We start from the raw sequence: 72089 nt of genomic DNA, 5'->3' as shown, positions 1-72089 counted from the left end.
ACAGTAAAGGTGGACTCATCAGAGAACAATACATGTTTCACATTGTCCACAGCCCAAGATTTGTGCTCCTTGCACCATTGAAACCGACGTTTGGCATTGGCACGAGTGACCAAAGGTTTGGCTATAGCAGCCCGGCCGTGTATATTGACCCTGTGGAGCTCCCGACGGACAGTTCTGGTGGAAACAGGAGAGTTGAGGTGCACATTTAATTCTGCCGTGATTTGGGCAGCCGTGGTTTTATGTTTTTTGGATACAATCCGGGTTAGCACCCGAACATCCCTTTCAGACAGCTTCCTCTTGCGTCCACAGTTAATCCTGTTGGATGTGCTTTGTCCTTCTTGGTGGTATGCTGACATTACCCTGGATACCGTGGCTCTTGATACATCACAAAGACTTGCTGTCTTGGTCACAGATGCGCCAGCAAGACGTGCACCAACAATTTGTCCTCTTTTGAACTCTGGTATGTCACCCATAATGTTGTGTGCATTGCAATATTTTGAGCAAAACTGTGCTCTTACCCTGCTAATTGAACCTTCACACTCTGCTCTTACTGGTGCAATGTGCAATTAATGAAGATTGGCCACCAGACTGGTCCAATTTAGCCATGAAACCTCCCACACTAAAATGACAGGTGTTTCAGTTATTTTGTCCAACCCCTGTATATCTGCCATCTCTAAAATAAAACACCCAAAAACAAAAAAAATAGCACAAAATTAGAGGGCATTTAGAAGGCGTTCAAGATCTACTACAAAAAATGGATCACAACCCAAAAAAAAAAACAGATCCACAAAAGACAATTTTTGAAATCTCTTGACCTCCCTATGGAAACATTTTGACTGGAAACAAATTTTTTTTAAAGATATTTGTCATAGTTGTTATAATAAAGATATAAAAGGAACTGAGCTGGTAACAGCGTCAGGATTATTATAGGTATTTATGAATGGATATAAAACAGTAAAGATAAAACCTTTAATTTCATCATATATGCAAACATTCAAATCTTTCAAGATGATACAACATACTGCATCAAAGAAAAATGGAAGAGAGAGATGAATGCCCAGATAGGAACAGAAAAATAGGAAAAATTGTTCTTACACAAAGCAACCAACAGCAGGTCCTAGAGAGATTTTTACTGGAAATGTATAACTCGTTTTTTATAACTCCTAATAATAAGAACAGACTGATGAAATTAGCACACCACTGCTGGAGACAATGTGGAGCAGTTAATGTTAATCATTACCATGTTTTTTGGTCTTGTCTGGGTGTGAAGTCAATTACTAGAAAATGACCCACCTACTAAAACCATTGCTTAAGACAATGCTTAAAAAGTCACAGAGATTTAGGTTATGGAGAAACTGACTATGTCTCTAGGAATACAAAAAATAAAATGTAAAAAACTCTGGGGATTTTTTTTTAAACTGAACTGAGATATTATACAGGAGTGATGCTACTAGAACTATGTAAGTTTTACTATACCAAACCAATACGTTTCATTGTTTTGCTTTACATGGACAATTAAATGTAAAGTAAATGCAAACATTTTTTAAGTAGGATGGATTATGCAAGTATCTTGACATATACCTACTCACAGTTTTTGAAGACATGAATCCCATGGTGTATAATTGTTTTAAAAAAAGAAAAGACAAAACATATATCAGGTTCACGCTGTCTGTAATGAAGTAGGAAACACTGCATTTTTTATCAGCATTTGCCATACTCTCTTTGCCAACTTTTCTTGATTTGGGCTTGTACACTTAACTAAAATCTGCCCAGAATTTGTTAGATTCAGTGACACCCAAAGAAAACACAATTGGTGATTTTGTTTAGTGGCTCGGTGGTGCCTGTCTCCTGTTCTTTTATGACAAATTAAAGTTTCAGTATGCTAGACAACTAGTTTTAGTGTGCTACACAGTTTTAACGTTTTATTTTACAATAGAGTATGATTAATCTATATTACATTAATTTTTAATTATACTTTATTTAATTATTTATTAGGATTTTAACGTTAGGTTTACACACTTTGGTTAAATTCATGACAGAAATGGTAGTTACACCTCACACAAGATTCATCAGCTCACAAGTTTACAGTCATGGACAATTGTGTATCTTTAGTTCACCTCACTTGTATGTCTTTGGACTGTGGGAGGAAACGCAGGCAGACACGGAGAGAACATGCAAACTCCACACAGAAAGGACCTGGACCGCTCCACCTGGGGATCGAACCCAGAACTTCTAGCTGTGAGGCGACAGTGCTACCCACTGAGCCATGTGCCACCCTAATTATAATATTTTAAACTGCTACAACTGATACATTATAAATTATTGTACATAATTAAGTTGTTCTACATTTGATGGCATACGTGTCCATAGTTTGGTTTTAAAAGATGACATTGCTGGTATAACTGGTTTAACATAAAACCTGTAGCCTATTTAAAACAACAGTACATTAGGTAACACCTTAGGTGTCCCCCCTTTAGGAACTACACTTGAGAGATTTAACCGTTTATTAAATTACTGTTTTAAAAAACATTAAAATGATCCTAACCATACACTACAATACATACACATCTGCCTTATCATAAAAGACCAATTTGTACACCGTTAATCACAGCTGTAATCACAGGCCGTGATCTCAATATACACCAATCAGGAATAACATTATGACCACCTCCTTGTTTCTACACTCACTGTCCATTTTATTAGCTCCACTTACCATATAGAAGCACTTTGTAGTTGTAGTTTTTTTGTACAGTTACTGACTGTAGTCCATCTGTTTTTCTACATATCTTTTAGCCTGCTTTCACCCTGTTCTTCAATGGTCAGGACCCCCACAGGACCACCACAGAGCAGGTATTATTCGAGTGGTGGATCATTCTCAGCACTGCAGTGACACTGAAATGGTGGTGGTGGGATAGTGTGTGTTGTGCTGGTACAAGTGGATCAGACACAGCAGTGCTGATGTAGTTTTTAAACACCTCACTGTCCCTGCTGGACTGAGAATAGTCCACCAACCAAAAATATCCAGACAACAGCGCCCCGTGGGCAGCGTCCTGTGACCGCTGATGGTCTAGAAGATGACCAACTCAAACAGCAGCGATAAATGAGCGATCGTCTCTGACTTTACATCTACAAGGTGGACCAACTAGGTAGGAGTGTCTAATAGAGTGGCCAGTGAGTGGACATGGTATTTTAAAACTCCAGCAGCGCTGCTGTGTCTGATCCACTCATACCAGCACAACACACAGTGTCACTGCAGTGCTGAGAATCATCCACCACCTAAATAATATGTAGAGAAACAGATGGACTACAGTCAGTAATTGTAGAACTACAAATTGCTTCTATATGGCAAGTGGAGCTGATAAAATGGACAGTGAGTGTAGAAACCAGGAGGTGGTTTTAATGTTATGGCTGATCTGTGTATATTGAGATAGGAAGTTTTGTTTAAAATACCCCCCAATATACTGATGTAAAATTTATAATTAAACACATTTTACTTACTAGCTTTGAATAATGTTTACATACGTCAGTGTTAGATATGTCTTCTAACATCAGTCTGCAATTGACCGACCTTTACATCAATGAAAATATGATGTACAGTATGTATTAAATAAAATTATTATGCAGGTCTTTAGTATAAACATGTGAATATTGTTACTGCTGTTTAACAGCTGCAACATGATCTACCGACCAAATAAAATCCTACTATGCAAATGCCTTTTTCGAACACCTTTTCAAAACACTGTTCATATGACATAACCCAGGCTTCATACCATACTAGTCTTGACTCACCAATGGGTTTCTACTGTAGATTTGAAGAAATTAATTGGTGTATTAAATGGTGTATTCGCTTACAACAGACAGGGATAACTGCAGCGGGCAGCTAAGTAAAAATGGATAGCAAAAAAAAAAGCTGATAAGTGATTCGATGACCATGGCCTTTCTGGCCTACCGCGAGTATTGGGTGGTGGCCAGTGTACATTCATGTTTATCAGTCTGTATCAGGGGATAGCAGTTGAGTCTGTACCTGCTCTGTACTTCTTCATTCAATTGCTAATGCAGCAACTCATCGCCCCACATTAAAATGAATGTAATATAAGTACTTTTAATAGGGGTGGATTATTCAATTACTGTGCATCACGTTGAACGGTTTGTCTTAAATGTCTGGTTTGTGTACACCCTGCAGGAATATTGTTATCATTCAGACTGTTGGTTAAATATACATAGACACGTCTACTCTAAAACGGTCAGCCATTTAATGCGTGTGTAATGTGTTATGCTATCTAAAAATGTTACAGCGAAAATAAAGAATGCAAAATGTCAGACGTACCACAGATGTTGGTGTCCTGTAAACAACATCTCCGCACACATTCGGTCCTTATAAAACCTCTAAGAATCAAAATAAATATTCCACAAGCATCCAGTTCACTGCTCCAAACATAGAATTATTTTCGTTGTTTTCCATAACGGATTCTTGGCGTGAAGCGCCATTAATTCCAGCTAGTACAGTTTGCTCATCATTGCTCGAGCTGCTGCACGAGCTTTCTCCATTCCGTTGCTGTTCAGCGTCTTCGTTCAATCATTGCTGTGGTACCAAATAACTGTTTATTTAATAATGTAGTCTGAAGTGATGTTTTGGTAAAAAAAAAAATGTACAGTTAATGCGCCAAACAACGACATAAACTTAAACGTCTGAATCTTCCTTTGAATTGGAGTCTTGTTGATGCTCGTGTGGAAGGCGGTGTCTATTTTATCAGAAGAAAAAACGGCTGACTGGTAACAAAACCCACAGTGTCCCTCGGCCGAAATATGCCGCAAAGATTCCTTATCCAGCAGTGTGGCAGGAAAAATATAGCAGTGTTTTTAGCTTCCTAGAGGAACAGAGGAACAGCCACCGTGGGTACACGTCCTAAAAAACGGGGCTGCTGATACAGACAAATCGCTCCAGTCTGCTGTGGATGCACACACCGTTGCCCATCTCACGTCATTACGTACTTAGAGGAGGACGTCATGTGACCGTTTCGAGTCTCAAGTCATCGTCTTAGTGTCTTACATTTTCATGACTTTAGCAGTTGCCTCTAACCAAAGCGACTTACAATTGGGAAGTACTGTACAGTATATATTGCAAGCAATTGAAGGTTAAGGGCCTTGCTCAGGGGCCCAACAGTGGAAACCTGGCAGATGTGGGGCTTGAACCAGTGATTTTCCAGTTACTAGTCCTGTACTTTAACCACTGAGCTACCACTACCACTGTAGCTCTGGCTTACTTATCTACAGCACCGCATATTTTCTATCACTGCAATGTGAAATTGTAATTGACTGTTATTGCAAGTGGTTGGTTGTTAAGTTTAGGGGCAATTACTTTTTCTTTTTGGGCCAGCAAGTAGGTATTATTTAGGTGGTGGATCATTCGCAGCACTGCAGTGACAATGACATGGTGGTGGTGTGTTAGTGTGTGTTGTGCTGGTATAAGTGGATCAGACACAGCAGCGCTGCTGGAGTTTTTAAATACCGTGTCCACTCACTGTCCACTTTGTTAGACACTCCTACCTAGTTGGTTCACCTTGTAGATGTAAAGCCAGAGACGATCGCTCATCTACTGCTGCTGTTTGAGTTGGTCATCTTCTAGACCTTCAACAGTGGTCACAGGATGCTGCCCACGGGGCTGTTGTTGGCTGGATATTTTTGGTTGATGGACTATTCTCAGACCAGCAGTGACAGTGAGGTGTTTAAAAACTCCAGCAGCACTGCTGTGTGTTGGATATGTTTCCTTAATTGATACAGAATGCATGCCCCAAGCATGTAAAGAACATGTCTAAAATGTACATTTGTTTATACGTTTATTCATTTATTATTCAGGTAATGACACTTAACTGAATAATCATATGGTTGAAAATGTTTTTGTGGTATGTGTGCATCAGGTGCAGCAGTGTCTCTTTATTAAAGACCCCTTTATTAAAAACACTTACCATGTTATTACTTGTGTTAGATACTATTTTTGATCCACCTCTAGTGTTTAATTAGTGGACACTTTCTGATCACATGATGCTGTTGGTTTTATATTTTTGGTTGGAGCATTATTCAGCTATTACAGTGAACTTTTTAAAATATTCCAACAAAGCTGTTACACCTGATACATCTCATCAGCACAACACACTACCATATCTGTACACACTACCACAAACTGTATCTTACTGTCATTGCAGTGTTGAGAATGGTACACTACCCAAAAACAACCCCAAATCAGAAAAAGTTGGGACGGCATGGAAAATGCAAATAATAAAAGACACAGAGTTTCTTACATTTACTTTGACTTTTATTTTATTGCAGACAGGATGAACCTGAGATATTTCATGTTTTGTCTGGCCAACTTCATTTCATTTATTAATAAACGTCAATTTCTGCATTTCAGGCCTGTAACACATTCCAAAAAAAGTTGGGACAGATTTACACATTTACCACTTCGTAATGTTGCCATTCTTTTTCACCACACTTAAAATACATTTTGGCACTGAGGATGCCAAGCGATTTAGTGTTTCAGGTTTTATTTTGTCCCATTCTTGCTGCAACCACATTTTTTGTTTTAAAAATGGGGGACAGGTCAGGACTGTAGGCATGCCAGTCCAGTACCCGTACTCTCTTCTTCCTCAGACATGCCTTTGTAATGTGTGCAGCATGTGGTTTTGCATTGTCTTGTTGAAAAAGGCATGATGTCTTAAAGGCAGCATATGTTGCCCTACGATCTCAATGTACTTTTCTGCATTAATGCTGCCATTAAAGAAGTGTAAATAACCTTTGCCAAAGGCACTGACACAGCCCCATACCATGACAGACCCTGGCTGGATGGTTCTTTTTGTCTTTGGTACGGAGCACACAGCATCCATTTCTTTACAAAAAAGACCTGGAATGCTGATTCATCTGACCACAATACACGTTTCCACTGTGTGATGGTCCATTTTAGATGCCTCTGAGCACAGAGAAGACGATGCTGCTTCTGGACATGGTTAACATAAGGCTTTTTTTTTTGCACAGTGAAGTTTTAAGTGACATTGGTGCATTGTGTCTTATCCACTCATACCAGCACAACACACACTAACACACCACCACCATGTCAGTGTCACTGCAGTGCTGAGAATGATCTACCACCCAAATAATGCCTACTCTGTAGTGGTCCTGGAACAGTCCTGACCATTGAAGAACAGCATGAAAAGGGAGCTAACAAAGCATGCAGAGAAACAGATGGACCACAGTCAGTAATTGTAGAACTACAAAGTGCTTCTATATGGTAAGTGGAGCTGATAAAATGAACATTGCGTGTAAAAACAAGGAGGTGGGTTTTAATGTTATGGTTGATCGGTGTATACTATCTGTTAATGACGCTGAAAAACTGATCCATGCGTTTATAACTTCTCGGTTAGATTACTGTAATGCTCTTTTCCCTGGATGCTCTCGTAGATCCATAAGCAAACTACAGTGTATTCAAAATGCAGCAGCTCGAGTGCTAATTAGAACTTATTATTATCATATTATTCCTGTTCTATCGTCTTTACACTGGCTGCCAATTAAATTCTGCACTAATTACAAAATACTACAACCCAGCACATTTACTTTGTTCATATGGTGCAGGATCTCATGTCTGTGTTACCTCCTAGTTCTCTTTTTTAGTTATACTGTAGTAATTAGGGGTGCCGGATGCTACTCTCTGCAAAACTGACATCTGACTATTAATGATTTCATATCACATTTTAACTGCATCTTCTGTTTGTTACCCTGAGGTGAGTCTGGTGGGAATCTGTTTACCTGCCTGAGGCTGAAGTCTGCATGTTTGATATGGTGGGAATCGGCCATGAAAGCCGACTGGAGACTGCAGCGACAAGCGTTCACATCAGAGCCGACTGGAGACTGCAGCGACAAGCGTTCACATCAGAGCCGACTGGAGACTGCAGCGACAAGCGTTCACATGAGAGCCGACTGGAGACTGTGGTGATGAGACCTCACATGAGAGCCAACTGGAGGTTGCAGTTATGATACCTCACATAAAAGCCACCTGGAGAGAAGACCACAGGAGAGCCGACTGGAGATGGTGGCAAGACATTTGTGGAGAAGACTGGCGAGGACTAGGGGACTGGCAAGAGAGCTAAGGAACTGGCACAGACTGGCGAGGGAGCTAATGGATCATCTGGGACTGCCATTGAAGCCAAAAGACTGGCTATGACAGACTGAGTAGCTAGTAAGGCCAGTTGGAACAGGCTACATCAGGTTGCTGGCTAGGACAGACTGAGTAGCTAGGAATCCAGCACAATCAGGCAGGAAGCAGAGTGGAGCAGACTTAGTAGCTAGGAGTTCAGCTGGAACTGGCAGAGTTATGAAACTGGTTCAAATAGCCTGAGGAACTAGAGGACTGACTGGAAAAGACAAAGACAGAAACCTGACCGGGACAGCTGAAGTAGTTAGGGTCTGTCTGAAACTGGCTAAAAAATTGGTTTGGACAGGCTAATCGGCTTAAAATAGCTGCGACAAAGAACTCACTTGAACATAGGGACCTTGCTTGAACAGGTGGACTAGCTGGGAAACCGTCTGGAACCAGCTGAGAAAGGGACTTGGCTTGAACAGCCAGACTAGCTATGGGACTGACTTGAGCTGGCTAAGACAAGAAACTGGCTTAAACAGGTGGACTAGCTAGGGCATATTGCGAAACCTGAAGTTTTAAGGATTCAACAGGCACTTGTGAGCCAGAGGGCCTTTCTCTGTAAGTATTGAGTACTGGTCTGCCTCCAAAATGAGTACTGGGAGCAGGCAGTAAGCACTGAAAACTTGGCTGTTTCCTCAGTAGGCACTGGGTGAAGGGCAAAATTTCCCAGTTGACAGTAGAAGTTGGGCAACTTCTATAGTGGGTGCTGGATGGCTGGAAATGTCCCCAGCAGGCACTGGAATCTGGGAAACCACACTGGTGGGCACTGGGTGATGGACAATGTCCTCAGTCAGCACTGGAAGCTTGACCATCTTTCCTACAATATAACTGTAGGAAAGAAAGAATCCAGGACCAATAGACCTAAGGGTATTCTCCCAGTTATTGAGCATACAGAAAATCCTCAAAAGGCTGAACCAACTGGATTTCTGTCTCTCCATCATACCGGCATCTGCAAGTTTCACTTCACTTTCATTACTGTTGTTTTAACCTGAGGTGGTTCTGATGGAAACCTGTTTACCCACCTGATGTTGAAGAGTGCAAGTCGAGACTGCTGTTCCAACAGTGCTGCTCCTGCTAGATATGACGGAAACCTGACATTTACATTATTATTATTATTATTTTGCTAGTTATAACTTTTAGTTTAATTTATTTCTGTGTATGTATAATTTGTGTAGATACTATTTATTCAAATTATCCTCTAGGCCACCCAAGGAGGATGGGGTCCCTGCTGAGTCTGGTTCCTCTCAAGGTTTCTTCATGTATTTTAAGGGAGTATTTTCTTGCCACTGACAATGTCCATTATAAAAAGCACTCAAAGTATGGTGCTCAAAGTATGGCTGGTATTGGAAAAAGAACCCATCCACACATGGGTCAGTCCCATCATATTCAGCTGGTCTGGCGAAAAGGTTTGAGGAAAACCTACATCAAAATCCAGCAATGGAGCATCATGCACAGCCATGTCTGCATAGCCATGTGTTTCTGCGTCCTTCAGTAAAGGGTTATTCTGTAATGCCCGTCTAAGTAAAGCAACAGGACACAGGCACAAAAACATTTGCAGTATTAGCTTTATTTAATAATGAACAAAACAACAGAACAAATACCATGGTCAGAGAACAAGGCAAACACAATAGTCAAGAAACACTATGAACACTAGATGGGCTATACAATGGACAGGTACTCTTTAGGCTTATGCTGTGCTAAGCTAAATGCTAATGCTAATTTGGAAAGACTAGATATAGAATGCTAATTCCTACATTAAGCTCATGGCTAATGCCAAGTTCACACTACGTGACTTTCCAGGTCGTCAGGTCACTGTACAGTTCACACTACACAACTGGATATCTTGTAATCAGGAGTCATTCAAGTCAATGTGGCTTTCACACTACACGACTGATTGGCGATAGGGGGTTTCACACTACACCATCTATCACCAACTGGAATCGCAGGCGAGCTTCTCTGGTCTCCCAAACTACGTTTTGTCACAAAAACAAATGTGAGAAGTGACGAGGCGTTTAATGAAACTATGCCCAAAAATATACGTCAACAAGTAGCGAGCGTTCAAAGTTTGTGCACTGATGTGCAGCGTAAAATCAGGAGAAAAAAATAAATGAATCTGAGTGGATTTGGCTACGCGAGCAGCATGGATTGTTCTATAGTGAGTTGGAGGTTAATAAATATTTTTTGCAATGCAACGTTGGTGTTATGTTTTGTAGAGAGCGATCAGGTCAGAAAAACTGTAAAACGTTTGTGTGTGCCGATATATTCTGATATAAACTATTATGCCTCTGTCCCACCTTTTTACAACTCCTTCCCTGCGTTTCCCCTTACACCATATCTTGCGTTCTCATTGGCTGTTCGACATAGCACTCATTGCCAGACTCAGATCCAGATATTTGACATGCTAGATATCTCTCTTTGGTCGGATCGAGCTGTTAAGTAGTTCAGAAATAGCGACTGAGAGCCGAGTTTTGATTGCCGAGTGAACACAAAGTGGCTCTCGAGCGGGCAAATCATACCCCGACCAGTCGTCGAGCAAAAACCGTGTAGTGTGAACTAGGCATTACTCTAACGAAGACACTAAGTGTAAGACACTATGGGAAACAATGACAAAAACAAAGACATGACCAACTATAGCTAAACTAAACTAGAACTGAACAATGACTATACTATGGCTATGACTAAACAAATAAAAGCACTAAGCTGTGGCTAAACTATGAATCTTAATGAACAAACTGAGTCACTAATGATCAGCTTCAGCATTAACAACTGAACAAAGTAAAGGAATAACATACACATAATAATAAAGGAAACACAAGGAAATAATGGGGGCTCATGAACATGGGGGCAAATCAGCAGACAGAGGGCAGAGACAGAAAGGGCGTAAAACACAAAGCAAACACTAAGTCCATGTGATCTCAAAACCAAGGGGGCGGGACATACAAAGACATACAAACAGTTACCAGCATCGTGAACCACCTTTTAAAAGAATCTAATTGTCCAAAATTAAGGGACCAAAGTTTTTATTAGCATAGGATTATATTTCAGATAATGATATTTAAGGTCCAATTTAATACAAGAAACTTCTACAAGCAATTTTCGGTGGTCCGAGATTTTGGCTTGTAGCTAGCTCAGGGTTTCTGTTGTGACTAAGAGAGTGGATAACTTAACATCATTCATTTTAAGAATTATATGCCAAGTCTTTTCACCCTCTGAAATGAGGTGGCCAACCAACAGTGGAACAAATCACAGAAGGGCCACATATAGTTCCATTTTTAAGTTAGTTTGTATTGTCTGATGTCTGTTTTGTAATAGAACTGAAAGGGAATGTAGATATTCTATAACACCAAATCAGAAAAAGTTGGGACAGTATGGAAAATGCAAATAAAATAAAAATGCAGTGTTCCTTACATTTACTTTGACCTTACTTTGATTGCAGACAGTTCGAACCCAGGATATTTCATGTTTTGTCTAGTCAACTTCATTTTATTCATTAATATACCTCCATTCCTGCATTTCAGGCATGCAACACATTCCAAAAAAAGTTGGGACGGGGGCAATTTAGGGCTAGTAATGAGGTGAAAAAACTAAATAACGATCTGATTCAAAACAGGTGATTGTAATCATGGTTTGGTACAAAAGCAGCATCCAGGAAAGAGTCTTTGATGAGCAAAGATGGCCAGAGGATCTCCAGTTTGTCAACAATTGTGTGAGAAAATTATTGAAATGTTTACAATGTACCTCAAAGAAAGATTGGAAGGGATTTGCATACTTCTCCCTCTACAGTGCATAATATCATTAAACAATTCAATCGGGAGGGATTTCAGTGCATAAAGGCCAAGGGCGCAAGCTTAAGCTGAACGCCCGTAATCGTCCATCCCTCAGACAGCACTGCATCAAAAACACCACTTAACAATAGCTGATATAACCACATGGGCAAGGGATTACTTTGGCAAACCTTTGTCAAGCACTACAATACAGAGTTACATGCACAAATGCCACTTAAAACTTTACTGTGCAAAAAAGAAGCCTTATGTTAACCATGTCCAGAAGCGGCGTCAACTTCTCTGGGCTTGGAGGCATCTAGGATGGACCATCACACAGTGATGTGTAAGAAAATCTGTGTTTTTTTATTATTTGCATTTTACATGCTGTCCCAACTTTTTCTGATTTGGGGTTGTACAACTAAAGTCATTAAATGTAAAATCATTTTTAGCAATGATATCTGAGAGTCATTCCCAGAGTTTTATAAGTACAATTCTTTCTACTGTGTCATGTAGTCTTTCTTCACACCATCAACATAAGCAACACTTTGCTTAGGCACATTAACACCTTCATTAAATAATTCTGGTTTTTTTAAAGTAAAATTGCACTTCTAACATCATATTGCTGAATATCAACGCAATTTGCCAGACAAAATCTACAACACTTATTAGCGTTGAAAGTCTCTTAAAATCCAACCAGTGAGTGTGCCTCTAAGTTGTCTGTAGATATAAACTGATCAGCCATAACATTAAAACCACCTCCTTGTTTCTACACTCACTGTGCTTTTTAACAGCTGCAATAGATGAGCGGTCGTCTCTGACTTTATAACTACAAGGTGGACCAACTAGGTAGGAATGCCAAATAGAGTGGACAGTGAGTGCACATTATATTTAAAAACTCCAGCAGTGCTGCTGTGTCTTATCCACTCACACCAGCACAACACACACTAACACACCACCACCATGTCAGTGTCACTGCAGTGCTGAGAATGATCCACCACCTAAATAATACCTGCTCTGTGGTGGTCCTATGGGGGTCTTGGTAATTGAAGAACAGGGTGAAAGCAGGCTAAAAAAGCATGCAGAGTAACTGATGGACTATAGTCAGTAATTGTAGAACTACAAAGTGCTTCTAGATGGTAAATGGAGCTGATAAAATCGACAGTGAAACGAGGAGGTGGTTTTAATGTTATGGCTGATCAGTGTATACAAAACTGTCCCTTTACATTAACCTGAACAAACACACCTTATCTCCTGAGGAGCTAAAGGTATGTAATCAGAGCAAGTACCTAACTGATTACAAAGTTCAAAATCATTAATATATGATCCAAGAGCTATGCCTGCTTGTTTGAAGGAAACTTGAAATATTCTCCATCTTTACACAAACTGTACAGACTTTCTTGTTGACTGGATCTCTCTAGTTTCTGAAGTCATTTCTCATGACTATCCAAACGTTTAATGCACAAGTCTAAAATAGGAACATAAACAAAAGTCTGTTTTTATGCTGTTTAACACATACTTAACTGGTTTCATAAGTTATTTATTTATTTATTTATTTGTTAGGATTTTAATCATGTTTTACACTTTGGTTACATTAATTTTTTTTCCCCTTTTTCTCCCCCTTCAATTTGCATCATGCTTCCTCTCTGTCTATGCCGAACCCTGCCCTGACCGAGGAGATCAAAGCTAACCCATATCCCCTCCAAAACATGAGCAGCAGCCGGATGCATTTTTGCCACCCACACATTTATGAGTTTGGCGCCACCTAGCGTTGCATGTGGAGAGACACACCCTAAGGGCACTCTTCCTCATCTCTTGTGCAGGTGCCTCTAATCAGCCGGCAGAGGTCGTAATCACATTCTGACAGAGAGAGACCCACATCCGGTTCTTTGTCCCACCCCCCAACTGAGCAACCGGCCAATCGTTGCTCATACAGCCACTCAGCTTCGAACCGGTGAAGCAGAGCTGGATTCGATACGAGGTACTTAGAATCCAGCCCTGGTTGCAGCGTGTCTTTTTACCACTGCGCCACCTGAGCGGCTCACTTTGGTTACATTCATGACAGAAACGGTAGTTACTCGTTACACAAGATTAATCAGTTCACAAGTTCTATATCAAACACAGTCATGGACAATTTTGTATCTCCAATTCACCTCACTTGCATGTCTTTGGACTGAGAGAGGAAACCGGAGCTCCCGGAGGAAACCCATGCAGACTTAAATGACTGTCTTTTGTGCTCTGTGCCAAGAGGCCCCTCTCTTGAGAGCAATTTGAGTGGGCTGTTTGTAATTGTTCAGTCAGTGAATCTACAACAGAGGCATCAGCTATACAACTATTGTCTTTTGAAACTTCATCAATGGTTGTCTTTATACTTTCATTAGCAATTTTTCCAAGCAGCTTCCAAAGGGACATTTACCAACTTCTGTTCCTCAAATGAGTCTTTAGATTAGTTAAATACAGTAATTTAAATGTTACTAGGCTGTGAGAATGTACACAAATCACACAATAACTTGGATATCTTATAAGATTATTTAACATGTTCTTTCAAATTATTTTATTTCACATCAATAACAAGCTGCAGTAGTGTTGGCCATCAATGTCCTCTTGGGCTTTGTGTTTTGTGCTGGTAAACGTCAAGTGACCAGAGAAGGGCAGTAATCTGCGACATACCACCCCCCACCAGTATACACTGATCAACCATAACATTAAAACGACCTCCCTGTTTCTACACTCACTGTTCATTTTATCAGCTCCACTTACCATATAGAAGCACTTTGTAGATCTACAATTACTGACTGTAGTCCATCTATTTCTTTACATACTTTTTGGCCTGCTTTCACCCTGTTCTTCAATGGTCAGGTGGTAGTGTGTTAGTGTGTGTTGGTATGAGTAGATCAGACACAGCAGTGCTGCTGGAGTTTTTAAATATCGTGTCCACTCACTGTCCACTCTATTAGACACTCCTAGGTAGGAGTAGGACACTCCTAGGTAGTTGGCCCACCTTGATGTAAAGTCAGAGACGATTGCTCATTTATTGCTGCTGTTTGAATTGGTCATCTTCTAGACCTTTATCAGTGGTCACAGGACGCTGCCCAAGGGGTGCTATTGGCTGAATGTTTTTGGTTGGTGAACTATTCTCAGTCCAGCAGTGACAGTGAGGTGTTAAAAAACTCCAGCAGCATTGCTGTGTCTTACATTTACATTTCATTTCTTAAGTTTTAGTAAACAACAGTCGAAGAACACAAATCTGCTGAAACCTGTTAGAACCAAAATGGAATATGGAAATGGAAAAAAAATGTTAGCAAATAAGTACAAGTCAGCTTAAGTGCTTAGTAAAAAGGTGGGTTTTTAATCGTTTTTTAAAGACAGCAAAAGACTCAGATGTTCAGACAGACAGAGGAAGTTCATTCCACCACGTGGGTGCTAGGACAGAGAAGAGCCTTGATGCTTGTCTTCCTTTAGTCCTGGGTGGAGGCTCAAGTCGAGCGAGACTAGTGGCTCGGAGGTTGCGTGGTACAGAGAGGGGTTTTATTAGACCGAGAAGGTAGCTTGGGGCTGGTCCATTTTTGGCTTTGTAGGCGAGCATCAGTGTTTTAAACTGAATGCGTGCAGCTACAGGAAGCCAGTGAAGAGAACGCAGCAGTGGGGTGATGTGGCAGTGTTTGGGCTGGTTAAAAACCAGACGGGCAGCTGCATTTTGAAAGGGTTTAATAGTGGACATGGGTGCTCCTGCCAGGAGGGAGTTGCAGTAGTCCAACCGTGAGATTACAAGTGATTGGACCAGAATCTGGGTAGCTTCCCTGGAGAGAAATGGTCGAATCTTCATGATGTTGTACAGGAGGAACCGGCACGATCTTGTCATGTTGGCTATATAAAGAGAGAAGGTCAGCTGGTTATCCAGGACAACACCAAGGCTTCTTACCTTATCAGATGGTCTGATCTGGGAGTCACCAAGAGAGATGACTAGGTCCTGGGTTGGAGATTGATCTCCGGGAATGAGCAACATCTCTGTCCTGCTGGGATTGAGTTTTAGATGATGAGCTGACATCCATTGTGAGATATCTCGCAGACATGCTGAGATGCGAGCTGAGACTTGTGTGTCTGAAGGAGGAAATGACAGAACGAGCTGAGTGTCATCTGCATAGGAGTGGTAGGAGAAGCCATGGGAGGCTATGACCTTAACCAGAGAGCGGGTGTAGTTAGAGAAAAAGAAGTGGGCCAAGTACAGAGCCCTGAGGAACACTGGTTGAGAGAGTGCATGGGGGAGATATGGAACCCCTCCATGACACTTGGTAGGAGTGCCCTTCGAGGTAGAAGGCCATCCATTGCCATGCCGAACCAGTTACTCCAATGTTGGAGAGCGTGGACAAGAGAATGCCATGATTCACTGTGTCAAAGGCTGCAGAGAGGTCAAGAAGAATAAGGACCAATGACAGTTTGGCTGCATAAAGCTTCTCAGTAACAGCTACAAGTGCTGTTTCCGTAGAATGCGCTGCCTTGAAGACAGACTGGTACGGATCGTGGAGGTCATTCTGAGTAAGAAAGGCAGATAGTTCGTTATAGACAGAACGTTCAAGAATTTTCGATAGAGAAGAGGGGAGTGAGACAGGTCTGTAGTTGTTAATGTCTGTCGTGTCTAGTGTAGGTTTCTTAAGAAGGGAAATGACCTGAGCCTTCTAAAAAGCAGTAGGGACAGCACCTGATGTCAGGGAGTTGTTGATGATGGGTGTGATGAAGGAGATTAGGTCCTGTGAGATGTCTTTGAGGATGGTGGATGGTATAGGGTCGAGTGTGCATGTAGTGGGGTTGCTGGATGAGAGGAGCTGTGCAACCTCATCCGTGGTGAGTGGGGTGAAGCTGGTGAGTGTGTCTTATCCACTCATACCAGCACAACACACACTAACACACCACCACCATGTCAGGGTCACTGCAGTGCTGAGAATGATCCACCACCCAAATAATACCTGCTCTGTAGTGGTCCTGGGAGAGTCCTGAACATTGAAGAACAGCATGAAAGTGGGCTAACAAAGCATGCAGACAAACAGATGGACTACAGTCAGTAATTGTAGAACTACAAAGTGCCTCTATATGGTAAGTGGAGCTGATAAAATGGACAGTAAGTGTAGAAACAAGGAGGTGGTTTTAATGTTATGGCTGATCGGTATATAGCCGACTGCTCGCATCAGTCCTGCGCCCTGCATCTTTGCTAAAGAGTAACAGCACCCTCACATGGACAGATGACATGAGACTGTCATTTCAATACCTAAAGAACGCTCTGTGCTCTCCTCTAGTTCTGGCCGTATCCAGGTATGACATGACATTACATTTGTACGTTTTTGAAGATTGGTCAGCTGCTGTGGGGGTCCTAACCCAGAAACATCTCAAACATGTGGGTAATTACCAGCCTGGGCAAAAACACTTGATTCAAAAACACTTGATTCAGTACAAAGGCACACAATCTTGCCTATGTGTCGAGGCAGCTGCTGCTCTTATGATCACAGATGCTCAGACTCAACCTTCAGAACATAAATAAATACAGATTCAGAGACGAGCGGACAGCCAGTGTAAATCATCTCAGTAGTTTGATTTGGGTCCGACTCGGTCCTAATTATTAATTATTTGTTATTTTTTAAGGTTGGATTGGCTGCTATGAGCCATGCATTATTTTTGCACAGTTTGTAAATATTTGTAAATAGTAATCACCTTGCTGGAGCACTTAATGGACTAAATAAACGCACATTGCACTTAACTCATCGCTCTGTTTTTCCTCGTTCCTCTTCTTGACCCCTATGACCATCTACCTAGTGGCCAGCACACACTAGTTTTACTTAAGAGCAGTGGGGTCACGCTTACAAATGGTGGCAGCAGTGTTTTTCTAGTGTAGTAAGGAAGACCCATAGGTCTGTAGAACATTTAAGCCAGAAGAAAAGTGCTGTTGATCCAGACAGGATGGTTCCAAAAGACTCCGAAAGGGCTATATCTATATAATATATGAGGTTTTCTTTATTACGCAGTATCCGGTTCCATATTATTGTAATGCAGCATTGTAAAAAAAAAAAAAAAAAGACATTTTAAATATGCAAAAATGGTTAATTTCCAAAGGTCAACCAGTGAAGCCAGGTGTCTGCCATAGAATAACAGACTCCAGTTTTCAACAGGCTTATCATAAATAGTTTCACACATAAATACTGAAGAGATGAACATGAACAGAACCATCATGCTCTAGCAAAACACAGCATCTCAATGATCATTAACAGCCTGGTGCCCAGCATAAAACCCACCCTCAAACATATTACAATTAACCACGTAACACAGTAATAACAATAATTCAAAGAAAAGTCAAAAATGAAACTTCAAGTGCGCCCAGGTGGCACAACGGGATATTCCGCGGAACTCCTCGGTTCGAAACTCGGTGTTGCCTCCGGCATCTAGCGGGCATAATTGGCAGTACCTGCAGCAGATACTAATTGGCCATTGTATCTGCAGAGTGTGGGGGCCGGACTATGTGTGGGTGGGTGGGTGTTCATACGCTGTGTAAGGACCCTGATTGGTGGAAGAGACGCCTGTGCAGAAAGCAGGGGCGAGAAGAGGAGGGCTGTGCACATGTCGGAGGTGTGTACAGCGACGTGCTCTCCTCGAATGCAATCTGGTATCTCTGGTAGCAACGGAAAACAAAATTGAGTGCTCTAAATCAGGAGGAAAATGGGGAGAAAAAAACTTCTCCAACTTTCAGAGCACCTAAATAATGCTGTAAAGTCAAGAAACAAACAACTAGATGCTGTAAACAGAACCATCCAACTCCATGCCTCTAATACACCCACCAGAGCTTGCTTCTTTTTCCTACTAGGATGTTACCATCTTATCTCATCTTATCTTAATTTTAACAATATAGCACTTAAACTACAACCTAAGGGATTTGCATATTTTCCCCTCTACAGTGCATAATATCATTAAACGATTCAAGAAATCTCAGTGCATAAAGGTCAAGGGTGCAAGCTTAAGCTAAACGCCAGTGATCTTCGATCACGCAGATGGCACTGCATCAAGAACCGCCACTCAACAGTAGCTGATATAACCACATGGGCAGTTACACAAGCTTTAATTATGTGTTAACCATGTGCAAAAGCGGCGTCGACTTCTCTGGGCTCTGAGGCATCTAGGATGGACCATCACACAGTGGAAATGTGTATTGTGGTCAGATGAATCAGCATTCTAGGTCTTTTTTAGAACAAATAGACACCGTGTGCTCCGGACCAAAGACGAAAAGGACCATCCAGACTGTTATCAGCAACAAGTCCAAAAGCCAGGGTCTGTCATGGTATGGAGCTGTGTCAGCGCCCTGGCAAAGGTAATTTACACTTCTGTGATGGCAGCATTAATGCAGAAAAGTACATTGAGATCTTAGAGCAACATATGCTGCCTTCAAGACGTCATCTACTCCAGGGACGTCCATGCATTTTTCAACAAGACAATGCAAAACCACATGCTGCACACATTACAAAGGCTTGGCTGTGGAAGAAGAGGGTACGAGTACTGAACTGGCCTGGTTGCAGTTCTGACCTGTCCCCAATAGAGAATGTGTGGAGAATTTTGAAATGAAAAATGCCACAACGACAACCCTGTACTGTTGCAAGTGGAAAATGCTTTAGTGTAGATATATATATATATATATACACTGATCAGCCATAACATTAAAACCACCTCCATGTTTCTGCACTCACTGTCCATTTTATCAGCTCCATATAGAAGCTTACCACATGGAAGCACTTTGTAGTTTTACAGTTACTGACTGTAGTCCATCTGTTTCTCTTCATACTTTTTTTGCCTGCTTTCACCCTGTTCTTCAATGGTCAGGACCCCCACAGAGCAGGTATTATTTAGATGCTGGATCATTCTCAGCACTGCAGTGACAGTGACATGGTGGTGGTGTGTTAGTGTGTGTTGTGCTGGTATGAGTGGATCAGACACAGCAGAGTAGTGAGCAGCACTCGCTCCTCTATTGCTGCTGTTTGAGTTGGTCATCTTCTAGACTTTCATCAGTGGTCACAGGACGCTGCCCATGGGGCGCTATTAGCTGAATGTTTTTGGTTGGTGGACTATTCTCAGTCCAGCAGTGACAGTGAGGTGTTTAAAGACTTCATCAGTGCTGCTGTGTCTTATCCACTCATTCCAGCACAACACACGCTAACACACCACCACCATGTCAGTGTCACTGCAGTGCCGAGAATGATCCACCCCAATAATACCTGTTGTAGTGGTCCTGGGAGAGTCCTGACCATTGAAGAACAGCATGAAAGGGTCAGTTATTGTAGAACTACAAAGTGCTTCAAAGTGCTTCTACAGTGGTGTTCAAAAAAATAGCAGTGATTTTAAAAAAGCGAATAAAGCACAAAATCTTTATAATAACTTTTATTTCCATAAATGCAAATGCACTGAAAATACTACACTTTCAATTCTAAATCAAAACATTAACAAAATTTAGGCAGTTTGTGTCAATCCTTTACAGAAAATTAAGAAAAATTAATATTAGGCTGTTCAAAATAATAGCAGTGCCAGCATTTTTCTTTAAAAACTCAAAAAATTTATCTATAACATGAAAAAATGTTTGAGGTTTCACTTTACTTTAAATTACTGAACTAATATTTAGTGGCAGAACAATTCTTTCCGAGATCTGTGTTGCATAGTCAACCAACTTCTGGCACCTCTGAACAGGTATTCCAGTCCAGGATGATTAGACTACATTCCACAGTTCTTCTGCAATTTTGGGTTTTGCCTCAAAAAAACATGTTTCAGATTTCAGCCCACAAGTTCTCTATGGGATTGAGGTCAGGGGATTGGGCTGGCTACTCTATTACCTCAATCTTGTTTGTCTGTAACCAAGATGTTTTGGGTCATTGTCATGTTAAAACACCCATTTTAAGGACATTTCTTCTTCAACATAGGGCAACATGATCTGCTCAAGTATTCTGATATATTTAAACTAGGGCTGTCAAACGATTAAAATTTTTAATCGCGATTAATCTCAGAATTTCATATAGTTAATCGCGATTAATCGCATTAATGGTTTTTTTAAAAGGAGGTAGTTTTAATGTTATGGCTGATCGGTGTACATACACTAACATACACAAAAACTCATTCACAATCAACACAGTCTTGTTCCCTGGGTTCTGACAACTCATACTAGTGACTATATTACTTGCATCTTTGCACAATATTGCATTGTTTTTGCACCTTATTCTCACCTTATTCTACCTGCTGCTATATGAACCCTTCGACAGCCCAAATTTAAACTGATCCATGATCCCTCCCTCGTATGTGATAAATAGGCGTAACACCATGGTATGATAAACATCCCCATATCATCATTTTGTACCACTGTGCTTTACTGTCTTCACAGTGAACTTTGGCTTGAATTCAGTGCTTGGGGGTCGTCTGACATACTGTCTACGGCCACTAGACCCAAATAGAACAATTTTGCTTTCACCAGTCCACAAAATGTTCAGCCATTTCTCTTTGGACCAGTCAATGTGTTCCTTGGCAAATGTTAACCCTTTCAGGAAACGTCTTTTTCTTAACAACGGGACTTTGCAAGGAGTTCTTGCTGGTAAATTGGCTTCATTTAATCATCTTCTGTACTCACTGGTAAATTTAGATGTTCCTTGATCTTTCTGGAGGTGATTATTGACTGAGTATTTGCTATTTTGGCTAATCTTCGATCCAATTGAACAGTAGTTCCACGCTTCCTTCCGTATCCTTTAGGTTTTGGCTGTCACTTCAAGGCATTTGAGATCAGAGCAGGCTATAATTTGCTGCACTTCTCTGTATGTTTTTTCTCTCTACAATCAACTTTTTAATCAAAGTACGCTGTTCATCAGAACAATGTCTGGAACAACTCATTTTACCCAGTATTTCAAAAGGAAATGTGCTATGACCAACCTGTGCAACATTTGCCACCCTCCTACATTAAATAAGGGCCAAAACTGACACCCGTTCTTCTGCAGAATGAATGACTTCACCAATTGAACTCCTCACTGCTATTATTTTGAACAACCCCCTTTCAATCAATGCTTCGATTACTCAGAATGAGTGGATGCATGTCCTTATTGCTGGGTTTGTTTTGTTTTCATTACTCTACTACACTTTCAAGTCAATTTTTTGCTATGTAGAAATAGCATTTCTACTAAAAACAGTGATTTATCAGGTTAATGGTGTTGGACTGCTATTATTTTGAACACTACTGTATATGGTAAGTGAAGCTGATAAAATGGACAGTGAGTGTAGAAACAAGGAGGTGGTATATATATATATATATATATATTTTTTTTTTTTTTTTTTTTTTTTTTTAAGAGAGAGACAGACAGACAGACAAGCAGATAAAGCAGGACGTTATCTCAATTCCGTTAAAGAATTATCCAAATCAGCAGCCAAATCATCCTCTAGATGGCAGCATTTGTTGCTTTAAAATTATTATGTACGCCTCAGAATAAATGGTGCATACGGTGGTTAGCACTGTCACCTCACAGTAAGAGGGTCCTGGGTTTGATTCCCAGGTGGAGTGGAGTGGTGTGGGTCTATTTCTGTGTGGAGTTTGCATGTTCTCCACGTGTCCGCGTGGGTTTTCTCCAGTTTCCTCCCATAGTCCAAAGGCATACAGTCAGGTTAATTGGAGATACTAAAAGTCTACCTAGGTAAGAGTGTGTGTATGTGTGAATGTGTTATGTGATGGACTGGCAGGGTGTTTCCTACCCTTTGCTCAGTGCATCAGACCCACCGTAACCCTGAATAGGATACAGCAGACGTAAAACAAACAATTAATGAATTACTTTTGAACGTTGAGTTGCTAGCAATCAGGATTGTCTTTTTCCTCTTTGGCCTGGAAATCATCATTCATTATTTCCAAAAATTACAGCATCAGTTTTTTCTTTATGTAACAGCATTATTCATGTTAATTTGCCACTGTCCAAACTTTTGTGAAATCTGTTTAGGCATCAAATTTGAAATTAGCATATAATTAGAAAAGGTAAATAGGGTAAAATATTAAATATTGTTTCTCTCTGCTGTTTATAATTAAATACTTGTAAACAGTTTACACATCAGTGCTTTCTGTTTGTCATTTTCATTTTACCTAAAGTCCTAACATTTTTGTAATTAAGTTTACATGTCTGTGTCAAAAAAGAGATAACGTATTTTAGAACATATTGCGGAACCTTTTTCATTCCCATCACACATTAGCCTACTTACTCTTAAAAATAGATAAAGAAAATATTTTGTAACCTGCCCTTTGCTCTTGAATATTTGCAAACACGTGCTGAATACCAATCAACAGCCTTATGCCCATGCTAGAGATAACTATTCCAGTTATTCATCCAGTTATTTATAGTGTCAAATACATTTTAATACAACTATTATCATTGCTATTTGTGAATTGGTAGTATTATTTTTACTATTACATTATATTTGGTTGGAACAGCACTACAAATGTGTGCAAATGTATGCTTCATCTTAGGTTAATGATTAACTAGGAACCATCATTGATCAACTGTATTCCATAGAGTCAAAAGATCACTAAAACTGAATGCTGAAGCTGAGTGTAGGGCAGGGAAATGCATGTGGCTGTAGAATTCCTAATTTTTACCCTTTGGGTATTTTCCTTTACCTTAGCACAAAATCAGGGTAAGATGAATATGACTACTTTTTGCAGAGTTCTTTTTATATTGTGGTTTTTAAAATTACTGACTGCAAGCACTTGCATTACTAAAGTAAAACTGTGCAGTTGTTCATTAGGATAATTAAAATATTCTTCTATTTTACAAAGCTAGCTTGGATAAAAGTATCAAACATGCTTCTGAGATATATAATTTAATCAATATGTATATTTTACAGAATGCCTTCGAACAGAGATTAATTATAAAAACACTCAAAAAAGTGACCTCCTTGAAAGCTATGAACATGGACAAACAGTAAGACTGAACTGTGCAACAGGCTATACTGGATTTTACAAGCTTCGTTGTGAAAATGGCAAATGGACAAAAATTGTTGGAAGAGACTGCAAAAGTAAATATACCGTGCCCAGGAGTGTAGTCCATGTATGGACTTCGCATGGCAAATTCATTAAGTAAAAAAAAATCTTAATTTTATTTTCACAGAAAAGAATTGTGGTCATCCAGGAGACACAACAAATGGAAACTTCAGACTCATACGGGGTACAGAGTTTGTGTTTGGATCTACAGTGGAATATAGTTGTAAGAAAGGGTAAGTGTCTTTATTGTGCAAGGGTATCTATTTTTTATAACAATATTTATACATTAAACAATAACAGTAATTTTGGAGATTGTGACATTTATGGCAATGATTTATTTTTACATCCCAAAACATATCCCTTTTTTCTAAAAAAAAAAACAAGAATATATAGAAAATATAAATACATAAAATAGCCAGTTGGGCGGCTCTATACATGATTGTTATGCCTTGGTGGCTGAGGTTCCATGATGTATTGGTGCCCTGTCCAAGATGTGTTACTGAACTGTGCCTAGTGATTCTGGTTCGTGCATTGAGCAATAATTGAAAACATTCAGATCCACATTAAAATGGACTATGAAATAAGAGGAATTCAGTCAGCTGTGATAAACTTTATTGCAAACTGTGCAATGTTTTCCATTTTTAAGATACTTACACTAAAAGCAGTGACCTAGCACCACCCTAGCAATCACTGTAAATATCATAGACGTCTTTAGATTACTGACAAGCTTATAGCTGTTTTTTATTTCGGCTGTAGTGGTCGCCACAGTAAATCTGGTTACATTTACATTTTCAGCATTTAGCATACGCTTTTACCCAAAGCGACTTACAGTACTGTGACCGTATACAGTCTGAGCAATTGAGGGTTAAGGGCCTTGCTCAAGGGCCCAACAGCAGCAACCTGGCAGTGGTGGGGCTTGAACCAGCAACCTTCTGATTACTAGTCCAGTACCTTAACCACTAGGCTACAACTGCCTATTTGATTCACATACCAGTTTTAGCACGTTTTTTATAGTGGATGCCCTTCCTGATGCAACCCTCCTGGCCTGACCGGCTGATAGCACTGCTGAGATTAATCCCCAGATCTTGGGATCTCAGCTGGGCTAACATACTGTACCACTGTGCCACCTAAGCGCTTCAACTGGGAGGCTTATAGCATCCCATCAAAATATAAAACATATTACTGAATTTAACAAGTTACACAGGCTTTATTGATTAATAAACTGTGTTACAAAACAAATGTGACAGTAATGTAGTTATGTCAATACACCGGCATCACGTTGTGATGGTCGGATGCACAGATGGGTCAGCATTCTCCAATGCCGTCTGTCCTATGTCGCTTGTAGCAGATTATGTGATGTGATGTTGTCAATCCAGCTTATTATTGGTCTTCCTCATCCTCTCAGTCCTTCAGCAAGTCCTATTATAACACAGCCTTCAATGTTTTCAGGTGGGAGCCTTATCACATGCAAGAGCTTTAACCCATGCCAAAAGTAACATAAATTGACTTAAAGTGGTTCATTAGCTCCTTTTGTGTTCTGGAAATCTTGTAAACTTGTTTAGTGGTTATCATGTTAGTCCATGGGAAGGACAATCAGCAGTTTTCTGATGCACTTGTTCTCAAAAGCCTGAATGTGTCTTTCTTCCTCTTTCTTCGGTATCCAGGCTTCACGTCCATATTTGGATATTGGCAGAGGTGGAAAGTAACGAATTACATTTACTCGCGTTACTGTAATTGAGTAGTTTTTTTTAAAAGTACATTTTACAACCTGTAACTTTACTTTTACTTAAGTATGTTTTGTATTAAGAATTGTAATTCGCTACATTTTAAATAACACCCGTTACTGAGTAAAAAAAAAAAAAAAGAAAACAATAAAAAAACTCGACATTAAACCGGCCCGTTAGGCTGTTTGATCCGGCCCGCGGAGCATTTACGCATTTGTGTGCTTTAGAGTAGGGCTTGTGAACTGAATCACTGAGTTAACGAGTCAGAAACGACTCACTCTGTTTCATTATGATGTTGTGCATAAACAACTCCATTAATCGGTTCATTTGGTGAAGAGATTCAGATGTATAAAGCAATCAGAGCTTCAGAATTCACATTCTGGTCGGAATTTCAATCTCTTTCTTCATTGGTTGTTCTATAAATGACAGTTTAATGAACGAATCACCAATTTAAGCTTTTTACCGGGAAAGCCGAGAGAATAAATATAGTTTTCATTAGTTAGGTGGACAAAACAGTTGGGTATGGATTTATATGTTCTGGAAACATACAAGATGGCAGTGTTGTGCGTGAACGAGTTCAAAAGAACGCGTTCATTGAACACGCTCATTTTTTCGTGAACGTTGAACTGAACGCAACACATTTTTAATAAAGAACTTGAACGTGAATTAGTTCACATTATGTGTCATGAACGGCAGACATCACTGTAAATGAACGTTGGAATTTGTTTTCCATTGAAAACTGAGTGACATCTGTTTTCTCTTTTGAAACGCAACGAGAGAAAGTTCCTCCCTCCTGTATTCTCGCTGGTGCCGCTTAAATCATGTATCACCAGACAGAAATGGTTTTGACATTGTGTGCGCAATGCATCGCAGTTTCCTTAAAAATAAAGTTTTTTGTGCCTTTGAGTTTTGCCTTCATTACCTTCATTCAAGAGTTTCATTTCATACACACACATATGTATATATAATATCATATATATCAAATAATATATACATATTTCATATTATATATTCTTTTTTTAATTAAATGCTGGTAGATTTCATTGCACTAAGTATAGAACTGGTCTACCTTGTCTGTACTGCTGCAAGTTTCATCACCTGGTAAGAAACCCACAATTGCAGTGTCATGAGCAAATGTCTACAATGAGCAGTTTCAAAGAACGTATAGTGATTTCTAGCTTGTAGTGTGAAAAAAAGTATTTATTTGAATATCTCACGAAAAAAGTAAAATGAACTGAACTTTGAACTAGTTCAGAATTAAAATTGTGAACTTTGAACGTGAACTGTTCACTTTGAGCATGTATGAACTGAACTTGAACTAGTTCAGAAAAGCTGTGAACTGGCACAACACTGCAAGATGGTCTTATATAAAGTGGATTATATCCCTAATGGAACAACACATGGATATAGATCAGGTAAGCAGATAAGTGGTTATGATTTTCTGTTGCTGTGTGACTGATCTGGGTCGCGGTTCTGTTGTTTACGGTTGGCTTTCATTTTGCAACGATAGCAAAGCATTATGAAATATTGTGATTTATTATGTTCATTTATTTGAGTATTTATGTAAGTAAAACGGACAGCATAAATGTGATTGTGAGATTTTGCTGTTTGTTTTGATCATGTTCCTATGACGGTGTAAGACCCGTTATATTTTTATAGGTGCAACCCTAACCGCCTAACCCTTTTATTGAGGATAAACAGAAATAATGCTGTTTTGAATTGATAACAGCAGTTGCAGTCTGTTAGGTGTGTAGAGGTTAAATCCACACATGAACTGCTAATATGCTGCATGGCTGGTGAGCTGTGTGTAGTCTGCTGTATAATTCATCTATCAACTTCTGTTGGAAAATGACATCCCTCCTTCTGTTAAAAAAGTAACGAAGTAATGTTTACTCTGAGTACATTTTAAATGAGTTATTTTTACTTGAGTAGATTTTTAGACTAGTAATTTTACTCGTACTTAAGTAAAAAAATCATTAAAGTAATAGTACTTTTACTTGAGTACACTATTTTAGTACTCTTTCCACCTCTGGATATTGGCAGAACCAAGGCCATCATTAATCTCGGTAGCATAGTGATGGTGCTTATTGACTTGTTTTTCCATATTCTAGTGAATTTGACTATAACCCCCATTCCCACTGCCATTCTAGACTTCACCACTAGTGTCTCCAGTATTTAATACTCAAATTCCTAAATATAGGAAAGAGTCCACTTGTTCCCAGCTTCCACCTTCCACCATAATCTCCAGTACTTCTTCGGTGTTTGTTATAACTTTTTTTGCTGCATTTATCAGCATGTTTAATTCCTTATTTATTAATCCGACACACCAGCTCCTGTAGTTCTTCTGGTCATGTGACCAGTAATACAATGTCATCAGCATACCTGAGATTGCTAAAGGTCATTCCACCAATCCTGATGCCTCTAGCAAAATAGCGCCTTTCTCATAACTTGTCCTCACAGCAGCATGTTTTTGGCAATACAGATTCCTCAGTAGTTGGACCAATTGCAAGGGGAAACTTATCTCAAGCATGGTTTTCCATTATTGTGCATGTCTAATCATGCCAAATGCCTTTATGGAATCAATAAGGCATGAATATAGTGCCTTGTTCATTTTTTCTTGTTTTTTTTTTCTCATGATGATCTGTAGGTATGTGATCTGATCCTGCCTAGATTACTTGCAACAGAATCTTGCTAGCATGTGAGACCAGTGCAATGATCCTGAAGTTGCTGCATTGAAGCAAGTCACCTGTATTAGGCAGTGTGTCATCTCTCCACCAAATCAGAGCAGTTTACCTGCTATGTCATTTGCACCATGTGCCTATCGCTTAGCCAGTTCTAGCATGGCACACTTGATCTCCTCCTTCAGTAGTGGTGGTTTCTTTACTTGAACATCAATCTGTATTTTCTCCTTTTCACCACTGTACAATACTTCACAGTAGTCTTTCGTTTTTTGACAAACCTTCTTTTGTTTGACAAGTCTCTGCCCATTTTTGTTTTTGATGGCTATAGTTTGAGGCTGGAATGGTTTGGTGAGCTTCTTCACAGGTGTGCTGTTACCTTTCTTTGCATTTTCTTCCAGGTCACTGCATAATGAATTTTACTTACCATGTGAAACTCTTAGCATCTTCTGCACTTCACATCAAAGTTTTCCTTAATTAATCTGGGTACTTTGTTTTTACTTTACACATCTTTCTTATCTACTCAAAAATGTCATAGGAAATCCATTTTTCTCCTTAGTCGCTTTTAGCATGACAACCTTGATCGGTTGCCACAGTTATTCTGGTGTGTGTGGTTCCTCAAGTCTCTCTAGCTCTTCAAATCTGTTGGCAACCTCCACTTGGTATTGCTGCTTGAAGCTTGAGTTTTTGAAGGTACATCAGCAGTGGCTTTCCTTCATTGCCAACAAGATTGTGATCAGTGTCACAGTCTGCATGAGGCATGTGTGCATTATTAACTGACCGTTTCCACTACTGACTGTTTAGGATGTAGTCAATTTTATTTCTGGTCTTCTGTGTTGAACTCTTCCAAGTGTATCTGTGCCTGTTGTGTAGCCAGGCAGAACTAACTTACTGTATGTTTAGCACAGAAATCCACCAGTGTCAGACCTCTATCGTTTCTCACATCATGACCATTTTCCCAAAGGTTTTACTTTCCTCTACATCTTTGTTGACTTTTGCATTAAATTTACCGGTGATCACAAGTAGGTTTTGCTAGTAAATGCTTAATCTCATTGTGGAATTGTTTAGCCTCCTTATCTTATTTGTCAGCTGGTGCATAACAGTGGATAACAGTCATATATTTTAGCTTTGTGGCAAATGACACTATTACCCACTCATAGCATAATAGGCAGATAACGATGTCCAGACAACAACTCCATGATGTTTCCAGCCCACTTTGTCTAGTGAACTTAGACCCTAAACATTCCACTGTCCTTTATTGACACAAAGTCTCATGTGTAGCTTGTGTGTCTTCTTGCTCTGTTCGTTGCATTTTCTCTCTCTTGTGCTTATTTCTCTGTTGCAAACTTTAATGATTAAGTGTTCCCTTAATTTTTTGAGCAGTTTATATACTACAGTACTTATATGCTGGGGCATAATGCAACATCTTATTCTAAATCATTTTTGTAATCAAATAATGTTACACACATCCACATGTGCAGATCTTAATATGCATTCAGGGTGCATTGCACAGAGTGTGGGTGCATTTCAAATCAAAACTCTTATTCTAGAGGCTACTCAGGTGGTGCAGCAGTAAAACACACTAGAACACCAGAGCTGGGATTTTAAATACATTGTATCAAATCTCAGCTCTGCCATCCGGCTGGGCTGGGCGGCTACATGAACGACTGGCTGTTGTTCATACAGGGTGGGTAAGCCGGACCAGGGTTATTCATAACTGGTGCAATTACAGCCTCTGCTGGCTGATTGATGGCGCCTGCACAGAGTTGAGGAATAATGCTGATCAGGGTGTGGCTCTCCGTACACAAAGCTGATACGCATATGAACTCGCCTCGTGCAGGTGAAAAGATTCAGTTAGTACTGCACACATGTTGGAAGGGACATATATTGCTGTGTATTGCTTGGGTAGCACAGTAGTCTGGTGCGCTAGCCATGTACATATACACAGACTAAGCACTAAGCACTATGACCCTCATAAGAATGAAGCAGTTAATTATAATTATATAATACTGTTTTTTAGTTACTTTTACTTACTTTTCACTATTTGTTTTTGATAGGTATGTAATGGCCAGCAGAGTAAATACTCGTAACTGCCAAGCAGACGGTTGGGATAATGCTGTCCCTCTCTGTGAAGGTAAGAAAATAATCATTTGTTTTCACCTTTGCTCTGATAATTAAACATTAATTTGCTGTAACACAAGCTACATATAGACCAGGATTTTAAATTATACTGAAATACCAAGGACCAGTGGTTGGACAGACAGTGGTTGCAGCATAATTCTCAGGTCAGATCTGGGTTGAGGATATGTCAGACTGACACCCAAGATCATTTCTCTGTGCCGCCACCAAATATTGGTTTCCCCCTTCCATGCCAAGCAGATGTTTGACTGTGTAAGCTGGGCGACTTGGCAACCATTTTAGGAAAAAGAAGGATAGATGTGGGGGGAAGGGGTTGTAGGGACTGATGAGTACCAGTTTAATGTGTGATATGTAGTGGGTTAATCATTATAGACTATGGAAGTTGCAGCCTGTGTGAGACTGGATTAACCCTCCTAAGGATCTTAAATTGTCCCATGTATCTGGAACCCAGCTTCCTGAACTTCAGGATCAAGGGAAGAACTTTGGAGAATAACCAAACCTTTTGACTTTGCTCAACTGATGTTTAGGGTCTTCCAATTGGCCATTTTGCCTTGTTGCACAAAGAGCTGTGCTGATGGATCACTGATGTCAGAAAAAACTAAATCAAATTCACTAAAAAACAGAGCCCACATGGCCTGATGAGAGTTCAGGTGTTTGGCATCTAGAATTTATGTCAAGTTCTTGTGGTCAGTCCAGACCAGAAACTCATCTTTTGTCCTCTCCAACCATGCATCTACTCATTGAGGGCGAGCCTAACTAGATCCCCTAGATAACTGGCTGCCTCTGAAAGACCACTGAGCTGGTGTAAAACTGGGTCTTCTCAAGCTTGATGTAAAGGTGGTTTTCCAGAAGCAACCACAGATTGTGCCTGGTGTGTGCCACATGCCTGTCTAGATTCTTACTAGATAAGAATGTCATTGAGGTAGACAGTCACTTATTGCCCCAGTGATTTCTGGAGTTCCTCTTTTATGAATTGTACTCATATTGGCCTAAAGGGGGATGGATGCTATCTTCTATTTATCCCCCTGCTGCCCTCGAATGAGGTTATAGGCACTGCGCAGGTTCAACTTAGTAAATACAAGGGGTCTGCTGCAGCGACTGCAGAGGTCCTTGATAGTAAATTAGGGATCAGGGATCCATATTTTTTCTCAATATGAAGATGAGCAGATATGGTCAGAGGATGAAGCCTCCTGAATATAGTTATCCATGGCCTTCTGCTCGGGGTGGACACAGAGAACCACCTTCCTTGGGGCTATTTTAGTTCCAGGGTGTAGGTGGACTGTACACTCTAATGGGCGGTGGGGTGGAGGGGCTTGGTCCTTGCAGGGTCCTGCTGTTTAATGCTGTTTAATAATAATGTTTCTTACCATCCATGTGTGGTGATGATTGTTTTATTGTGAGATTATTTATACAACAATGATAGGCGGGACAACTGTTGTTATAAAGTGAGGCTGTGATTTTAAATCTTAATTAATAAACCTGCAGCAACAGAGATTTTTTCTTTAAATTAATTACTTCTACTAACAGGACTTCTACTAAGACAGAATGACTACACAGTCATATGAGCATGAATTATTGAAGCCTTCATAAATACAGTATGTTTGTGCAAGTGCTTTAATTTAATGTTAATTTGTAAAAGCATGCTGTGATAAGGTAAATAAATGAAAACCAAAGAGGGACCAGTCCTTTTAACTGTGCATTGATAGTTATTATTTGATTATTCTTAACGTCTGTGTACAAACCAGTAGAAATCCAACCCTTACAGCCAGCAGGCTCTGAAACTCTTTCAGTGACTATATCAAATTTAACCAGCTACTTCTCTTGTTTTTTTTCTTTTACTAGTGGTAAAATGCCCTGAAATTTCAACTGATAATGTAATTGCAAGGGGTAATACTGAAGAACCACGCTTTGGTGATGTTATCCAATTTGAGTGCGCGTCTCCTAGTCAGATGTTGGACAACACAGAAGAAATACACTGCGATGAGACTGGGGTATGGAGTGCACCTGTTCCAAAGTGCAAAGGTATTCTTAGTACTTTGTAGTAGTTAGAATATACACCAATCAGCCATAATATTAAAACTACCTTCTTGTTTCTACACTGTCTATTTTATCAGCTCCACTTACCATATAGAAGCACTTTGTAGTTCTACAATTACTGACTGTAGTCCATCTGTTTCTCTGCATGCTTTGTTAGCTCCCTTTCATGCTATTCTTCAAAGGTCAGGCCTCTCCCAGGACCACTACAGAGCAGGTATTATTTGGGTGGTGGATCATTTGTGTTAGTGTATGTTGTGCTGGTATGAATGGCTCAGACACAGCAATGCTGCTGGAGTTTTTAAACACATCACTGTCACTGCTGGACTGAAAATAGTCCACCAACCAAAAATATCCAGCCAACAGCGCCCTATGGGCAGTGTCCTGTGACCACTAATGAAGGTCTAGAAGATGACCAACTCAAACAGTAGCATTAGATGAGTGATCGATGAGTGACTTTACATCAACAAAGTGGACCTACTAGGTAGGAGTGTCTAATAGAGTGGACAGTGAGTGGACACGGTATTTACAAACTCTAGCAGCACTGCTGTGTCTGATCCACTCATACCAGCACAACACACACTAACACACCACCACCATGTCAGTTGTCACTGCAGTGCTGAGAATGATCAACCACCTAAATAATACCTGCTCTGTGGTGGTCCTGTGGGGGTCCTGACCATTGAAGAACAGGGTGAAAGCAGGCTAATAAAAGTATGTAGAGAAACAAATGGACTACAGTCAGTAACTGTAGAACTACAAAGTGCTTCTATATGGTAAGTGGAGCTGATAAAATGGACAGTGAGTAGAAACAAAGAGGTGTTTTTAATGTTATGGCTTGTTATTGTTAAATAAATGTAAAATTGTGCATAAGCTTTAAAATACTATTAATTGATAAAACACCGAAAAGACTGCTGTATTATATTATTAATGTAAATTATGTAACTTTGTCTTGTAGAAGTAGAATGCCAGCCTCCTGATCTACCTCACGGAACTATTTCTAACCCTAAGCCAGCGTACAAGTTAAATGAAGTGTTAAAATATACATGTGACTCTTTCTACAAACTCAAAGCTGGAATCATTCAATGCACTAAATATGGGTGGAGTATATATCCAGAGTGTCAAGGTAATATGCCTTCTTTTATGTACTGTTTACCTCAAACTTAAAAATATTTATAAATGATAACTAGAGCAATACTATTTATTTAGTTCAATATTGATTTTTTTTTACAACCAAATAAATGAAACCCTGACACGCACAAATAAATATGCTTTGTATTCCACCATCATTTCATCACTATAACCACTATAACCAACCGAAGTATATAATCTACCACAGCTGAGCTACAAAACACTATTGTTATCTATTAGGCTTAATAATAATAGTTTTATTATTATTAATATGCCCATTTTTGTCGGGCTTCATCTGCAGTTTTTGAGATATTGATGCCATTCTGACTCGTCAACCGCCATATGACCTTTTATCCCCCCCCCATTCCTTTTTATTCATATTTGACAGGCAGGTTGATCTACTGTACTTCTACTGAAATGATACAGGCAGCTTAGACACACAAACACTCACCTGCCTGAGCTAAAGTATTTACACCCTCACACAACACGACAAAAAGTTTTTGGACACCACCAACTGCATGACCAAAAGTATTCTGATGTCACCAACTGTATGACCAAAAGTATTTGGACCCACAATCTGCATGACCAAAAGTATTCGGACGCAACTAACGGCATAAGAAAAGTATTCTGACACCGTCAACTATATGCTTGCAAACACACCTTCCTGAGCAAAAGTATTCACACCCCCACCAACTATATGACCAAAAGTATTAGGACACCACCAACTGCATGACCAAATATTCGGACACTACTGACTTAAAGACAAAAAGTATTTGTTCACCACCAACTGCATGCTTGCACACACACCTGTCTGAGCAAAAGTATTCACACATCCACCAACCATATGACCAAAAATATTAGGACACCACCAACTGCATGACCAAAAGTATTTGGACACCACCAACTGCATGACCAAATATTCGGACGCTACTGACTCCAAGACAAAAAGTATTCGTTTACCACCAACTGCATGCTTGCACACACACTTGTCTGAACAAAAGTATTCACACCCCACCAACTATATGACCAAGAGTATTAGGACACCACCAACTGCATGACCAAAAGTATTAGGACACCACCAACTGCATGACAAAAAGTATTTGTTCACCACCAACTGCATGCTTGCACACACACCTGCCTGAGCAAAAGTATTCACACCCCTAATACATGACCAAGTGTTAGGACACCACCAACTGCATGACCAAAAATATTTGGACGCCACCAACTGCATGACCAAAAGTATTCAGACACCACCAATTGTACGGCCAAAATTAATCGGACACCACCAACATGCTTGCACACACACATAAACACACACTCAGTATCTGGATGCAACCAACTGGTGCAACCAACACACACACCAATTCGGATGCAACCAACACACACACGGTCACCTGCCTGAGCAAAAGTATTCCCACCCCCACATACTTTACCACTGCTGAGCTGCAATCACACTATGGTTATCCTTAAGTTTGATGATTATTATTATTCCACCAATTTTGTGTCCGGCTTCGTCCACAATTTTAGAAATATTGACGTCGTTCCCACTCTTCAGCCTAATCCCGAAAATGTGCAATGCGCAATCACTATTATTATCTGACTGTGTATCAGCTCAAGACCAACTCCAGAATGTTCTGTCTGATTGGGAACCCCTTATATCCTACTCTATTATCTCAGTAACTGCCTTGCAACTCTTGTTACCATTGTCACTATCTAGTTATGCTTTAGCATTTAGCAGTAGCATTTTGTCCCTCATCCCTTGCTTCTCCCGTTCAATCTTATTAATTTTCATCCATACCAAAACCCTATCTTAAGTTCATGTGCACCATCAGTACAGGTCATTAAGCTGAACCCACAGTCATACTGTGCACTCCTCTATTTCTTGTTTTTTTTCAACCTTGTTCCTCCCATTCACTCTCATTTATTGCAAGTCTTTTAGTGCAGACTAATAAGCTTTTATCCACAAACTGTCTTGCAATCCTTCATTTCTCAACCCTCCTTCCTTCATTTACTCCCATTCACCTGTCCCATGCACACACACAATCACTTGTCTGAGCAACAGTATTCACACGTCCACCAAATACATGCTTGCACACACACAATTACCTATCTAAGCAAAAGTATTTGCATCCCCACCAAATACATGCTTACACACACACACACACCCACACACACAATCTTTGCTTTGAAAAAAACGTATTCACAATTTCACCAAAATGTGCTTGCACACTTGCAATTACCTGTCTAAGCAAAGGTATTCTCAGCCCCTACCAAATTTATGGTAGCACACACCCACATACACATTCACCTGTCTGAGCAAGTATTCAAACCGTAAACCAGATACATGCATTTACACACACAGTCAACTTTAAAAGCAAAAGGACTCACATTCACTCACACAATCACTTATCTGAGCAAAACTATTCTCACCCCCACCAAATACATCCTTGCACACACACAATCACCTGTCTTAGCAAAAGTATTTACCTACATATGTGGATGCATATACACAATCGCATATTGGAGCAAAAGTATTCACACCCACACCAAATACATACTTGCATGCGCATAATTACAGGGGTTGGACAAAATAACTGAAACACCTGGTTTTAGACCACAATAATTTATTAGTATGGTGTAGGGCCTCCTTTTGCGGCCAATACAGCGTCAATTCGTCTTGGAAATGACATATACAAGTCCTGCACAGTGGTCAGAGGGATTTTAAGCCATTCTTCTTGCAGGATAGTGGCCAGGTCACTACGTGATGCTGGTGGAGGAAAACGTTTCCTGACTCGCTTCTCCAAAACACCCCAAAGTGGCTCAATAATATTTAGATCTGGTGACTGTGCAGGCCATGGGAGATGTTCAACTTCACTTTCATGTTCATCAAACCAATCTTTCACCAGTCTTGCTGTGTGTATTGGTGCATTGTCATCCTGATACACGGCACCGCCATTGGATGCACATGGTCCTCCAGAATGGTTCGGTAGTCCTTGGCAGTGATGCGCCCATCTAGCACAAGTATTGGGCCAAGGGAATGCCATCACTGATCCACCCCCATGCTTCACTCTGGGCATGCAACAGTCTGGGTGGTACGCTTCTTTGTGGTTTGTCCTTCTTGGTGGTATGCTGACATTACCCTGGATACCGTGGCTCTTGATACATCACAAAGACTTGCTGTCTTGGTCACAGATGCGCCAGCAAGACGTGCACCAACAATTTGTCCTCTTTTGAACTCTGGTATGTCACCCATAATGTTGTGTGCATTGCAATATTTTGAGCAAAACTGTGCTCTTACCCTGCTAATTGAACCTTCACACTCTGCTCTTATTGGTGCAATGTGCAATTAATGAAGATTGGCCACCAGACTGGTCCAATTTAGCCATGAAACCTCCCACACTAAAATGACAGGTGTTTCAGTTATTTTGTCCAACCCCTGTACCTATCTGAGCAAAATTATTCACCCTGATCTCTGCATATATACATACATACATTCACACACATCTCTCACCAAAAGTATTCAATCCACCACATACTCTATCACTGCCAAGCTTCTATCACACACACATTTTCTTCATGAGAAGCACCTCTATTGTTTGATAGTTTCATTACAGCAGCAGGAACATAGAACTCTACACATTACAGACCTATATTGCACAACCATAGAATTATTATTATTGTTGTTGTTGTTAGAATTTATATTGTAATTATTATTATTAATTTGTAACATTTTCATTTTATTAATTTTTATTTTTTTTGTTCATACAAATTTTCTTTCCAATAGAAATTACTTGTGCACTTGGACCAACTACCTATGGCACAGAAAAGACAATCCCAATAGGGAAAAATATATTTAAAGCTTTAGAGTTTGTTGAGATCATCTGCTTAAAAAACTACTTGGTTGGTGGAACAAAGAAAAGATCACAAATGATCAGATGCGAAGAAAATGGAGAATGGAAAATCCCACCAAAGTGTGCAGGTAAAAGACAAATTCTGCCAAATTGTATATATTTTAAAATTGTTCTTGGCAGCTTTGTTAGAATAAACATTAATAACAACAGAAATATTTTTGCAGTGATAACCTGTGACGTTCCATATGACAAACATGTGTATTCACCTGATTACTATTTTACTAAAAGAAGATTGGACGATTCCAATTATTATTATTGTCATAATGGTTTTAGTAAAACTGCTGAAAAGGCCACGTGTACAGAGAACGGCTGGTCTCCACAAGAACTATGTACTGGTAAGTCCTGATTCTGAGAAGCATGTAGTTTGTTAGTGTGTATATTATTAATTAACTGATATGTAAATATTTTGTATATATTTCAGAAATTGTTTGTAAAGCACCAGTGATTACATATGGGAAGATAACTGGGAATCAACTAAATACTTATAAACCAGGAACTAAAGTTTATTTTCAGTGTAATCCTGGATATGAATCTGTAAAAACTTATATCTTATGTAATCGAGAAGGAAAATGGGATACTGAACAACCCTGCAAAAGTAAGTATCAATATACTAATAGGCAAAATAATATATTCTTTTGATCATTTCTTTTTAGTGTTGCAGGCTAACTACAGTAAATGTAAATGTATGCCTCAACAATAAAGCTCATACATTATTGTAAAATATTAATTTAAATGTTAACACTATTTTTCATAACCTCACTGCATTATTTTAAAAACATATACAACTTGTTAAACATAAAATGCTTAAGCTGCATTTCTTGTGCATTATTAGAATCCTTGTTGTGATTATACATGTTATTTATATAGATTTTTATTGTGAATTTGGACCAACTACTTATGGCACAAAGTCAATCCAAACACCTGTCAGGATGGCAGTGGGTTTTTAAAATGTCTTAATTTTACTGGCCATTGGCCTGGTCAGACACTTTAAAGGCACAGTTGGTCATGTCTGAAGGAGGGAAGTGTGGTTTTGCCTTATTACCACTGCAACATTGGCACCTGCTGTCTAGTCAAAGTGCCTGCATAAGTGGTAGAAAGAATACCTAAGTCTTCCTCAGTGTGTGTAACAGCTCTGTAGGAAATCCTACTGGCTGACACAAAAATGTCTTCATACATGTTGGAGAGAAAATGTGCTAGTCTGCAGTCCTATTTGTCCAGTAAGCAGAAGTTGAAATGGAGTTGGGAAAGGGTGGAGTTAACATGTCTAAATTATAGAAGTCTGTATTTTATATATTGTTTTGTATTTTACAAATTTAATCCTTTAATAAGGCATAATGTTGTTAGTATATTCCACATTACATGAACAAAGAAATGAAATCTAGTGTCAATTCTGCAATTAATTGGCTATCTCTGCAAGGTATGATCTTGCTTCTGAGTGGTACAGAACTCAATAATACTGACCGGGATAAAGAAGTTTATGTAAAATTATTGAACAATTATACTTTGTCCCCCATTATTTCTTTTAACATTTCTCCACCATCAACAGCAGACTCAGCAGACAGGTGTGACATAGCTTCTTCTTATACATATATTCAGCAGTGGGATCAGTGAAACAGCATTAACATGCTTGCATGTTTTACATATAGAAGTCTTTATTAAATTAGGGCCTATGATGTTTATATGTTAACACATTATTTGTATATTTCTGGTTTATCTGTCATTCACAAATAAAAAACATAATGACAAAATGCAGAACAAAAAGACAAAATAATTTCTTTTATGTTATAGTAAAAAAAGGAGCTTGTGTTGAAATCTCTTTGGAAAATGGATTTATTTACAATTTTAAACCTGGAGATCTCACAAATCAAATATCCCAGAGTGTTTCCTACTCATGTGAGACAGGCTATAAAGCATGTGACAGTACGTGGTGGGGAGTAATAACCTGTGTTAGGGGTGAATGGGATCACAAGCCATTGTGTATAGGTAAGTTGTCTTACTGTTTAAATAGTACATTATATAATATCATGTTATCATCTCTGGCTAACACACATATATGTCCTTACTTTTCAGAAACAAATAATTGTGGTCCTCCTCCCAATATAAAACATTTAAATGACCCACAGGAAGAGTATCAAAATGGGTCACAGGTGGAATATGAATGTGACCTAGGATATGTGTCTTATATCAAATGTATTAATGGAGCATGGCAGATCCCTGTCTGTAAATGTAAGCCATATTTGCTTATTAACTCTGTCATTTAAACATTTTAATATTTATTCAGGCCTCTGGTGTGATATTAGAACTTTTGATTTGTCTTTATTATATTGTAATTATACATACACAGCAATATGGTTATATTACATTGTCATTAAGCATATTGGTACCTGAATGTGAATCAGTCAAATCTTAATCAGAATCTGCAGTACATTTGTACACAAACCAGTTTATAATTTTTCACCACAATTTTGTATAGTAAAACATTAAAAATCTATTGTTTTGAACTAAATATTATTTTTTTATGTAAAGCATGTGGTCCTCCCCATCACATTGAAAATGCAGTTATCACTGCTTACACTCACAGAGCTGCAACATATAAATGTCAAGACCTTTTTGAAATGGAGGGAAATTACACCATTTTCTGCAACAGCTCACGCTGGGAAAAACCACCAACATGTCACTGTAAGTTAATATTGCGAAAATAAGAAAATTACAATTACTGTTATCAATATAATATTGTTAGTAATTTGATTTTACATCATGTTTATGATTGTCTTGACATAACAGTGTCATCCTCTGCATGTGAAAAACCTCCAAAAAACATAAACAATGGCGTCAAGAAGGAGATAGACATTGACAAACTGTACTACAAAGAGGGAGACACTGTGAGTTATAAATGCTCTGATGGGTATGCATTTAAGGATGTAACCAGTGCCACTTGTGTTGGGAAGAACTGGACGTACCCTATATGTTTATGTGAGTTAAAACGGGCAAGTAAAAACCATGATTTTAATTAAAATAAGATTAATTGTTTGATTTAGGAAAGTGGCAAATTTTGGGTAATTGTCAAAAAGGTTTAATTATTACCTATAGATAAGGCCCTACCTAATTCATAGCTGTGAAAATCGCACCACGGACCATGAAATGAGCTGTTGCCCATGTAATATGCAATTTGCTGTAAAATTCCAAATGTAAGGTTTGTTTATAGCGATTTAAAAAAATTTTTATTTGCGTAGCGTATGAAATATAAAGCGCAATATGCAATATCAGGTGGTCACAGCAATTATACAACAATTACGTTAGTGTAACAGACTTTTCTGTGGTTTAGTGAGCTGACAATGTTTGATGTATGTGTTTACGTATTAAGTGCTATTTGTCCATTTGGGGATTCCACAAAGTGTGCTTCTCTACACGCGTGATCATTTCTCTGTAGTTTGTGCTCAATAGAACGAACCAGTAAAGTATTACGCTTCTGATAGTCTATGTACAGTTTGTTTATTTCTTTATAAACTCAGCAAACTCTAAAGACACTCGGTTAGACAAAATGTCCAAGATGTCGAAGTCTAAAGCAGCTAAAAACATGACTTGTGTAACTGAGTTTAGAAAACTCCCATTCTGTGGATGCAGAGAATGGAGTGTCAAAACTCGAATCATGTCATGCACAATGTGATGAAGATGGGGTCTATCGGATGAGCAGAAGTACAGTAGATTGACCGGCTTTAAAAGAGTGAATAGGACGGTAAAGGGGATAAAATCGGGTGTAGTGGCTGAATGGGTGTGTCTATCCGAAAGCTGTACACAAGCCATGGTGTCATATATATATATATATATATATATATATATATATATATATATATATATATTAGGGCTGTCGAAGTTAACGCGATAATAACGCATTAACGCAATCTCAATTTAACGAGATTAAAAAAAATAGTGCCGTTAACGCACTAATTACATTACGAGATTTTTTCACTTCTAAAACTAAAGCAATTCATTTTTCACCCACGGGAGACAGATTGAATTATTCTCACTGACCACGCTCACACGCACGTTTAATGTTCTTTAGTTCCGTTTGACAAAAAAAAACCTTAAAAATAGAGCTAACAGCGAAGATAACCGGTTACAAAAGCAGCGACCGCTGTTTGTGTTCAATTCTCTGTTCACAGTGTCGATACAAGTGATTCAAGAATCGATTCATTGTAAGCGCAGCGTAAGTTTCTTTTCTCAGTCATCTCTCCGTGTTTACTGTTATAATGAATGATGCGGTTGTAAATAAACACCAACTACTACAGAACATTTTGTGTGACTCGCTTACCTTATAAAGCTCAGGCTTAATTATACTGGTTATTACCACAGAGCGGGAGTCGACTCAGAGTCGTTTACGATTTACCGAGGTGAACCACGAACGTGCTGATAGAATCGGCTCAGATGGGATCGGACTGTATTATCTTTTTAAAGTAAATATTTCAATCAGCAGAATCGCATCGCATGTATGATGTGCACAACGTTAATTACGTGCGTTTATTAATGAACGTTTACGTTAGCTTGTCAGAAGCTTTCTCAATAATGTCTGTGCGGTGTTTTTTTTTTTACAATTAGTGATGGCAAGCAACTGTTCCACTGCACTATTTTACACTAAACACTACACTATTCCATAATGCTCCAGATTGCATCATTCTAAATAGGTATCGGCGAGTACAAAAATACATGTACTAGTACTCGGTTGGGAAAAAATGGTATCGATGCATATCTAGTGAAAACACACTCACTTCGTGTAGAAACGTCCATCAAACCATCGTCACGATACAACCACAGAAAAGTCTGTTACAATAACTACGCATCTGACATATATACGAAGTCAAGGTTCTCTGCTGGATAGTATTACTGCCTAATATGTGAGTGAATAAAACTCCCTTACAGTTTTCTCTTGTCCCAGCAGTTTTTAACATAAGTACATTTAGCATAAATATGTTCACCATTTTAATTGTAACATTTCACTTAAAATCCTTGTTTTCTATAACATTTACACAGATTTTTTTTAATGCGATTAATCGCGATTAACTATGTAAAATTCTGAGATTAATCGCGATTAAAAAATTTAATCGTTTGACAGCCCTAATATATATATATATATATATATATATATATATATATATATATATATATATATATATATATATACAGTGTATCACAAAAGTGAGTACACCCCTCACATTTCTGCAAATATTTTATTATATTTTTTCATGGGACAACACTATAGACATGAAACTTGGATATAACTTAGAGTAGTCAGTGTACAACTTGTATAGCAGTGTAGATTTACTGTCTTCTGAAAATAACTCAACACACAGCCATTAATGTCTAAATAGCTGGCAACATAAGTGAGTACACCCCACAGTGAACATGTCCAAATTGTGCCCAAATGTGTCGTTGTCCCTCCCTGTTGTCATGTGTCAAGGTCTCAGATGTAAATGGGGAGCAGGGCTGTTAAATTTGGTGTACAATTCTCTCATACTGGCCACTGGATATTCAACATGGCACCTCATGGCAAAGAACTCTCTGAGGATGTGAGAAATAGAATTGTTGCTCTCCACAAAGATGGCCTGGGCTATAAGAAGAAGTTTTCCAGGACAGGTTCGACTCGGAACAGGCTTCGCCAGGGTCGACCAAAGAAGTTGAGTCCACGTGTTCGGCGTCATATCCAGAGGTTGGCTTCAAAAAATAGACACATGAGTGCTGCCAGCATTGCTGCAGAATGTCACAGTACATGTTGGAATTCATGTTTCCCTCAATGAACCGCAGCTCCCCAGTGCCAGCAACACTCATGCAGCCCAAGACCATGATGCTACCACCACCATGCTTGACTGTAGGCAAGATACAGTTGTCTTGGTACTTCTCACCAGGGCGCCGCCACACATGCTGGACACCATCTGAGCCAAACAAGTTTATCTTGGTCTCATCAGACCACAGGGCATTCCAGTAATCCATGTTCTTGGACTGCTTGTCTTCAGCAAACTGTTTGCTGGCTTTCTTGTGCGTCAGTTTCCTTCTGGGATGACGACCATGCAGACTGAGTTGATGCAGTGTGCGGCGTATGGTCTGAGCACTGACAGGCTGACCTCCCACGTCTTCAACCTCTGCAGCAATGCTGGCAGCACTCATGTGTCTATTTTTTAAAGCCAACCTCTGGATATGACGCCGAACACGTGGACTCAACTTCTTTGGTCGACCCTGGCGAAGCCTGTTCCGAGTGGAACCTGTCCTGGAAAACCGCTGTATGACCTTGGCCACCATGCTGTAGCTCAGTTTCAGGGTGTTAGCAATCTTCTTATAGCCCAGGCCATCTTTGTGGAGAGCAACAATTCTATTTCTCACATCCTCAGAGAGTTCTTTGCCATGAGGTGCCATGTTGAATATCCAGTGGCCAGTATGAGAGAATTGTACCCAAAACACCAAATTTAACAGCCCTGCTCCCCATTTACACCTGGGACCTTGACACATGACAACAGGGAGGGACAACGACACATTTGGGCACAATTTGGACATGTTCACTGTGGGGTGTACTCACTTATGTTGCCAGCTATTTAGACATTAATGGCTGTGTGTTGAGTTATTTTCAGAAGACAGTAAATCTACACTGCTATACAAGCTGTACACTGACTACTCTAAGTTATATCCAAGTTTCATGTCTATAGTGTTGTCCCATGAAAAGATATAATGAAATATTTGCAGAAATGTGAGGGGTGTACTCACTTTTGTGATACACTGTATATATACAGTATATACAGTGCCTTGCAAAAGTACTCAGCCCCCTTGAACTTTTCAACCTTTTGCCACATTTCAGGCTTTAAACATAAAGATATGAAATTTTAATTTTTTGTGAAGAATCAACAACAAGCGGGACACAATCGTGAAGTGGAACGAAATTTATTGGATATTTTAAACTTTTTTTAGAAATAAAAAACTGAAAAGTGGGGCGTGCAATATTATTCAGCCCCCTTGCGTTAATACTTTGTAGCGCCACCTTTTGCTGCGATTACAGCTGCAAGTCGCTTGGGGTATGTCTCTATTAGTTTTGCACATCGAGATACTGAAATTTTTGCCCATTCTTCCTTGCAAAACAGTTCGAGCTCAGTGAGGTTGGATGGAGAGCGTTTGTGAACAGCAGTTTTCAGCTCTTTCCACAGATTCTCGATGGGATTCAGGTCTGGACTTTGACTTGGCCATTTTAACACCTGGATAAGTTTATTTGTGAACCATTCCATTGTAGATTTTGCTTTATGTTTTGGATCATTGTCTTGTTGGAAGATAAATCACCGTCCCAGTCTCAGGTCTTTTGCAGACTGCAACAGGTTTTCTTCCAGAATGGTCCTGTATTTGGCTCCATCCATCTTCCCATCAATTTTAACCATCTTCCCTGTCCCTGCTGAAGAAAAGCAGGCCCAAACCATGATGCTGCCACCACCATGTTTGACAGTGGGGATGGTGTGTTCAGGGTGATGAGCTGTGTTGCTTTTATGCCAAACATAACGTTTTGCGTTGTGGCCAAAAAGTTCGATTTTGGTTTCATCTGACCAGAGCACCTTCTTCCACATGCTTGGTGTGTCTCCCAGGTGACTTTTTATAGATATCTTTGAGAAATGGCTTTCTTCTTGCCACTCTTCCATAATGGCCAGATTTGTGCAGTGTACGACTGATTGTTGTCCTATGGACAGATTCTCCCACCTCAGCTGTAGATCTCTGCAGTTCATTCAGAGTGATCATGGGCCTCTTGGCTGCATCTCTGATCAGTCTTCTCCTTGTTTGAGCTGAAAGTTTAGAGGGACGGCCGGGTCTTGGTAGATTTGCAGTGGTCTGATACTCCCTTCATTTCAATATGATCGCTTGCACAGTGCTCCTTGAGATGTTTAAAGCTTGGGAAATCTTTTTGTATCCAAATTCGGCTTTAAACTTCTCCACAACAGTATCTCGGACCTGCCTGGTGTGTTCCTTGGTCTTCATGATGCTCTCTGCGCTTTAAACAGAACTCTGAGACTATCACAGAGCAGGTGCATTTATACGGAGACTTGATTACACACAGGTGGATTCTATTTATCACCATCAGTCATTTAGGTCAACATTGGATCATTCAGAGATCCTCACTGAACTTCTGGAGTGAGTTTGCTGCACTGAAAGTAAAGGGGCTGAATAATATTGCACGCCCCACTTTTCAGGTTTTTATTTCTAAAAAAAAGTTTAAAATATCCAATAAATTTCGTTCCACTTCACAATTGTGTCGCACTTGTTATTGATTCTTCACAAAAAATTACAATTTAATATCTTTATGTTTAAAGCCTGAAATGTGGCAAAAGGTTGAAAAGTTCAAGGGGGCTGAATACTTTTGCAAGGCACTGTATATATATGCACATTAGATATACTTTATTTGTCATATATGCATATACAGTTGTACAGTACAATGAAATTCTTCATATACCCAACAGTATATGTTTTTTTTTTTTTTGGAAGCTGGGGTCAGAGCGCAGGGTCAGCCATCGAACGGCACCCCTGGAGCAGACAGGGTTAAGAGCCTTACTTAAGGACCCAACAGCGGCAGCATAGCAAAGCCTGGATTTAAACCACCAATCTTCTGGTTGATAGCTCAAAGCCCTACCCACTAGGCCTCCACTAGGCTATAATTGGAACAGTGTCAATATCACACTAATAATAATAATACATTGTCGGTTTAACTTTATTTTGTTTAGTTTTACATCATGTTGGTAAATTGTTTTTATTAATATATACATTTTTCACTGTAGTGCCTACATGTCCAGATCCTGTTGAGAAAATAAACAATGGCTTTCTTATCGACTCTAATGAAAAGAAGAAAGAATATACAAAAGATGACACTGTAAAATATAAATGTAAAGAAGGTTCAGACTATCGTGAAGCCATCTGCAATGGAACTAATTGGTTGTACCCAGAATGCATATGTGAGTAACTGTTAAAGATTTCAAGAATTTCCAAAAGTGTGCTGTGCAAAATGTGGTTAATCATACACTACCATATTTATTTCTTGTATCTTTATTAAGATAAAGTCAGAGAATAAATAAAAGTAAATCAAATAAAAAAAATACAACATAATGGCTTCTACAGACAAAAGTCAGTACTTAGTGTGAACTCACTTGGCACTAAGCACTTGAACTCTTTAGAGGAGACTGTCCTGGAGTAATCTTCTGTTGGCTTCTTATAGCACTGGTGGCTTCAGGTGGACTTTGTGGAGGCCAGTCCATGACCGTCATTGTTTAATCAGCTGTTCGTCTCCCCAAATAAAACCATTCCCAACAAGGCACTTTCCAGAAGGAATGGCATTATGAATTAAAACCTGTCTGTACTTCTTGACATTCATGATCCATCAATTAAGACAATATCGCCAACACCACCAGCAGAAATGCAGCCTCATTCCAGGACTGATTCTTTACCATGTTTTTTCTAAAGGCTGCAAGCACTTATTTTTCCATCTCTCCAACTCTTCTTACATACTGTCAATGATTGAACACAAAAATTTCACATTTGGATTTGTCACTTCATAATACTCAGCTGATCTTCATTCTAATGTTTGTGAACTTTAGCATATTCTTAGCGTTTTTACCATGTTCCCGTTTTCACTCATACAACATGTGTATGTAATGATCAAGCATGTCTTTGCAAAATAGATAGGCCTGGAACCTTGTAGCCCTATTCTATCATTCCCCTACGTTTTCAAATTAGCTTAAATGCATATCCATGAATTTTATGATGTTGTGTTTATTTTTTTAATAGCATCTTCCAAGTGTTTTCAGCCACCATCAGTTAATAATGCAGAAGCAAATGACATTAAGGATCAATATAGTGATGGTGAAAAAGTTACCTATACTTGTGCTCATCCATACACATTAGTTGTCAACAATGAAATGACCTGTGAACAAAGAAAATGGAGTGGAAATGTCAAATGTGAATGTAAGTATTGAAACATCATGTTCTGAACAGCGTCATTTCTTAGGACAACCGCATGTAAGCAGTGTGTTGTGCATCATCTTAAAAAACAATAGCCACATGACATTAACACACCCTTAAGAAGCTGGCAATCTATGGGTGTGCTCAAAAACCTAGTGAGCTGCCTTGCTGTCTTACTGCCTACATAGTAGAGAGGATTCTAATAAGTCATCCACTTATAAGTCAGATTATTCGAATGCGCTACTTAGACAGCTATTCCATCGTTTTTCGCTTACTAAGCTAACACAGTTAGCCTCATGCCATTCAAACCAATGGGATGAGGTGGCACAACGCGCTAGCATGTCAACTAACATCTCCCTCCGTGTACTGAAAACAGTTAAATTCACTGACAAGCCCAAATTTGCAAATAAATGTCACTTGTCCGCCATATTTTTTTATTTTTCTGTGAGAAAAGTTGTGTCACACTGAATGCTGGGATTGCCTTCACCGCCAAGGCAGCATCAGATGCTCCCTCGTTATTCTGTCAAAATACCGTTCAGATTTAACAGTATTTTAAGGCATCTAAGAATTCGAACAGCCTCCTTCTCGGGATCACGTATAGGATGACGTAAAATGCTTTCTATGTAGAGAGCTCACTGGGTTTTCGAACACACCCTATTTCAGCATGATGGATTAATGGTGATATTGTTATGTTTTTATTTATTATTATTATTACTATTATTGTTTGTAATAGTAGCAGTAATTGTAGTACCTTGAATTGTAGTAGTACAACATAGTATTATTGATTATTTTAGTGGTTTTACAAATTTTCCAGCAACGTATTAATAAGCTTATCCTGCTTATGATATGTTGTTGTTGATTTGTTGTTTATTTCAGTAGTAAGGTTAAATTCTACATGCTTAAGTCCTGACCAGCAAATAAAAAACAGCACTTTAAAAAATGAACAGGATTTAAAGGAGATCTACCAAGAAGATGAAACTGTAGAATACAAATGCAACGATGGCTTTCGCTTTCAGGGTAACTCCTACGCTGACTGTAAAGGAGGAGAATGGAATTACCCAACATGCATATGTAAGTATGTGCGCAAACAGTCGCAATGCGCAAAAAATGCAATGCTTTATTTCTAGTATTATCCCAAAAAAAAAAAAAAAAACTAGTGATAGGCATGTGTAATATTGTAATAGTTGTCTTAATGTTCTGTACAGTTACAAATGGAATGATCTTCAGGTTTTATAGTTGTGGTTTTCTTATATAACAACTTGCTGATGCACAAGCTGTAAGGCTTCTCCTGCTGGTAATTTTATGTAACATCATGGGACCAAAAATATGCACAAATGCTGAGCTTTGTTATAATTTAGTTCCACATTTTAGTATTTTGTTAATTCACTTGGCCACTATGTCCCTTTTACTGCTTGTTCTGCATTTGTTAAGGCTGTGGATTCCAGTCCCACTCTGAGCAACTGAGTTTTCTTTTCTTTTTTACTTGTCTTGTCTTCCTTTCATTGTTATTGTGGTAGACATTACTTTTTGTATGACTTGGCTTTTCAGCTTGTCTCTAAAATCATGAGTGGAGCCACAGAACAGTGGTTGGTTTGAAGGCTAGACCCCAGGTCAAGGCCAGCCAACCTCACGTTGCACTAGCCCAGCCAATTCAGGAGAGTGATTCTTGCTAGTCAGGAATGCCTGCCTTTTACCCCATCACCCCTATGATGTACCCACTTTGGGAAGGCATTTCTGTCAATCGATCTGTTCATGGGTCCCCTTAATAATCGTGACCTGCAAGAAGTCTTCACTGGTCCAAGTCCTTCCTCCCCCTCACCCCTATGACCGTGTTATAAAAGAAAGCCTCTGACCTCCTATTTCCCAGTGAGCCCAATATGGCAGGATTCTGAATTGTATAGCCACCCTCCGATGGGGGCCTGAGAAAAGCAATTTTGGAGGCTTTAAGGACATTATTCATTTCCACTACTGGGACCCTTGCGTGCAGGCATTTTTTGGTGGCCTTCAATGGACAAAGGCGACATTCAGGTGTGTGCTTGCAACAAGGAGCACAGGTAATGCTCTGCAGACCTACTGGACCCTTTGGTTATCCAGTATAAACTTCATCTAATAACTTCACCACAGATCTACCCTCGAAGGCCTGAAAATTTGTTGCACTGCCAAAACTCCTCTTGCCAAAGAAATGGCTGAGATTATCTTGGAAAAAGGTGTTGGAGTTTGCGGCTTGCCTAGGTGCCTGGTGTTGGATCAGGCACCCCAGTTCTCTAGCTTGTTTTCAAAGGCTTTTAGTCAGCTGTTGGGTGCATCCATCTGCCTGTCCTCTAAATGTCATTCCTATTCCAACAGGCAGATGGAGGGTCAATCAAGACCTCAGGTGGAAACTCTCATGTCTTGCCTTGACTGACCCAATGTGCCCATAACATCCTTGCATTTTACCAGTTAGATGAAGTCATAATCTACCATGTTCTACATTTTTAAATTAGATATATATAATGTATATAAATGAATTTCATGCTGTGTTTAATTTTCACAATAGCATCATCCAAGTGTTCTCAGCCACCATCAGTTCAAAATGCAGTTGTAAATGACAGTAAGAAACAATATAGTGATGGTGATAAAGTTTCCTATACCTGTACTAATCAACGCACACTTGTGGGACACATAACCTGTAGACAAGGAAAATGGAACGGATCTGTCAAATGTCAATGTAAGTAAAAAAAACAGCACTGTATGATCAACCTACATTTTTGGGACAACCACACATAACCAGTGAGTTATGCTTTAGGCAGTGCATGAATACACAATTGACAAGGTGCCAATCTATCTTTTCATGACATAAAATCATCACTCACTCATTCATTCACAGGATTTTTTGGAACCATGCTGCTGTGTAGCACCCATTCTACCAGACCTAATCTACACATCTACTTTAAACTGTAAAATAAGAGTGCTAATGCTTAATAAACTTTAAAGCTAAAGCAATGGTATCACATTGTTACCAAGAGATGTTTCTTGAGGTGGTGTGACTTTGTGGTCTACTTTAGTATTTGTTGAGGTGCTACTCATTAGCTGTCATTATAAATAACGTGTTTACTCCTTATTTATAACTAGTCCAATTTTCATAATATTACATTAAATTATTGCATGATTTGGATAATAAAATGTAACATTTTGGATTTTATTTCAGAATTCAAAAACTATGGAGGCTGTTGGGAGGTTTTTGATGAGAGAATGATTTTGTAACTCACTTCTGGCACAACTAAATGCATTTACCAAAACAACTGTTCAATAAAGGATTATAGAAATAATGTTTGACCCAAAGACCCTACATGACACATAACAAGACATACTTTCTTATTTACATTGATTACACATGATTTGTATGAATTTGTCCATGCATATTTTAACAGTCAATAAAGCATTTTAAAAAGCTATTATACTCTCATTTTTTATTTTTTCAAGGCTATATACTGTATATAGATATAGACTATATGAATATTCATATTTAGTAGTTTTGTATGAGATGTACATAAATGAAGGTTCTATTTGCATTTATGTAAAAAGTTATTTAGGGTCTAACACAGGATTACTGCTGATCTGTATTTTTTTTTCTCATTTTGTAACACTAAAAATCTGCTGTAATGGTGAAATCTTTAAAAATTACAATACTGGGGTGCTTAACGCTAAGTACTTTGTAACATATACACTGATCAGCCATAACATTAAAACCACCTCCTTGTTTCTACACTCACTCCATTTTGTCAGCTCCACTTACCATATAGAAGCACTTTGTAGTTCTACAATTACTGACTGTAGTCCATCTGTTTCTCTGCATGCTTTTTTAGCCTGCTTTCACCCTGTTCTTCAATAATCAGGACCCCCACAGGGCCACCACAGAGCAGGTATTATTTAGGTGGTGGATCATTCTCAGCACTGCAGTGACACTGACATGGTGGTGGTGTGTTAGTGTGTGTTGTGTTGGTATGAGTGAATCAGACACAGCAGCGCTGCTGGAGTTTTTAAATACCGTGTCCACTCACTGTCCACTCTATTAGACACTCCTACCTAGTTGGTCCACCTTGTAGATGTAAAGTCAGAGACGATTGCCCATCTATTGCTGCTGTTTGAGTTGGTCATTTTCTAGACCTTCAGCATTGGTCACAGGACAGGAGCAGCCTCTTCCTTCCCAATCAGGAGCAAGGACCAGCATTAGTGAGAGGATGATTGACGGGTAGAAATTGGATGCGCTAAAGTGGGAGAAAAAGGGGTTAAAAAAAAAAGACGTTTTGGCACCGAGGATACCAAGCGATTTAGTGTTTCAGCTTTTATTTTGTCTCATTCTTCCTGCAAACACGTCTTAAGGTGTGTAACAGTACGGGGTCGTCGTTGTCGCATTTTTCGTTTCAAAATTCTCCACACATTCTCTATTTGGGACAGGTCAGGACTGCAGGCAGGCCAGTCCAGTACCCGTACCCTCTTCTTCTGCAGCCATGCCTTTGAATTTCTGTGCAGCATGTGGTTTTGCATTGTCTTGTTGAAAAATGTATGGACGTCCTTGGAAAAGATGACGTCTTGAAGGCAGCATATGTTGCTCTAAGATCTCAATGTACTTTTCTGCATTAATGCTGCCATGACAGAAGTGTAAATGACCTTTGCCAAGGGCACTGACACAGCCCCATACCATGACAGACCCTGGCTTTTGGACTTGTTACTGATAACAGTCTGGATGGTCCTTTTCGTCTTTGGTCCAGAGCACACAGCGTCCATTCTTTCCAAAAAAGACCTGGAATGTTGATTCATCTGACCACAATACATGTTTCCACTGTGTGGTCCATCCTAGATGCCTCCGAGCCCAGAGAAGTTGACACCGCTTTTGGACATGGTTAACATAAGGCTTCTTTTTTTGCACATTAAAGTTTTAAGTGGCATTTGTGCATGTAACTCCATATTGTAGTGCTTGACAAAGGTTTGCCAAAGTAATCCCTCACCCATGTGGTTATATAATCTATTGTTGAGTGTCGGTTTTTGATGCAGTGCCATCTGAGGGTTTGAAGATCACGGGCGTTTAGTTTAAGCTTGCGCCCTTGGCCTTTACGCACTAAAATTCCTCCCGATTCCTTGAACTGTTTAATGATATTATGCACTGTAGTGGGAGAAATATGCAAATCCCTTCCAATCTTTCTTAGAGGTACATTGTTTTTAAACATTCAAGAATTTTCTCACACATTTGTTGACAAACTGGAGATCCTCTGATCATCTTTGCTTATAAAAGACTCCTGGATGCTGCTTTTGTTGACATTACCTGTTTGGAATCACATCATTATTTAGTTTTTTCACCTCATTACCAGCCCTAAATTGCCCCCGTCCCAACTTTATTTGATACGTGTTGCAGGCCTGAAATGCAGGAATGGAGGTATATTAATAAATGAAGTTGAGCAGACAAAACATGAAATGTCTTGGGTTCAAACTGTCTGCAATCAAATAAAATCAAAGTAAATGTAAGGAACACTGCATTTTTATTTTATTTGCATTTTCCATACTGTCCCAACTTTTTCTGATTTGGAGTTGTAGTATTTATGGTAGTTTAAACATGTAAATACAAGGTTTAATACTGTGAAGTAAATTTACTGCATGCAAATACAAGGTTTGATACTGTCAGGACATACAGTATATCTATCTATAAGTGTTTTCTATATCAAATTGAGTTTTAAATATGTAATGGTGGAAAGTGTAGAACTTAGTCCTGCTTAGGTCAGACTGTTATCAGCAACAAGTCTGTAATGGTCTCATTTTCATGTTCTCTGTCTTTGGCACCACACTTCTGCGATGGCAGTATTATTGGTGAACCTTTGTCTAACCGTTGTTGTTGTGTAATATTTTGTTTTTTAAGGTGGCACATAACTTCAACCCTGTACCATATCATGTGGAATATGTGGGGCACAAAAATTACATGGAAAACAAAAAAACTAGCAATGTTTGGGGTCACTTATGTTTTGGCAGTTGATGGTTTCTGCTGTAAGATTGTATCTCATTCCACTATACCAGTAAAAAAAATCTTCAAATTTATGAGAAAGTGTACAGATACAGTAACAGGTAAAAACCTTTTATTAAAATATATTAACCCATGATAAAACATGCTGTAGAGCCTATTAACACTTACCAGTCCTTGCTTATGGCATGTGGGATGAGATCAGGGACAATCATGGCAAGGAGTTTTACTTGTCATTATTCAACTAGGAGATGCTGGGCGCCTCACAGCAAGAAGGTCCTGGGTTCGATCCCCATGTGGGGCACTCCGGGTCCTTTCTGTGCGGAGTTTGCATGTTCTCACCGTGTCTGCATGGGTTTCCTCCGGGTGCTTCGGTTTCTCCCACAAAAACATGCAGCCAGGCTAATTGGAGACACTAAATTGTCCTATAGGTACCTCACCGCTAGGATGCATAAACCAGTGCATTGTAGTGCTGGTCCCAAGCCCAGATAAATAGGGAGGGTTGTGTCAGGAAGGGCATCCGGCGTAAAAACTGTGCCAAATCAATAATGCGGATCACGAACCGCAGGCGACCCCTAATGGGAGCAGCCGTGGAAATAGAGATTCAGCTAGGAGATGCTGTTACCGTTATTCCATCACAAGGATGCCCTACCTGCAAACCACATAAACTGGGTATGAAAATTATGTAATTGTTTAAATGCAGTTTTTTCAGGCCCTGATGGACTGTTAACCTTTTTTTTTTTTTTTTACTAACTCAGAACCACATTGTGAATCACATTAAGGTCAGAGATTAATGAACAATTACCCACTTAAAACCTCCCTTGCACAGTTAGGGGAACAGGAAATATAGACATGGAGGACAGCGTAGAGCAATACTGTGTATCCAGCCTTACCTTCAGGTTGTTCTACAGGTAGATTGAAGTTGTAGACACCAGGAATGTGCACAGGAGTCCAGGACAAAAACAACTTTGTAGACCAATTCTAGACCAAAGAATAACTTAGTTGTTAATACTGTTATGGTCTGAGACCAACTGGACAGAAAGATGGAACCACAATGCAGAGAATAAGACTAAGACCAGGTACGGGGCGATAAGTTTATTAACAACAACTATAGCAAATACAAGGGAGGTAAAGGAACTGGTAGAGACTGGATGGGAACAGGGAGCTGACTGGCGAGGCTGGAAACATGGTAAGGGGGCCAGGAGGGCAGAGCCGGACGGACAGGCAGGAGGCAGAGAGTGTGGCGTAGCAGGACGAGACAAGAAGCTGGTCGACTGAATCCGGACAGTCAGGACAGGAAGGTCTTGGCGGCGAGGAACACAGCTGGGAGGTGGTACCACGGAGTTAAGCAGGAGGTAGGAACTGAAACAGGCAAAAAACAAGAGCAGTGAACAAACCAGGAAATACAACAGGCATAGGAGCCTAAAGGTAGCTTTAGCATTTCGTGCTTCAGCACAATACCAGCAACGTAGCGCAGACGATCTGGCAAGGAGTGGAGAGAAAGCTGCTGTCTTTATGCACTGCTTAACGAGGAGGTAATGAGGATCAGGTGAGAGGTAGCAGTGGCTAGAAGATCTGATTGGTGCTCTGAAGACAACTCGCTCCACCAATAGATCCCTGAAAGCCTGCACACGCCCACACACACACAACACACTCACAGAAAGGGACCGGGGTAAAATAACAAGACTTGGGGGAAATGGAGAGCTAAGGGACGTACTCTAACAGTACCCCCCCTTCAATGATCGCCTCCAGGCGATCCACCAGACTTGCCGGGATTTGCCCTGTGGAATTCACGGATGAGGTTGGGGTCAAGGATAGCAGAGCGGGGAACCCAGGATCGCTCCTCGGGGCCGTAACCTTCCCAGTCGACCAAATACTGGAGGCCCCTACCCCAGTGTCTGACATCTAACAGGCGACTGACCGTAAAAGCAGGATGACCATCAATTAGTCGGGCGGGTGGTGGGGGGTCGGAAGGAGGGCACAGATTAGAGGAATGAACTGGCTTTATCTGGGAGGTGTGGAAAGTGGGGTGAATTCTCATATGCCTGGGTAATCTGAGACGGACGGCGGTGGGATTAATTATCCTTTCTATTGGAAAGGGACCGATAAAGCGTGGGGCCAGCTTCCTGGACTCAGTACGAAGGGGAATATTGCGAGATGATAACCAAACTGATTGACCAGGGGAGTACTGGGGTCCAGGTCTCCGATGGCGGTTGGCAGAGCGCTGAGCGGAGAAACGGGCCTTGTGGAGTGCAGTTCGGGTCATCCTCCAAATCTTACGGCACCGCCGTAGGTGATGTTGCACAGACGGGACAGCCAGTTCCATTTCTTGTTCTGAGAAAAGCGGGGGCTGGTACCCAAGTGATGCTTCAAATGGAGACAGGCCTGTGGCCGAGCAGGTGAGGGTGTTGTGGGCGTATTCAGCCCAGGCTAGGTGGGAACTCCACTGTGTGGGGTTTTTGGCAGTTAGACAGCGCAGAGTGGTTTCGAGCTCTTGGTTGGCCCGTTCCGCCTGTCCATTAGACTGTGGGTGGAAGCCTGATGTAAGGCTAACACTGGTACCTATTGCCTTGCAAAACGCTCGCCAGACCTGGGAAATAAACTGTGGGCCTCGGTCGGAAACGATGTCCAAGGGTATCCCATGGATTTTAAACACCTGGTCGAACAGTAGGTTTGCGGTCTCTAGAGCAGTGGGGAGCTTGGGGAGAGCTAGGAGACGAACTGACTTGGAGAATCTATCAATAACTGTGAGTATAACCGTTTTACCTTTAGACTCTTGAAGGCCCGTGATAAAGTCCACGGCAATACACGACCAGGGGCGGCCAGGGATTGGAAGTGGTTGTAACAGACCTGAGGGAGGTAAGTGCTGCGTCTTATTGCGCGCGCAGACTGGGCAGGCCATCACATATTCCCGAGTGTCGGCCTCCAGTGACGGCCACCAGAAATGTCTTTTCAAGAGGGAGACGGTCCTGTTGGCACCAGGGTGACCGGCAAACTTGGAACCATGCCCCCATAGTAGCACAGCGGGTCTCGCGGAAGAGGGGACAAATAACCGGTTAGGGGGTCCGTTCCCTGGGTCAGGTTCTTGAGTCTGGGCATTCTGGACAGTGCGTTGAATCTTCCATGTCAGGCTAGCCACAAGTCGGTCCGGAGGCAGGATGGTGTCCGGGGGTGTCGAAGGGTCGTTGGAGGAGAATTGGCGGGAGAGTGCATCCGGCTTGATGTTACGTGAGCCTGGGCGGTAGGTGAGCGTGAAATTAAACCTCGAGAAGAAGAGAGCCCACCTAGCCTGTCGGGAGTTCAGCCTCTTGGCGGTCTGGATGTAGGCCAAGTTTTTGTGATCCGTCCAGACAACAAGGGGCTGTTCCGCGCCCTCCAGATAGTGCCTCCACTCCTCCAGGGCAAGCTTGACTGCCAACAGTTCCCGGTTTCCTACATCATAATTTGCCTCTGCAGGGGTAAGGCGGCGAGAGAAGAAAGCGCATGGATGAAGCTTGTTTCCTGGGCCGGAACGTTGGGACAGCACCGCCCCTACACCCGTGTCCGAGGCGTCAACTTCCACTATGAACTGCTTGCCGGGGTCAGGCTGGATAAGGACTGGGGCAGAGGTAAACAGTACCTTAAGGCGAAGGAAAACCTTGGCAGCCTCTGGGGACCAGCAGAAAGGGATCTTGGTAGAGGTCAACCGGGTCAGGGGGGCTGCCACCTTGCTGTAATCACGGATAAACCGTCTGTAGAAATTGGCAAACCCCAGGAATCGCTGTAGTTCCTTCCGACACGAGGGGGTTGGCCATTCAGTCACTGCCTGGATCTTGGCCGGGTCTGCCTGGATGAATCCCCTTCGAATTACGAACCCCAGGAAAGTCACGGTGTCTTCATGGAACTCACACTTCTCTGCCTTTACGAATAGCCGATTCTCGAGAAGCCGAGTGAGCACCTGACGGACATGGGAGATGTGTTCCTCCTTGGACCTGGAGAAGATTAATATATCATCTAGATATACAAAAACAAAGCGATTCAGGAAGTCCCTCAGGACATCGTTTACCATGGCCTGAAAAACAGCCGGAGCATTGGTGAGGCCAAAGGGCATGACCAGATATTCGAAGTGGCCCAAGGGGGTGTTGAATGCCGTCTTCCACTCGTCTCCCTCCCGGATGCGCATCAAATGGTAAGCATTACGGAGATCCAGTTTAGAGAAAATGGTGGCTTCCTGCAAAAGATTAAAGGCAGACGAGATGAGTGGCAATGGATATTTGTTTTTAATGGTGATTTGGTTCAGGCCCCGGTAGTCGATGCAGGGCCGAAGAGACTGGTCCTTCTTGGTCACAAAAAAGAATCCAGCACCAAGAGGAGAGGAGGACGGGCGGATAAGGCCTGTGGCCAGACACTCGGAAATATATTCCTCCATGGTCTCTCTTTCAGGTCGGGTCAGGTTGTACAGACGGCTGCTAGGTAAGGAAACACCTGGGAACAGGTCAATAGCACAATCGTAGGGCCGGTGTGGAGGAAGGGCCTTGGCACGGTCCTTGCTGAAAACCTCCCGGAGGTCATGGTAGTCCTGGGGGACTCTGGTCAGATCCAATGGAGGCTCTGGGCGAGATGTGCGGGAGTCTGGCCCTAGAGAGGGAATGGCAGATTGTAGGCAGCACTGATAACAGAAATCGCTCCAACCACTGATCTTACCTCGCCTCCAGTCTATTTGGGGATTGTGCTTGGCCAGCCATGGGTAACCAAGAACCAAAGGGGTCTTAGGAGCTCGGATTATGGAGAATGACAGGGTCTCATGATGATTGCCAGACACTACCAGGGTTATAGGGGGTGAGCGGTGCGTTACCTGAGCGATAAGCCTGCCGTCCAGGGCGCAGGCACGGAGAGGTGGTTCCAGAGGCTCTAGGGGCTCCCCAATCTTGGTAGCTAGACCCTCATCCATGAGATTGTCCTCAGCCCCCGAGTCGATCAGTGCGGTGGTGGCAATAGGCCCATGACGTAGGTGCAAGGTCACAGGTAGGAGGAGCCGGGGTTTGGTGGTGGGGGGAGGTTCAGAAGAAGTGCTCGCCAGTACCCCCACTTCTACTGGCGAGCTACCCCTTTTGGTCGGACAGGGCAGTTAAAGCGAAGGTGTCCTGGTTGACCGCAGTAAAGGCAGAGGCCTGACCGGAGCCTTCTTGTCCGCTCCTCAGGTGAAAGCCTGGCCCCTCCTAGCTGCATGGGTTCGGAGGTGTCAGAAGGAACCGGAACCTGAGTGACGAAATCCGGGGTCTGGGATCGAGCGGGTCCGGTGGAAGAATAAGCCTGTGCATGGACAGGGTGGTTAGTCCTTTCCAATCGACGTTCGCGGAGACGTCCATCCAGGCGTATAGCCAATTCTACCAGGCCATGGAGTTCCAGGGGCTCATCGCGGGCCACCAGTTCGTCCTTGAGCTGCTCGCTTAACCCCCGGCGGAATGCCCCACGGAGGGCGGAATCATTCCACCCGGAGTCAGCGGCTAGCGTCCAGAATTCAACGGCGTAGTCGGCAACTGCCCGGGAACCCTGGTGCAGGTTGAGAAGCCGGCTGGATGCAGTACCCTCATGGTCCGGGTGGTCAAACACAGTCCGGAACCGACGGATGAAATCGGTGTATGAGCCCTCCGCAGTGTTTACCTGGGACTGGGCGGCCTCTGCCCACATTAATGCCCTCCCACGCAGAAGACCAATAACATATGTAATTTTACTGGCTTCGGAGGCAAAGGACATGGGTCGCCGCTCAAACACCAGACTACACTGGAATAGGAAGCCCCGGCACTTGTGGAGTTCCCCATGATATGGTTCTGGGTGGATGGTAGGTGGCTCCATGGCTGGGGACTGGGGCAAGGGTGCTTGGGACGCCAGGGTTACAGGCACAGAAGCGGTGGGCTGACTAGAGGAGGACAGTGGAGCTTGGGAACTACCAAAGACCTGAGGGGAGGAAGGGGTGGCAGAGGAAAATTGGGCGACCTGCCTGGAGAGGTCAGTCATTTGCTGAGCAAGCAAGCGGTTACCTTCTAAGAGGGACCTGAGTAGCTTATCGTGCTGGCCCAGCCAAGCTTCCTGGCGGCTAACAGCCATCTCCAGGGGCCTCTGGTCAGCTGACTGAGACTCTGCGGGTTCCATATCAAGTGGCCAGATCGTACTGTTATGGTCTGAGACCAACTGGACAGAAAGATGGAACCACAATGCAGAGAATAAGACTAAGACCAGGTACGGGGCGATAAGTTTATTAACAACAACTATAGCAAATACAAGGGAGGTAAAGGAACTGGTAGAGACTGGATGGGAACAGGGAGCTGACTGGCGAGGCTGGAAACATGGTAAGGGGGCCAGGAGGGCAGAGCCGGACGGACAGGCAGGAGGCAGAGAGTGTGGCGTAGCAGGACGAGACAAGAAGCTGGTCGACTGAATCCGGACAGTCAGGACAGGAAGGTCTTGGCGGCGAGGAACACAGCTGGGAGGTGGTACCACGGAGTTAAGCAGGAGGTAGGAACTGAAACAGGCAAAAAACAAGAGCAGTGAACAAACCAGGAAATACAACAGGCATAGGAGCCTAAAGGTAGCTTTAGCATTTCGTGCTTCAGCACAATACCAGCAACGTAGCGCAGACGATCTGGCAAGGAGTGGAGAGAAAGCTGCTGTCTTTATGCACTGCTTAACGAGGAGGTAATGAGGATCAGGTGAGAGGTAGCAGTGGCTAGAAGATCTGATTGGTGCTCTGAAGACAACTCGCTCCACCAATAGATCCCTGAAAGCCTGCACACGCCCACACACACACAACACACTCACAGAAAGGGACCGGGGTAAAATAACAAGACTTGGGGGAAATGGAGAGCTAAGGGACGTACTCTAACAAATACACACTGATAAAATGCATGATAATACATTCATTCCTTTTATACATAATTTGAGATTACTGGCTGCCATTTATTTTTAATTATTTTTTTAATGCATTTTTTATGCATTACTCCCGATTTTTAGTGCGTCCAATTGCTTCCTCTCTACTGGTGCTAACCACTGTTCCGATTGAGGAAAGCGAACTGACACACAGCCCCTCCGACACTCCGTGAGCAGTAGCCGACTGCATCTTTCCACCTGCACGAGGCGAGACTAAAAAAACTTTTAGTAAACAACCTAAATTAAATAGGAATACAATATCTAAATTGATCAAATTAGAATTGAAAGATTTTGGTTCCACATATGCAATTGAAAAATGTATTATTTTGATTTTGGCTGATCTGTGCTGTAGCTTCATGAGGTAAATAACATAAAATATGTAAGTACATGCCATTCGTTCCCAAAATTTGGTTGCCCTAAGTGTCAGTTAGTGTAAGTAAATGCCTCTGTCACACTTCATGAACTTTATTACTCCGCTACACTAGGAGAATGTTTGCATCCAAACAAAAGACTTTAAACCATCTCTTGCTGCCCCAATAACAAGAAACAGAACAACACATTACCTTTCAAAAAAAGAATAAAGACTTTTTGGAGCATTACAAAGGTTATTTTTCTATTTACAGTTGTATTATTCATGTTTAATGTGCTTCTCTAAAAACTGTCATGTTAAAAGTATTAATCATAGTGTATTTTTTGTATGTTGATAAGATCTTTTGTAAAGATTTAGGGCTAGGACAAGACAAGGTGTGGGGACAAGAGAGGGCGGACACACACAGAGATGTTTTGAAGAAATTTAATTATAACGACTAAACATGACTAAATTACACTAGACAGGTTTAAACAAGACAAGACAGACAAACATGTGACCTATGCTAAAGCTAACCTAAACTAAAACATATGAACTAGGCTAAAGCTAAGCTAAATGCTATGCTAACTGCTGAACACACATGAACTAGAGAAATATGAGTTATTGTTTTTTCTGGTAGATACATTTTATAAAAAAAAAAAGAAGGAAATTTATTATGGTGTATGGTACAGCACACGTACTGTACTGAAATGTGATGTGTGTTTTTTATGTACAGTACAGTACTATTGTGTATTGTTGTTCATTATTGTTTATTACAGGAATGTCTATTCTATAATTTAGGATTAAGGGAAAATATAGTTGTATTTATAACAAAAAAAAAGACCATTTAAGACATTAGAAAGGTTAGGTAAGGGGGTGGTTTGGGAGGTCTGGCAAGAATTAATTCTGTTTACATTATTTCTTATGGGAAAAACAGGTTTAACTAACAAACATTTTTAGTTTGTTTTTAGAGTCTTTAGGCTAGAGTCTGAGTCAAGTCACGAGTCAATATAATACACACAAAACATTATTTGGAAATGTAGCATACAAATGAACAAATAATCATCTGTGTGACGCTGCAAACTAAATACATCCAAATAACAGCATTTCTTATTAAAAATTACAATTAGAAGGTCTGATTGGTTCATATCATGTCGGTTCTTACAATCATTAGCGCCAATTCTGTAGGAGTGTTCCATTCACATTATCTGTTACTGTGAAGTGCACTAGGTAGGGTTTTCCACCATTAGGGAGCGACGCTTCATCACTATGCCGGAAGCTGGCTGGAACATTTAGCCATTGCTTGCGCTGCGGGTTAAGATGGCCGGAGTGTTATTAGAGAGCAGAAAATGACACTATCAGAATGATGTCGGATCATATATAGTATATATAATTGTCACACGTAACTTATGTTGCTGACTTTTATTGTTTTTTTTATTGTATACAAGTCATTTTTTGCGAGTCACGAGTCGAGTCCGAGTCATTTGAAACGAGTCCGAGTCGAGTCTGAAGTTGCTGTGTGTGCGATTCGCAGACTCGAGTCCCTTTCTCTGTTCCTTATTCAGGAAAAGGTTTTATTATCTTTTCCCACTGACCCTGAGTAAAGTTTCTTTACAGTCTTTACACTGAAAAATAAATAATTTTAGTGTAACTGCCCTACTTATGGTATTAGAAAGGTGGTCTTTCTCCAGAGTGCAGCCATCATCAAAAGAGTCATTGTGATTGATACTGTATTTTAAGTCAGGTTTAAAGCATTTTGATGTTAAACAATTTATTTACTGTTTTCCTAAAACCAAGAAAAAACAAATTACAAAAAAGTAAGATCGAATAATAGTTTTGAATGCAAATAGGGTAAAGGGCAGCTCACGTGACCACCCCCTTATCAACTGATCTTCTAAAGGAAGACAATTATTCATTTCATTCTCTACATTACTAGACAGACGCCACCACATATATTATCAAGGTCAACATCTGCTTTAAGGTGCACTGCGTACAGCAGGATTGTGGATAATCAAAGGCAAAAGAGATTTTCAGTGTCATCCACAAGTGTATAAAGCATAGGTAGACCAGAGGAACAAAACGGACACCTGTTGGTGAATTGTTTGAGTACCAGAGCAGTTTATCTTAAAGTCAGTGAATCTTGAATCAATGGAATTGATTATTTCAGGTCAAGTTTTATGAATGCTTGTTTACAGTTCCTATCTATTCAAGGGCCAGTTAGATGACTCTGGTCAGAACTATGGCACACATTTTAGTTCTGTGGCAAGAACTGAAAATCAATACAAATGACCTAGAGATCAGTGACTATTTACATGTTTAGGGCTGTGTGGACATTCAATGCTCCCTGTTTGGCCCATATGAGAGGTGTGTGTGAGAGAATGATCAGTGTTGCTCCACACATACTAGATGAAATGTTGTCAAAGAATAACATTGCCGCTCTCTCTGTTTACATTCACACATTAATGACATTTAGCAGACACTTTTATTCAAAGCAACTTAGAATTGTAACTGAATACAATGCAAGCAATTGAGGGTTAAGGGTCTGGCTCTGGGGCCCAACAGTAGCAAATGGGCAATGGTGGGGTTGAAACCACAGATCACTACTACAGCATACTCTATTTCCTATATATCTATACAAAAACCTATAGAGGTAAGTCCAAGGCTTGCCTGACACCTTCTGAAAGCAATGGATGGTCTACAGTGCAAACCAGAAAAAGTAGCACGATGACAAACAATTTACAGGAGGGAGATATTGTCTTATTAAATAACAGTGAGATGGCGTGCGATGAGTGGGCTGTTGGGTTCATTATGAAAAATGTAAAATACAGTTAAGTAATGTACTTAATGGCACAGTGGTAAAACACGCTAGCACACCAAAGTTGACATTTCACTCGTCGGTTCAAAACTCAGCTCTGCCATCTTGCTGGAATGGGCAGCTACATAAACAATGATTTGCTTGTTGTTTTGTTGTTCATACAAGGGGGGAAGCCAAAGATTGGCTGATAGGTTGATGGCACCTTCACAGACTCAAGGAAAAATGCGTTGATTGGGGTGTGGCTTTTATATAAATATATATATATATATATATATATATATATATATATATATATATATATATATATACGTATATACAGTATATATATACAGTATATATACAGTATATATATATATATATATATATATATACTGTGTATATATCTATCACTTTGTAGCTCTAAAGTTACTGACTGTAATCCATCTGTTACTCTACATATCTTTTTAACCTGATCATGACCCCCACAGGACCACCACAGAGCAGGTATTATTTAGGTGGTGGATCATTCTCAGTACTGCAGTGACACTGACATGGTGGTGGTGGTGTGTTAGTGTGTGTTGTGCTGGTATGAGTGGACCAGACACAGCAGCGCTGCTGGAGTTTTTAAATACCGTGTCCACTCACTGTCCACTTTATTAGACATTCTTACCTAGTTGGTTCACCTTGTAGATGTAAAGTCAGAAATGATCGCTCATCTATTGCTGCTGTTTGAGTTGGTCATTTTCTATACCTTCATCAGTGGTCACAGGACGCTGCCCTCGGGGAGCTGTTGGCTGGATATTTTTGGTTGGTGTACTATTCTCATTCCAGCAGTGACAGTGAGGTGTTTAAAAACTCTAGCAGCATTGCTGTGTCTTATCCACTCATACCAGCACAACAACCACTAACACACCACCACCATGTTAGTGTCACTGCAGTGCTGAGAATGATTCACCACCTAAATAATACCTACTGTGGTGGTCCTGTGGGGGTCCTGACAAGAACAGCCTGAAAGTGGGCTAACAAAGCATGCAGAGAAACTGATGGACTACAGTCAGTAATTGTAGAACTACAAAGTGCTTCTATATGGTAAGTGGAGCTGATGACATGGACAGTGTGTGCAGGAACTTTCCAGGAAAAGACGTCGCCTTAATGCCAGCATGTGTCTCTCAAAAATCCCAAAAAAGGCTTGTATGGTCCAAATATAAGAATAGAATGCCATTTGTCATGTACAAATATATACAGACATACAGTACACTGAAATTCTCTGTTTGCATATGTTTGGAAGCTGGGGTCAGAGTGCAGGGTCAGCCATCGTATGGCACCCCTGGAGCAGAGAGGGTTAAGAGCCTTGCTCAAGGGCCCAACAGTGGATGCATGTCAGAGCTAAGATTCAAACTCTCAACCTTTCAGTTCATAGCCCAAAGCTTTATCCACTAGGTAACTAAAGTCTGCTTTTGATGTCTACCCAACATTCATATGAGTTGCTCTGGTTTTTCAAGGATTATAATATTGTTTTATCCCAAGCAAAGGTGATTCTGGGTGCTGGTCTGACTATAGTTTGTCCATGATTTACAACAGTTTGACTGTACTGAGCCTGTTGAGAAAATCACTTAGCTTTGTAAGCATGGATTTTGTCTAACATGTAAATGATTTTCAATGTTTGACTGTCACTGAAGATGACAAATAATTCTCTGTAGAACGGTTAATCATTAACTACCTGAGAACAACATTTTCTCCTATTTCCAAATATTGACCGTAAGTACTGATTCATGTACACAGAAATGGGCAGGTCTGAGTTTAGAAATACTGAGGTTGAAATGTTACTCTGTCAGTAAACTTGTTTTTGTTTTTTGAAGAATGGAGCCAAGTCTAATTGTCCTATTCCTTTTTTTCTTTGTCAGGGTTTTTGCTTTATCAAGTGATGGTAGGACTTAATTTATAGTATTATTTATAGTATTAATACTATTATGAATAGTATTATGCTGGCATTTTACTGTTTCTTTATTCTATTTAAAAAAACATGCTATTAACAGTAAATAAGGCTCAAAATACATATGAACACTAATAAAATAATATTACTAAAAGTATTGCGGTTATTGCAACAGATGGTGTCATCCGATTGTCTGATCAGTCAGCCTGTCCAAAGGTGCTCCCTCAAGTCGAAAATGCAAAGGTTTCTAATTCTTCTCTAAAAAGCATATATACTCAGGGAGATAAATTAACCTACAGTTGTCAGGAAGGATATACAGGAAGAAGGCATGTTGTGTCAGTTTAGAGATTTTTCAGTGTTTAATTCTTAACAAGTTGTATTGTGGAAAATGGAAAACTTCACACATCCCTGGTTTAAAAGTAAAGAATGCAATTTATTAGTGTTTAGATTTAAGTACAGTGCTATAAAAAATAATTGCTCCCTCTTGATTTTCACTATTTTTGTATATTTGTTACATTAGAATGTTTTAGCTTCTCATGTAAAAGCCAATATAAAAATACACATTTTATTATCATTTCACTTATTTAAAGAAAAAGGTTTCTAACCTACACCGATCAGGCATAACATTATGACCACCTCCTCGTTTCTACACTCACTGTCCATTTTATCAGCTCCACAGGTGGCACGGTGGCTAAGTGGGTAGCACTGTGGCCTCACAGCAAGAAGGTCCTGGGTTCGATCCCCAGGTGGGGCGGTCCCGGTCCTTTCTGTGTGGAGTTTGCATGTTCTCCCCGTGTCCAGGTGGGTTTCCTCCGAGTGCTCTGGTTTCCTCCCACAGTCTAAAGACATGCAAGTGAGGTGAATTGGAGATACTAAATTGTCCAAGACTGTGTTCGATATAAACTTGTGAACTGATGAATCTAGTGTAATGAGTAACTACTCTACTATGAGTAACTACAAATAAACAAAAAAATCAGCTCACTTATCAAATAGAAACACTTTGTAGTTCTGCAATTACTGACTGTAGTCCATTTATTTCTCTACATACATTTATTAGCCTGCTTTCACCTTGTTCTTCAATAGTCAGGACCCCCACAGGACCAACACAGAGCAAGTATTATTTAGGTGGTGGATCATTCATAGCACTGCAATGACACTGACATGGTCAAGTCAACTTTATTTATATAGCGCTTTTTACAATAGACATTGTCTCAAAGCAACTTTACAAAATCCAGGACCAACAGATACAAAAACCCCTGTTGAGCAAGCCGAGGGCGACTGTGGCAAGGAAAAAGTCCCTGAAAATTACAGGAAGAAACCTTGAGAGGAACCAGACTCAGCAGGGCCCATCCTTCTTGGGTGGCCTGGAGGATACTTTAAATAAGTAGGATTTACACAAATCATACAAACACAGAATTAAATGAACTACAAGTTATAACTGGCAATAAATAAATAAATAAATAATATTAATAGAGTTGTTATTCGGTCTAGTCTTCAATAAAGTCTGTAGTGAGTTCTTGTCATTCTTAGTGCAATTACGCCAGACCTGTCACATCCGGCAGGAGCAGCATCATTGTCACGGCAGTCTCGACTTCGATCCTTAACCTTGGCGGGTAAACAGGTTTCCATCAGAATGCCCTTGGGGTAAAACAACAGAGAATGTAGTTAATAATGTACAATGCTAGTTGAGTAAAACAGTTTTACAGAGAGTTTTAGACTCCGGCAGCCCTAATTATTACAGCATAACTAAAAGGGAGAGCGAGCAGGTAACAAGGTCATGAAGGCTTTCATAGGACATCAGCGCCCATCTCCCCACTGTCACCAAACCTGTGTGATCAGACAAGAGAGGCAGAACAACAGCAACCCAACATCCCTGATCACCACAAGTTTCTATGACCAAGAACCCCCAAGCTCTGCTCCTTTGTCTATATTAATCAAAAGCCTGAGAAAATAAATATGTTTTCAGTCTAGACTTAAACATTGAGACTGTGTCCGAATCCCGAACAGAGGCGGGAAGATTATTCCAAAGTTGTGGAGCTTTGTAAGAAAATGCTTTTCCACCAGCCATGATCTTTTTAATTCTAGGAACTATAAGTAACCCTGCATCTTGTGAGCGAAGTGGACGCGCTGGGTTGTAGTGATTAATAAGTTCACTCAGATACTGTAGAGCCAGACCATGTAGCGCTTTAGTAAAAGTATTTTGTAATCAATGCGGAATTTAACTGGCAGCCAGTGTAGCGATGATAGAACAGGACTAATATGATCAAATTCTCTAGTTCTAGTTAGAACTCGAGCTGCTGCATTTTGAACTAACTGGAGTTTGTGTATGGATCTAACAGAGCATCCAGTGAGAAGAGCATTACTAACCGAGAAGTTATAAACGCATGGATCAGTTTTTCAGCATCATTAACAGATAGTATATTTCTTATTTTAGAAATATTATGCAAACGATAGAAAGAAACTCTAGTAATATTATTGACGTGTGTATCAAAGGAAAGATCTGAATCTAGTGTGACACCCAAGTTTTTTACATCTGGGCTGGGAGTAACAGAGAAAGTGTTTAGGTTTAGCACCAGGTTAGACAACTTGTCTCTTGCAGCTTTAGAGCCAACAAGTAAAACCTCTGTTTTATCTGAATTAAGTAAAAGAAAATTACATGACATCCAGTTTTTCATGTCGTTTACACAATCTTCTATCTTACTGATTGTGTCAGTATCATCAGCCAAGTTGCATCCCCACCAAATACATGCTTACACACACAATCATTGCTTTGAAAAAAACGTATTCACAATTTCACCAAAATGTGCTTGCACACTTGCAATTACCTGTCTAAGCAAAGGTATTCTCAGCCCCTACCAAATTTATGGAAGCACACACCCACATACACATTCACCTGTCTGAGCAAAAGTATTCAAACCGTAAACCAGATACATGCATTTACACACACAGTCAACTTTAAAAGCAAAATGACTCACATTCACTCACACAATCACTTATCTGAGCAAAACTATTCTCACCCCCACCAAATACATACTTGCACACACACAATCACCTGTCTTAGCAAAAGTATTTACCTACATATGTGGATGCATATACACAATCGCATATTGGAGCAAAAGTATTCACACCCCCATCAAATACATACTTGCATGCGCATAATTACCTATCTGAGCAAAATTATTCACCCTGATCTCTGCATATATACATACATACATTCACACACATCTCTCACCAAAAGTATTCAATCCACCACATACTCTATCACTGCCAAGCTTCTATTACACACACATTTTCTTCATGAGAAGCACCTCTATTGTTTGATAGTTTCATTAGAGCAGCAGGAACATAGAACTCTACACATTACAGACCTATATTGCACAACCATAGAATTATTATTATTGTTGTTGTTGTTAGAATTTATATTGTAATTATTATTATTAATTTGTAACATTGTTTTTTTTTTTTTTATACAAATGTTCTTTCCAATAGAAATTACTTGTGCACTTGGACCAACTACCTATAGCACAGAAAAGACAATCCCAACAGGGAAAAATATATTTAAAGCTTTAGAGTTTGTTGAGATCATCTGCATAAAAGGCTACTGGGTTGGTGGAACAAAGAAAAGGTCACAAACGATCAGATGCGAAGAAAATGGAGAATGGAAAATCCCACCAAAGTGTGCAGGTAAAAGACGAAATTTAACAAAATGTATATATTTTAAAATTGTTCTTGGCAGCTTTGTTAAAATAAACATTAATAACAGCAGAAATATCTTTGCAGTGATAACCTGTGACGTTCCATATGACAAACATGTGTATTCACCTCATTACTATTTTACTAAAAGAAGATTGGACGATTCCAATTATTATTATTGTAATATTGGTTTTAGTAAAACAGCTGAAAAGGCCACGTGTACAGAGAACGGCTGGTCTCCACAAGAACTATGTACTGGTAAGTCCTGATTCTGAGAAGCATGTAGTTTTTTTAGTGTGTATATTATTGATTAACTGATATGTAAATATTTTGTATATATTTCAGAAATTGGTTGTAAAGCACCAGTGATTACATATGGAAAGATAACTGGGTATCAACCAAATACTTATAAACCAGGAACTAAAGTTTACTTTCAGTGTAATCCTGGATATGAATCTGTAAGAACTTTTATCTTATGTAATCGAGAAGGAAAATGGGACACTGAACAACCCTGCAAAAGTAAGTATCAATATAATAATAGTCAAAATAATATATTTTTTGATCATTTCTTTTTAGTGTTGCAGGCTAACTACAGTAAATGTAAATGTATGTCTCAACAATAAAGCTCATACATAATTGTAAAATATAAATTTAAATGTGAACACTTTGACCACTCTGCACCTATTTTTCATAACCTCACTGCATTATTTTAAAAACATATACAACTTGTTAAACATAAAATGCTTAGGCTGCATTTCTTGTGCATTATTAGAATCCTTGTTGTGATTATACATGTTATTTATATAGATTTTTATTGTGAATTTGGACCAGCTACTTATGGCACAAAGTCAATCCAAACACCTGTCAGGATATAAGTGGGTTTTTAAAATGTCTTAATTTTACTGGCCATTAGCCTGGTCAGACACTTTAAAGGCACAGTTGGTCATGTCTGAAGGAGGGAAGTGTGGTTTTGCCTTATTACCACTGCAACATTGGCACCCGCTGTCTAGTCAAAGTGCCTGCATAAGTAGTAGAAAGAATACCTCAGTCTTCCTCAGTGTGTGTAACAGCTCTGTAGAAATCCTACTGGCTGATACAAAAATGTCTTCATACATGTTGGAGAGAAAATGTGCTAGTCTGCAGTCCTATTTGTCCAGTAAGCAGAAGTTGAAATGGAGTTGGGAAAGGGTGGAGTTAACATGTCTAAATTATAGAAGTCTGTATTTTATATATTGTTTTGTATTTTACAAATTTAATGCCTTAATGAGTAATCAAAATGTTGTTAGTATATTCCACATTACATGAACAAAGAAATGTAATCTAGTGTCAATTCTGCAATTAATTGGCTATCTCTGCAAGGTATGATCTTGCTTCTGAGTGGTACAGAACTCAATAATACTGACCAGGATAAAGCAGTTTATGTAAAATTATTGAACAATTATACTTTGTCCCCCATTATTTCTTTAACATTTCTCCACCATCAACAGCAGACTCAGCAGACAGGTGTGACATAGCTTCTTCTTATACATATATTCAGCAGTGGGATCAGTGAAACAGCATTAACATGCTTGCATGTTTTACATATAGAAGTCTGTATTAAATTAGGACCTATGATGTTTATATGTTAACACATTATTTGTATACATACATTGTTGAAAGTGACACTGTACATTTGTTTAAATGTACATTTGATAGTAACAATATAAAAAGCATCATCTGTATCGGACAGATAGTTATGGCTATATTGGCCCAATCCAATGTGCAATACTTGTCACTTATCACCTTATATTTAAGATTTAATCTATATTTAATCTGTACCATATACTGTATACTTGGAACTGCACCTTCTTGCACTTTCTAATTCCATTCCATTGTTTATTTACACTCAATCCATCCTTATTATCAATAACTGCTCTGTAGCTATGCAGTATATGTAAAACTCAGGTTACATTCAATCAAATTTTTTATAGTGTGTATTTGATTTGATGTACAATGCTACTGGGACTCAGTCTAGTGTTTTTCATTGTACATTTAATTTACTTAATAAAAAGTTACATTTTCAGCTTCGTACTGGATCAGAGAAGCGCTTAAAACCTAGCCATGTAGTGAAAGGATGTTTTTATTGCATTCCTATTAATTTGTTAATAGTCGTGTATCATGCATTTTTAGCATCTGACAAGCTCAAAGAAGCGCTTGAAGCACAGTTCTGTAGTGTTTTTGTACATTCCAATGACTTTGTGGATAGTGACATAACAAAAAGCATTTTCATTCTCAGACAAGCTCAAAGAAGCGCTTTAAAAACAGTTCTGAAGTCCCTTTGTGTTTTTGTACATTTTAATGATTTTGTTAATACTGAAAATTAACAAGGCTTTTTCAGCATCGGGCTGGAGCAGAGAAGCACTTAAACGCCAGTTTTGGAATCTAGTGTTGTTTTTGTTCAATAATATTACTTTATTGATAGTGACATTACAAAAAAGCATTTTCAGTTTAAGACAAGCTTAAACAATCGCTTTAAACACAGATCTGAAGTATTTTAATGATTTTGTGCATTTTAATTACTTTGTAGATAGTGACATTTAAAAAAGCATTTCAGTTTAAGACCAGCGCTATAAACACAGGTCTGAAATGTATTTGATCTTTATTGTACATTTTATATACTTCGTAAATAGTAACATTTTCAGCATGTTACTGGATCAAAAATTCGCTTAAAACCCAGATATGGAGTCTAGTGTTCTTTTGCATTCCAATTACTTTGTTAATAGTCTTGTAACAAAATTCATTTATAGCACCAGACAAGCTCAACCAGGCGTTTCAAACACAGTTCTGAAGAATTTTAGTGATTATGTACATTTTAAATACTTTGTTGATAGTGAC

The 72089-nt window shown here is 40.1% G+C and overlaps 1 protein-coding gene across 2 annotated transcripts; it reads left to right on the top strand.

The window, feature by feature from the left end:
* Positions 1–23526: 23526 nt before the first annotated feature.
* LOC134331074 (complement factor H-like) lies at positions 23527–50988 on the top strand. Of its 2 annotated transcripts, XM_063012330.1 has the most exons (18): positions 23527–23622; positions 23833–24003; positions 24096–24201; positions 30428–30504; positions 32352–32531; positions 33502–33669; positions 37459–37653; positions 37750–37920; positions 38007–38180; positions 39374–39568; positions 39656–39811; positions 40112–40264; positions 40370–40558; positions 46378–46551; positions 47381–47557; positions 48431–48625; positions 50091–50261; positions 50742–50988. In XM_063012330.1, coding segments are annotated over exons 1-18 (2724 nt in total). In that variant the 5' UTR covers positions 23527–23552; the 3' UTR covers positions 50744–50988. The 2 variants fall into 2 exon arrangements, with proteins under 2 accessions (XP_062868400.1, XP_062868401.1); XM_063012331.1 differs by lacking the exons at positions 47381–47557; positions 48431–48625; positions 50091–50261; positions 50742–50988 and adding an exon at positions 46812–47354.
* The last annotated feature ends 21101 nt before the right edge of the window (positions 50989–72089 follow it).

This window comes from Trichomycterus rosablanca, chromosome 17 (assembly GCF_030014385.1).
Source record: "Trichomycterus rosablanca isolate fTriRos1 chromosome 17, fTriRos1.hap1, whole genome shotgun sequence".
NCBI lineage: Eukaryota > Metazoa > Chordata > Actinopteri > Siluriformes > Trichomycteridae > Trichomycterus > Trichomycterus rosablanca.
Note: the sequence above shows the minus strand (reverse complement) of the source record. Positions and strands in the feature narration are given on the sequence as shown.

Bases quoted from the DNA above. Each gene is read 5' to 3' on its own strand.
- LOC134331074 (XM_063012330.1), top strand. From the start codon at position 23,553: ATGCATGTGGCTGTAGAATTCCTAATTTTTACCCTTTGGGTATTTTCC. The intron at 23,623-23,832 runs GTAAGATGAATA...TATATTTTACAG, and splicing joins TACCTTAGCACAAAATCAGG to AATGCCTTCGAACAGAGATT. The intron at 46,552-47,380 runs GTGAGTAACTGT...TTTTTTTAATAG, and splicing joins GTTGTACCCAGAATGCATAT to CATCTTCCAAGTGTTTTCAG.